We start from the raw sequence: 61861 nt of genomic DNA, 5'->3' as shown, positions 1-61861 counted from the left end.
CGAATATAACATATATGAAGGAAACTTGCCAACAAGGCATATGTTCGTATACATACACAATACAGTGGGCGAGCCGGCAAGGCTGCTATAGAAAACTACATATCCAATAACTGAAAGCCGACAAGGCCACATACAACCCAACTAGATATACTGTCTACAGACCTCTAATGGGAATATAACTGTACAAAGACGAGAATGAGCCACGTCATACCCATATATATATATATATATATATATATATATATATATATATATATATATATACACATACAAATGTATCGTACCAAACTCAAAAGCAGCTCCGGATCAAGTGGAACACTCCAACTCTCACTGATCAGGGATCCTAAGAAGGGGGACCGTCAGCTTCCCTACCTGCACCTGCGGGCATGGAACGCAGGCCCTGTGAAATAGGGCGTCAGTACAAAAAATATACTGAGTATGTAAGGCATGAAAATTAGTACGTAAGAAACATAAATGAAACATGGAATAAGGAAACATATCTTTAAATCTGAATAACTTTATAAAGTCTGAAACGTTAATAATGTCATGCACATGCGTATAAATGTCTTGCCATGCATAGGTAAGGGTGTACATAATATCATCAAGCCACTGAGGGCATCCCATCATATCATCTCGGCCATTGTGGGCAACATCATCAACATATACCAGCTGATCAGGTGGTGGTGCGTATATAACGCCGTAACCTTTTCCCATATCCCATATACATATATTTACATATATATGCGTATATAACGTTATCTGATCGTGGGTCAATGCACATGTATAAATGAGTGAAATGCATGAAAAATACATAATAATCTCCATATTCCTTCCGGATAAACTTTTTCAACTGTGTATTATTCTGAGACGCATGAACAGAAGATAATAATATTTTTCATGGGGAATCAAGGATATAGACACCCCTACTATTTCTATGAATAGAGTAATTTATGGAAATTGTGCGTTTGCTCATTTTTCAGTATAACTTGGACCATGCCAAAAGAAAGAATAGAGGGCCTTAACATACCTGTTCCTGGAATTATTTGAACGAATCTGCTTCTGCGAAATTTACACCGAATTTCTTTGAAATCTTAGACGAATTTGTTATGTTTCTAAAGTTTTTGAACTAAAGAATGGACTTAACCTAAAACTTGTTCCAACATTTTTAGATTTGAAATCTTAAGAGGAAAATGTTTGTGATTCTTGAAGTTTTGGAAAGAAACTTTTTGAATTTCTTTTGGTTCAAATTGGATATGTGCAGACAACTTAGATTAGTCATCATTCCTTATTTATGCCTAGGTGGCAATAAGTGACTACTTAGTCACTCTTTATCTTGGTGACTTCTTGCCACGTTGCTTGGGAGATAATTGTTATATTTTTATCCGCTTATTAGTTAATCAGGTAAGTCTCGTTACCCGGTAATTAACCAATTACTCGCATAATTTAAAAATTATCACAAATTACTTAAAATTCTATTTATTTTTAAAATACTTTATATATTATACTACCATCGTCATATGATACCTTGCATGGTACTAGTTCATAATTATCGGGTATTATCGCTCGACCCGTATTTTACTCCAAATTAGCCACTTTCAACAAAACTCATTTTCTTTAATATGTGTACCCCATTTATCCTTCATAACACTTATTTATCGCCTGTTATAAATAGTATAAGTACGTTAACGTCAAGATGATCTCATCCCCGAGTCTGCGTCGGTTAACTAAAAACGAAATTTTAACGTACGGAAATCGCGAAATGTAACATCCTTCCCCCTAGAAACATTCGTCCTCGAATGTTCAATTCCCCGTGATCCATATAACTTTGGCAGGGTCGCCTTTGTAATAACACTACTACCAACTCTCCCCGTAGAAACTTAATAACCCAACGCCACACATGACCACAATTATCAATAATGACAATGACCTCACATGACCAACGCCAATAACCAATAAAAGAATTTGTACACATACCTTATGGTTATGATGTCTCAATCGGACCCTTCTTTGGAGGAGAAGATAGGTAGGGATATCTAGACTTTATGTTTTCCTCGGCCTCCTAAGTCATTTCTTCCACATTGTTGTTTATCCAAAGTACTTTCACGGAGGCTACCTCCTTATTCCGTAGCTTGCGGATTTGTCGGTCTAGGATGGCAACCAGAACTTCCTCGTATGATAAGTCTTCTATAATCTATACATCATTCGTGGGCACCACTCGGGTAGGATCGCCAATGCATTTTCGTAACATAGATACGTGAAAAATTGGATGGACAGATTCTAATTCCGAGGGCAATTCTAACTCATAAGCTACTTGGCTCACTCTCCGAATGATCCTATAAGGCCCAGTATACCATGGGCTAAGTTTGTCTTTCTTGCCAAACCTCATCACACCCTTCATAAGTGATACCTTTAAGAATACCTAGTCATCAACCCCAAACTCTAAATCTTGTCGCCGCACGTGAGAATATGACTTCTGACGACTCTGAGCTATCAATAGTTGATCCCGGATAAGATTTACTTTTTCTATGGCTTGCTGAACCAGGTCTGGCCTGTGTAATCCTGATTCTCCAACATCAAACCACCCTATAGGCGACCTACACTTCCGTCCATAAAGAGCTCCGTATGGAGCCATCTGAATACTAGAATGATAACTATTATTATATGCGAACTCAATAAGCGGCAGATGATCATCCCAACTACCTTTGAAGTCTATTACACAAGCTCGTAACATATCCTCCAGTGTTTGAATAGTATGCTCAGCCTGTTCGTCTGTCTGGGGATGAAATGTTGTACTAAGTTACTCGAGTCCCCAATCCTTTTTAGAAGGACCTCCAAAATCTAGCTATAAACTGAGCTCTTCTATCTAAGATAATAGATACAGGGACACCATGCAGTCGTACTATCTCCTTAATATAAAGCCTTGCATAATCCTCTAAGGAATATGTAGTTCTAACGGGTAGAAAATGGGCTAACTTTGTAAGCCTATCAACAATCACCAATATCGAATCGAACTTACATTGGGTACGAGGTAAGCCTACGATGAAATCCACATTGATTACTTCCCATTTCCAAGTCGGAATCTCCATAGCCTACAATAATCCACCGGGTTTTTGATGCTCAATATTAACTTGCTGACAGTTAGGACACTAGGCAACAAGTTCTGCTATATCCTTTTTTATTCTGTCCCACCAGTACACTTCCGTAATATCATGATACATCTTTATTGCTCCTGGATGGATAGAATAATGAGAATATTGAGTTTCTCCCATAACCTGCCGACGTATCCCTACAACATTAGGCACACATAATCGTCATCGATATTTGAGGACCCCATCTTCTGTAATTTCAAACGACATCTTCTCCTTCTGAAGGGGGTATCCCTATAATGAACTAACATATGATCCTCATACTGGCGTTCCTTTACTTCAGTTACTAAAGAGGATGTTGCCATATCCTGAAGATTAATTCCAACGTCACCTGAGTCCACTAACCGAACTCCAAGACTAGCTAGCTGATGAACCTCATGGGTTATCCCCCTCTTTTCTGGCCGTAAATACGATAGGCTACCCATAGATCTACTGCCAAGGACATCGGCTACTACGTTCACCTTTCCCGGATGGTATAAAATGTCGACATCACAGTCTTTAAGTATCTCCATCCATCTCCTTTGACAAAGATTCAATTCCCTTTGCTTGAAGATGTACTGGAGACTCCTATGATCCGTATAGATATCAACATAAATGCCATACAAGTAGTGCCTCCACACCTTTAGTGCATGAATCACCGTAGCTAACTCTAAATTGTGGGTCGGGTAGTTCTCGTGCTTTCTTAACTGTCTAGAAGCATAAGCAACAACCTTACCATGTTGCATCAGCACACAACCCAACCTAACGCCTGAATCGTCACAATAGATAACGTAACCATCGGTCCCTTCTGGAAGCGTTAGAACTGGTGCTGAAGTTAACCTGTCCTTTAATGCCTGGAAACTCCGTTTGCAAGCATCAGTCCATTGAAACTTTGCTCCCTTCTGAGTCAACTTTGTTAAAGGTGCTGAAAGGGAAGAAAATCTTTCCACAAATCTCCTGTAATAACCTGCCAAACCGAGAAAGCTATGGACCTCCGTCGGTGTTGTGGGCCTAGGCCAAGTCTTTACTGCCTCAATCTTTTGTGTATCCACCCGGATGCCTTCACCTGAAATGATATGCCCAAGGAAAGTTACAGAGTTCCGCCAGAATTCAAATTTAGAAAATTTTGCATACAACTTCCCTTATTGTAGAACTCTTAGCACAGTACGCAGATGATCTGCATGCTTATCCTCTGAACGAGAATACACCAATATGTCATCAATAAATACAATTACGAACAGATCTAAGAAAGGCCTGAACACATAGTTCATCAAATCCATGAATACTGCTTGGGCATTGGTCAGACCGAACGACATAACCCGAAACTCAAAGTGCCCATATCTAGTCCTGATGCTGTCTTCGGAATATCTTCATCCTTAACCCTTACCTGATGGTACCTGGACCTTAAGTCTATCTTTGAAAAACACTTGGCACCTTGCAACTGATCGAATAAATCATCATTTCTCCGGAGCGGGTACTTATTCTTGATCGTCACCTTATTTAGTTGCCTATAATCAATATACATTCGTAAGGAAGCATCTTTCTTTCTCACAAACAAAACAGGTGCTCCCTACGGTGACGTACTAGGTTCGATAAAGCCTTTTTCAAGTAAGTCTTTTAATTATTCTTTAAATTCTTTCAGCTCTGCGGGGGTCATTCTATAAGGAGGAATAGATATTGGGTGAATATCTGGTAGTAGGTCAATAGAAAACTCAATTTCTCGTTCTGGCGGGAGACCCGTAAGCTCATCGGGGAACTCATTCACCACAGGGATGGACTGAATGGTTGGTGACTCCACTTCCATATCCTGAACCCGAACTAAGTGATAAATACAACCCTTTCTGATCATCTTCCTTACCTTGAGATAGGAAATGAATCTTCCTCTCGGCGATGCCGTATTAACTTTCCACTCCAAAACAAGCTCCCCTGGAAAATGAAATTGGACTATCTTCGATCTACAATCAACGTTGGCATAACAAGAAGCCAACCAATCCATACCCATTATAACATCAAATTCTACCATATCTAACTCGATTAAGTCTGCTACGGTAGGTTGACCGTGAACTACTATTATACAACCCTTATATACTTGCTTAGCTATCACCGAGTCCCCCAACAGGTGTAGACACATCAAAAGGTTTAACCAATTCAAGTTTTATTTCAAACTTACTAGCAACCAACAGAGTAACGTATGATAAGGTGGAACCTGGGTCAATCAGTGCATATACATCATAGGAGGAGACTGGTAATATACCAGTAACAACATCAGGCAATGACTCTTGGTCCTGTCGTCCCGCAAACGCATGAATGCGATTCTAAGGGTTGCTCAAGCTAGATGCTCCACCTCTGCCTCTACCACGACTCATTGGTGCCTGGGGAACTTGCCTAGGGGGGCATACTGATGATGACGAACCAGCTACAAATCCCGCTGGCTGAGCTATGCTTGTATTACCTCTCACCGGACAATCCCTCATAACGTGGCCCGAATAACCACAAGTATAACAAACACCTAATCCCATACAACATGTCCGGTATGCTGCTTACCATATTGAGTACATCTTGGCAAGGGTGGCCTCATTTGATTTGACTCGCCCCTATACTGAGAACCTGAGGCCCTGAAATTCTAGCTAGACCCTGAATATGTAGAATAATTAAATCTCTTACCGCCAAACTGAGGGGGCATGCTAACCGAGGTATGGGATGGATACATCAAGTACTACTGCCTCTAAGCACCTCAAAACTCACCAGAAGGACCCGAAGACCTCGCTCTCTTATTTTGGGGCCTATCATGCTCACGATCAGCCTTCTGTTTCTGTTTACGCTCCTTTACACCCTGAGCATATGCCTGAATATGAGAAATATCCATGTCTGGCTGAAGTGAGACCGACATACAATCGTTAAGCAAGTAAGGCTCTAATCCCATCACGAACCGGTGAACCCGATCCTCCATCTTAGATATAACAGTGGGAGCGTACCTAGCTAACGAATCAAACTGAAGACTGTACTCCCGAACACTCATGTTACCCTGCCAAAGGGTCCAAAACCTATCAACTCTGGCCCGTCTAAGCTCTGGTGGCAGATAATGACGAAGAAAAGCTTCGGTAAACTCCTACCATACTGCTGGAGGGGCATCCTCACATTTGGACAATTCCCAATACTCATACCAATTAACTGCAACATCTCGGAGCCTATAAGAATCTAGCTCAACTGACTCGGTCGCAGTGGCCTTCATTACCCATAACGTCCTCGACATTCTATCAATAAATACCCAAGGGTCCTCGTTTGGATATGCTCTAGTGAATACCGGAGGGTCTAAATTAATAAAGTCACACCCTCGCCTCACATACCTATTTGCATGACCAATACCTACTTCCTAACGCCGAGGCTGTGCGGCTACTAATCGGGTCAATAACTGAATAGCATCTCTCATCTCCTGACCCGACGCATCCGGTTGAGGTGCTGAATGGATAGGGGTGGGTGTTAGAGCTGGTGCCCCTCAGAGCTCTTCTGGAAAAGGCATGGTATGTGAAGTCTGAGATGGAACCTCATCATGAGACTCTCCCTGAGCCCTGGTAACTCGTGGCGCTCGACTAGTAGTCTCACCAGCCACGGATTTTCCCTTCTGGGTGGTCGTACTCTTTGGAGGCACTGCTGGAAATATAGCATATATTTAGGAACATAAATTCTTGAATCGCACGATCTGACATAAAAAAAAGAGAGGATAACATCCTATATGTCCTGTAGCCTCATATTTATAAGTGTGGTGCATGACATACCCGTAAACAAGACTCTACTAGACACGGTCTGTAGACAACCCTAAAATAGAACTGCTCTAATACCACTTTTGTCACGATCCAAACCGATGGGCCGCGGCGGGTGCCTGAGTCCTACCTGTCAAACACCCCTAAACATGTGTTTAAGATATGAACCTGTATAACATTTGATGAACTGCGAATATAACATATATGAAGGAAACCTGCCAACAAGGCATATGTTCGTATACATACACAATACAGTGGGCGAGCCGACAAGGCTGCTATAGAAAACTACATATCCAATAACTGAAAGCCGACAAGGCCACATACAACCCAACTAGATATACTGTCTACAGACCTCTAATGGGAATATAACTGTACAAAGACGAGAATGAGCCACGTCATACCCATATATATATATATATATATATATATATATATATATATATATATATATATATACATACAAATGTATTGTACCAAACTCAAAAGCAGCTCCGGATCAAGTGGAGCAATCCAACTCTCGCTGATCAGGGATCCTAAGAAGGGGGACCGTCAGCTTCCCTACCTGCACCTGCGGGCATGGAACGCAGGCCCCGTGAAATAGGGCGTCAGTACAAAAAATGTACTGAGTATGTAAGGCATGAAAATTAGTACGTAAGAGACATAGATGAAACATGGAATAAGACAACATATCTTTAAATTTGAATAACTTTATAAATTCTGAAATGTTAATAATGTCATGCACGTGCGTATAAATGTCTTGCCATGCATAGGTACGAGTGTACATAATATCATCAAGCTACTGAGGCTGGGCAACATCATCAACATATACCAGCTGATCAGGTGGTGGTGTGTATATAACGCCGTAACCTTTTTCCTTATCCCATATACATATATTTACATATATATGCGTATATAACGCCATCTGGTCATGGGTCAATGCACATGTATAAATGAGTGAAATGCATGAAAAATACGTATTAATCTCCATATTCATTCCAAATAAACTTTTTTCAACTATGTATTATTCTGAGACCCATGAACAGAAGATAATAATATTTTTCATGGGGAATTAAGAATATAGACACCACTACTATTTTTATGAATAAAGTAATTTATGGAAACTGTGCGTTTGCTCGTTTATTCAGTATAACTTGGACCATGCCAAAAGAAAGAAGGGAGAGCCTTAACATACCCGTTCCTAGAATTATTTGAACGAATCTACTTCTGCGAAATTTACACCGGATTTCCTTGAAATCTTGGACGAATTTGTTCTGTTTCTGACGTTTTTGAACTAAAGAATGGACTTAAACTAAAACTTGTTCCAGCGTTTTTTGGTTTGAAATCTTAAGAGAAAAATGTTTGTGATTCTTGAATTTTTGGAAAGAAACCTTTTTGAATTCCTTTTGGTTCAAATTGGATATGTGCAAACAACTTAGATTAGTCATCATTCCTTATTTATGCCTAGGTGGCAATAAGTGACTACTTAGTCACTCTTTATCTTGGTGGCTTCTTGCCACATTACTTGGGGGATAATTATTATATTTTATCCGCTTATTAGTTAATCGGATAATGTCCCGTTACTCGGTAATTAACTAATTATCCGTATTATTTAAAAATTATCACAAATTACTTAAAATTCTATTTATTTTTAAAATACTTCATATATACTTTATATATTATACTATCGTGGTCATATGGTACCTTGCATTGTACTAGTTCATAATTATCGGGTATTATCGCTCGACCCATATTTTACTCCAAATTGGCCACTTTCAACGAAACTCATTCTCTTTAATCCGTGTGCCCCTTTATCCTTCATAACACTTATTTATCGCTTGCTATAAATAGCGTAAGTACGTCAACGTCAAGATGATCTCATCCCCGAGTCTACGTCGGTTAACTGAAAAATTTTAACGTACAAAAATCGCGAGATGTAACAGATTCAATCCTATCCTTTTTAGTGGTATCTTTACTAAAATATTTTTTAGTGGTATCTTTACAAATAGATTTGTATATTGCAATTATATAATTACATTGAATATAGTTAAATACATAAAAATATATTGAATACATGAAGTGTAGCAGGTCATCTATAATGCAAAAACATAAGAATACATACTGCAGATACATTTGACTACATATATATATATCTGAATGCATAAATTATATAAATTAAAAAAATATATGAATACATTCATGGAATACAGTGAGATAGTGAATACAATAAAATACATGGAATATAGCGAGATATATTGAAAACAGACAGTGAATACAATGAAATACATGGAATACAACGAGATACATTGAAGTACAACGAAAAAAAGTAACAGACTCTTCAAGTTCCTCAACCCCAAACTCCGTCCCCAATCCACTGATATCTAGGTAGCCGCCGGTAAAATGAAGACAATTGTTGAAGAAGCACCAATTTAAAGGATCAAACGGAAACTAGAGACAGAACCTCTTCAGATTTCACAAGGCAAACATGAACAATCAATGCAAAATCTAAGAAAAATTTAGAATGTTTCATGATATATATATATATATATATATATATATTTTAGATTTTAGATTGTTCCAAATCAAAGGGAGGAGGTAGCCGAGTGACAACACTTCTTCATCTTGTACATGAGGGGTGAAAGACCTAAAAAGGTAAAAATGGTGCGGGTTGGCTATTTATCAATCATGTAATTGAAAAATAATTAATATTTATAAAATCGTTGTAAATAGTCATCTTTAATGCGAACATAAATTTTTTTAGATAAAAATACCCTTAGTTAAAATAAAAAAAATTCCAGCATAATATACTGGAATTCAAAACTTTTACAAGTGAAACTCCAACATAATATGTTAGTATTAAAATTGGGTGAACTTCCCCCTCAACTTTGAACAATAGTAATTCTCCCTCCTTTATCCTACACAATACCTTTTTCTGCCCTTGCATTTTTAATTTCCGCCTCTATTTAATATTTTTTTTATCATACGATTTTTGTAATGGTTTTAGCTCTAATTTAAATTATGTAATACCTATTATAAATTATAATGTATGTTCATTAAAATTATAAGTAGAATAATCCTTTTATAAATATTATAAATTCACCGTCATCTTTATGAGTTGCTATTTTAATGTAATGCATATTAACTATATATTTAAGTTATCTTTTTTTAATGGCCGAGTCAGAAATCCATATAAGAGGATTGAAAACACCCCAAAAAAATTTATTTAGGATTTGAAGTTGTGAGCTAAGATAACTTTTGAATCTCTATACCACTTTAATAACATATTCTTATGTCAAAGGGATTCAAAAATTTATATATAACTAAAAAGTTTGTTTTTGTCCTATTTGTGCTGTCTAATTTTCTGGCGAGGGGATTCAATTGAATTCTCTTACCTCCTTTGCCCGTTAACTTTCTCTCTTATTCTCTATTGTTGATATAGATTTTAAGATTTTGATTACCATTAATGAACTAATTTTTAAATTTATATTATAAAATTCATTTATAATAAGGTATAACATAATTTAAATTAAAGATAAAACCATAAAAATCTCATAGAATAAAAAAGTATAATATATAGAGGAGGGAATTAAAAATTCAAGGGCAAAAAACGCATTGTGCAGGATATAGGAGGGTAAAATGACTATTGTTCAAAGTTGAGGGGGAAGTTTGATTTTTAAAGCAAAGTTAGGAAGTGTAAATGGTTTTCACCCTACTAAAAATTCTATACCTGTAAGAGGTCGTTTGGTAGAGTGTGTTAGAGAAAATAATGCATGCATTAGCTTTGTGTATTAGTAATGCTTTGTTTGGTGCACTTTTTCAACTTATGTATAATTAATACAAGTATTAGTTATACACTCTATTTGGTATTATCCTATGTATAGCTAATGCATAGAAAACCATGACATTAGCTATACAAAGGCTATTAATGCATGCATTAGCATGGTTAAAGACAAAATTATCCTTAAAGTCCCTTAAGTTAAAGAATATGGAGGGCACTTTTGTAAATAATTAAATTTCTTAAAAATTATGCAATGCATTTTAATTTTTAATACACCACACCAAACAATGCATAAGAAATAATCTTTGTATAACTAATGCTTGCATTACTAACCCATGCATTACTAATGCACCTTATTTAGCATTATTCTTATACGCCCTATCAAACGACCCCTAAAAGTGCAGCATTAAAATTTAGAACTTTACAAGTGAATGTTCCAGTGTATTGTATTGGAGTTGTAAAAAATCTTAAAATGAAATGTAGCCTTTCGTTGATAATAATCCTTAGTTTTATATCTGAAAGCAATTTCAGCATTTTAAAAATGATCGAACGTAAAGGAATTCGAACACATGAATTTTTAACTAGATAAATGTGATATTGGAGGGATTTACACTATTTTGAACTCTAGCTTAAACCATCTGCATTATTGTTTACTTTTAGGCATTCTATTTATAAAAACTTTCATCACATCTAAATATTACTGTCGGATTTTATTATTTCCTTGATTAGCACAACTTTTTTTTTAAAGATATGTAACATGCATAATCCTAGGATTTCAAATTCACGAATTTTCAATTGACAATTCATGTTCCATTGGATTTTAATTACAAAATTAGAATATGTTCTTTTGTATTAGACAAAGGTTTTGATCTATTTTAAGACAAACTTATAGATTCGTGGCTTCTGATCTACCCAAAATATTTTAAAAAATACCGCGATAAACTCACACACCTTCATTAGTCCCTCCTCATTCTTTGTTCCACTATAGGGCATTGTCACAGAGCTTTTAAGTACAGTCAAACCTCTCTATAACAGGCATTTGTTCCAGATATTTTTGATTGTTATAACGAAGTGCTATTACAGAAAACATATATTATAGCATAACATGAAAGTTGGTTCTGAAAAATCTTGACTTTTATATCGAAGTGTTGTTATATAGAGGTTTGATTGTAGTAAATAAAAGTTAAACTCCATGATAATATTTTAGAGTTTTCACTTGTATTTTTTTTTGTCTTTGAGACAGTACCCCGGAGTTTCAACTTGATAATATATGAAGTTCAAAAGAAAAAGATGAAAAAGTGGATTTACGACGCTTGAGGTTATTTTTGTTCAAAGTTTATGTTTGCATTAAGTGGTCGTTTGGACATAAGACTTGTAAAATTTCAAAAAAGATAAATCTTTTTTTTCAAGTGAAAATGATATTTGAAAATTAGAGTTGCGTTTGTATATGAATAAAATTTTGGATCGTTTTTGAAATTTTGTGAGTGATTTGAGTGAAAATTTTAAAAAATAGTTTTTTGGAGTTTTTCAAATTTCCGAAAAATTCCAAAATGCTTCTTCAAGTGAAAACTGAAAATTTTATGAACGATTTCGGAAAAAAAGGGAAAAATTCTTATGTCCAAACGGGCTCGTACTTAAAAATGACTATTTTTTAAATTACATTTTCAACTATGGATCGGAATTTTCTTCCCTAAAAAAGAGAACAAATAAAGAAATAGGTTGTCAGTGGGAAAAAACTTGTGAAAATCTCTCCACCAATAGGAGTGCTAGTGTGCTACTGCAACTGTGGCATAGTACGGCTGCTACTGCTATTATGCCACGGCGCTTTACCATGGAAAAAAACAAATATTTTGGTATTCCTACCCACCCATTTACTTGCATACAGTACTCATCATTATTCCTCTCTTTACATACAGTACTCATCAAAACCACATTGCAGAATCTGCTCTGCTCTCTTTCTCAAAAACCCAATTATGACAAGTTCACAAACGGTAAAGTTTGCTGCATTTCAATTGAAAAAAATGTAAATTTTCGTTCTGGGTTTTGTTTTGTTTAGCTGTTAAGATAAACCTGATTTAGCTAGCCATACTGCATTGTAGTTCTGATGTTCGAATTTTGATCAAAGCCACCACCTTTATCGATTTTCCTTTGATGGGTGCCTAAATAATTTCATATCTGCATTTTTTGTTTATTTTCTGATGATATCTTAGCATAGTTCTTGCCTAATTTATCGGAAACAAACTCTCTGCCCTCCTAAGATAGGGGAACTGGCTTGGTTTTTTGTTGTTGTATAGTTCTTGACTAAATTTCTTCTCTTTTTTCATGACGATGGTGCTCGGACCAGCTTGCGCGCACCTCGACTATTCTACGTAGCTGCTAACTCCCACCAGCGCAAGTACTTGGTAGCATTTTTTCTATATAGAGTAACATTTCATTTACTGCATTGTCATTGTGATTATCCCTGTTAATCATCAGTGTCAAGTTTCTTCTCTTTTTTTTTTGTTCTATATACTGTTCTGCGTGTAATATTGCTAATTCTCTTGCAATAGAGAAAAAAAGATCTCCATATCTGCATTTTTTCTTAATTCTAATGACCTAAGGTAGTTTTTGGAACAGTGATGACGAAGAGGAAGAAAAATAAGAGCTTGAGGAAGGAAGAAATAGCAGAAGACTGGTGTTTTGTTTGCAAAGATGGTGGCCAACTGCTAATTTGTGATTATGGGTAAGTTTTTTCTTCCAACAATCTTGTAATTTATCGTTAGTTGTTTAATGTACTGTGAATATAATTGTGTCTCATTATTTAATATTGTTGGTGAATCTTGTACTGACTCTTTTAAAAGGAAGAAGGATTTATACTCTGTTTGTGTTCACTTAACGGAGGTCTGAATTTGAATGGTTTGACCTTAGACCATTAAGTACATTTGTTTTTTCATTTAACCATTTAATGAGTCTAGGCTTTTTAAGCGAAGCAGCTTTTGCTATCTTCTAATTTCTAAATTTTATCACATAAGATGTTACAATAATTTTTCATGTAAAAAATTGTCACAATCTAAGCTATGGACCATAGCAGACACCGAGTGTGCTTGCCCACTTAGTGAACCAATTATTAACAACAATCTCATCATTCATCAACGAAAATAAATACTCAAAGTTGCTTAATCAATATCAAATGATGTATTCATCACAAATAGAGCTTAACAAATTCACAACCTTAACTCCACGTTGTCCATAACCAACCTAAATAGATAACTTTGACAGGAGAGAGTTCATGTAGTGTGTGTAGATTCATAACAAACACGACCTACTAAACAAGTAAAAGAAAGAACAAAGCCAACAAGTTCCCATGGGAAGGCAAGTGGGGCTAAACAAGAATGCTAGCTTGACTGCAATACAAAGGTGCAACCACAAATATGTTTTTTGGATATATATATATATATATTGTTAGTTTGGTTGTTAAATAGTTACATGTAAATAACCCTAATCCTATATGTAGTAGGAGTGGAACATGTATTAGAGTTTTTGGCGACAATCATCCCTTAACTATAGCTCAAACCTAAGGTACATCCTTGGGTTATCTCAGTAAACAAAAAACATCCTTATATTATTTAAAATGTGGTAAGAATCATCCTTCTGTTAACTTTTGTAAAAAAAAAAAAATAACAGCGTCAACAAAAAAACATGTCAAGCACGTGCCTTTCCCCCTAAATTTTCCCATTTTGTCCCTTCCGGATTGTCTTCCACCTTCAGCAGAAGAGCTCTAGTTTTTGGTGAAATTTGTATTCCTATACTGTAATAGTACCTCACCAGGGAAAAAGACTAAAAGTCCATAATGTTATATATAGAATAATATATATATATGTACTATTTACTAATAAACTACTGAGAAGGGCAGCGACAATGAAGTGCCGAAAGGGACGACTAATGTGGTGGTTATAGACAGTGCTACGGATGAGGAGAACATCGGAGATTTGGTCGGTGAGCCATCTCTTCCGGAAGGCGGTGAATCGTGTGTGGATGTGTTGCAGGGCTCGGAGATTGAAGGCAAAGCCTAAAAGAAAAAGGAATTGAAAGAGAAGGAGGAAGAAGAAGGAAGTGATAATCCGACATCGGAGATTTGGTCGGTGAGCCATCTCTTCCGGAAGGCGGTGAATCGTGTGTGGATGTGTTGCAGGGCTCGGAGATTGAAGGCAAAGCCGGAAAGAAAAAGGAAGTGAAAGAGAAGGAGGAAGAAGAAGGAAGTGATAATCCTACTGAATAATTTAGTACAAGTAGCACTAGATATGTAAAAGATTGTGTATGTGAAGCTTAAAATTATTGGATTTTAAATTTAAAAAATGACTGCTATGATTAGAAAGGCTTTTGCACTGATCTTATAAAACCATAGTCTGGTAAAGGCTTTTGCTTTAGAAATAGTTAAAGGAATTGGAAATACAATTTGTTTATTATTTTTAATCATATCAGCCATTTATGAAGAAGCTTTTGAAGCTTGTTTTTCGTGTATGGGTAATGGGTATAGTTATCGGTATGGTTTTTTTTAATTAATTAGGAGATATTTAAAATTGGCCAACAGGACAATAACTACATTAAGTAAATATAAAATAAATAATTGGGTTCACAAAAAAAATATGGATATTGAGTGACTTTTTTAACACATATACAGAGTAGTGCAAAAGCTACTGGGTTCACGGAAACCCACGCGTAATAGGATGGATCCGCCTTGTGTACAAGTCGTATCTTCAATTTTGTCTTAAATTTGTTGTGTGTATTTTACAAGTTCAACAAAACTTTTAGTTTATGAAGCCTTAGTTTGGTGAAGGTGGAAGACATTGGGCGGTAGGGACAAGACAGGGAAAATTTAGGGGGAAAAGCATGTCCTTGACATGTTTTTTGCTAATGCCGTTAGTCTTTTTGACAAAAGTTAACGGAAGGATGATTTTTGCTGCCTTTTAGATAATATAGGGATGTTTTTTGTTTACAGAGGTAACTCAAGGATGCACCGTAGGTTTGAGCTATAGTTAAAGGATGATTTTAGCCAAAAACTCACATGTATTATATATATAGGACTCATTGTATCATTGTCAATATGTGTGAATAAGATTTTTCTCCCATGCATTCTCACATGGTATTATTGAATCTCATGTTCCGTTGCGTTTTTGGGGCGATGCAGTTCTCACAACTTGTTATTTGGTTAATCGGATGCCTTCATCTCCCATCTAGAATCAGATTCCGTATTTAGTATTGTTTCCCCAGTCACCTTTATACTTTCTTCCCCCTCGTATTTTTGTGAGTACTTGTTTCGTTCATAACTTAGCCCCTGGGAAAGATAAGTTAGCTCCTCGTGCTCTCAAGTGTGTCTTCCTTGGTTATTCTCGTATTCATAAGGGATATCGTTGTTACTCACCTGATCTTCGTAGGTACCTTGTGTCAGCTGTCGTCACATTTTTTGAGTCTAAACCTTTCTTTACCTCTTCTGACCACCTTAATATATCTGAGGTCTTACCTATACCGACCTTTGAGGAGTTTACTATAGCTCTTCCTTCACCTTCTGCCACAGAAATCTTACCCATTCCAACAGTTAAGGAGTCTAGTATGGCTCCTCCTAGATCCCCAGACACAGGAATACCACTCTTGACTTATCATCGTTGTTTGCGCCCAGTATCAGGCCTAGCTGATTCACGTCCTGCACCTGACCCTGCTCCTACTACGGACTTGTCTCTTCCTAGTACATTGATTGCACTTCGGAAAGGTATATGGACCACGCTTAATCCTAATCCCCATTATGTCGGTTTAAGTTATCATCGTCTTTCATCACCCCATTATGCTTTTATATCTTCTTTGTCCTCTGTTTCCATCCCAAGTCTACAGGTGAAGCATTGTCTCATCTAGGATGGCGACATGCTATGATTGACGAGATATCTACTTTACATACGAGTAGTACTTGGAAGCTCGTTCCTCTTCCTTCAGGTAAATCTAATGTTGGTTGTCGTTGGGTGTATGCACTCAAGGTTGGTCCGGATGGCAAGGTTGGTCGACTTTAGGCCCGTCTTGTTGCTAAAGGATATACTCAGATATTTGGGCTCGATTACAGTATACCTTCTCTCCCGTGGCTAAGATAGCATCAGTCCGCCTTTTTCTATACATGGCTGCTGTTCGCCATTGGCCTCTCTATCAACTGGACATTAAAAATGCTTTTCTATACGGTGACTTTGAGGATGGAATTTATATAGAGCAACCACCTGGGTTTGTTGCTCAATGGTAGTCTCGTGGCCTTGTATGTCGCTTGCGCCGGTCACTTTATGGTCTAAAGCAGTCTGCTCGAGCCTGTTTGGTAAGTTCAGCACAGTTATCCAGGAGTTTGGCATGACTCGTAGTGAAGCTGATCACTCTGTGTTTTATCGGCATTCTGCTTCAAGTCTCTGTATTTATCTGGTGGTCTATGGTGACGATATTGTTATTACTGGCAATGATCGGGATGATATTACTAAATTGAAGCAACATCTCTTTCAACACTTTCAGACTAAGATCTGGGCAGACTAAAGTATTTTCTGGGTACTGAGGTCGCTCAGTCTAGCTCAGGTATTGTGATATCACAGCGGAAGTATGCCTTAGACATTCTTGAGGAGACAGGAATGACAGGTTGTAGACCGATTGACACTCTAATGGATCCGAATTCTAAACTTCTGCCAGGACAGAGGGGAGCCGCTTAGCGATCCTGCAAAATATAGGCTGCTGGTAGGTAAATTAAATTATCTCATAGTGACTAGACTTGATATTTCCTTTCCCGTGAGCGTTATAAGTTAGTTTATGGATTCTCCCTGTGATAGTCATTGGGATGAAGTTGTCCACATTTTTCGGTATATAAAATCGACTCCAGACAAAGGGTTATTGTTTGAGGATCGATGCCATGAGTAGATCGTTGGATACTCAGATGCTGATTGGGCAGGATCACCTTCTGATTGCCGTTCTACGTCTGGATATTGTGTTTTAGTAGGAGGCAATTTGGTGTCTTGGAAGAGCAAGAAACAGAATGTAGTTGCTCGGTCTAGTGCAGAAGCAGAATATCGAGCAATGGCTATGGCAACATGTGAGCTAATTTGGATCAAACAATTGCTCAAGGAGTTGAAATTTGGTGAAATCAGCCAGAGAGAACTTGGTATTGCATCAAATCCGGCGTTCCATGAGAGGACTAAACACATTGAAATTGATTGTCACTTCGTCAGAGAGAAGATACTCTCACGAGATATTGCTACAAAATTTGTGAATTCGAATGATCAACTTGCTGATATTTTCACCAAGTCTCTCATTGGTCCTCGTATTAGTTATATATGTAACAAGCTCGGTACATATGATTTATATGCACCGGCTTAAGGGGGAGTGTTAGTTTGGTAGTTAAATAGTTACATGTAAATCACCCTAATCCCATATGTAGTAGGAGTAAAACATGTATTATATATATAAGACTCATTGTACAATGTCAATACGTGTGAATAAGATTTTTCTCCCGTGCATTCTCACATACATATATAGGAGTTACTGCATCATATTACAACTAGGGACTTTTCTAGTGAAATAGTCCCTTTTAAATCTGAATCAAAATTTTCTATTACTGAATGGGAGGGGTGTCAAAAAAGGGAAAGAAACTTCTTTTCCATTCTGCTTGAACCTTGTTTTAGAAAGGCTATACGCTGCCTGGCTTCCCTCCCTATATATATGCTTGGTTCACCAAGTCTAGTCATGAGGAACCTACAATCAGTTAAGATATGTTAGTATTTAGCAGTCAATCTTAAGCATACTTGCAACCTCTTTTGAATCTAAATTAATCTCCAAAGTAGTGAAGTTGAATTGAAGAGCCATTTTTAGTCCTCATAGTAGAGCCAGGATATCAGCTCCTGTGAGATTTGTTTTCCTTGTTTTCGTAAGGAAGCCTTTCATCCATAATCCTTTATGATTTTGTATAATCCCACCAAGTCCTCCAGTTTCAGCATTAGGTTGCACCGCCCCGTCCGTGTTAAGCATAAAGAATTTTCTTTTGGAGGGTTCCACTTAATATTCATTGAAATGGATAATTTTTAAAGTTGAACACCTTTCTGCAAGGGTATGGAACTCAAAGCTTCGGTAAGAATTTGTTTGAAGTTAATGTTATAGGAAGGTGTTGGGAATGTCATGAAGAGGGGGTTCAACCAAGCAGCTTGGTCCAAGTTGTTCAGGTTCAGGTTGGCTATACCATTCAATAGGCCTTCTGTTAAGATCTCAGGGTACCAGGGGTCTTGGATTTGAATCTGGATTGAGGGATTGCCTCTCACTCCTAGCTCCAACAGGGATTTTTTTATTCTGATAACCGTAGTGTCCGAACCAGTTTGCGCGCACCTCGACTAATTCTATGGGATACCTGCCTCCTCCTACCAGCAATAGGTACCAGGTAACTCTATCCACTAAAACTTGGATAGATAGGAAGAAATCACCTAGTATTTTTGTCTCCGCTGGGATTTGAACCTGAGACCTCCATGGTTCTCACCCACTTCATTGACCACTAGGCCATACCCTTGGGTGCTACATATAAACTTAAAATTATTGGGTTGGGGTGGTGTATAGATATTGGGGTTGGAGGCTAGCCCGAGGGAGTTTGTCGAGTTGCTCTTTTGTTTTGGGTTGAGTTGCTCTTATTTTTGGTAGTTGTTTCGATGAAGGTAGTTGTTGCTGGGACTTCTTCCTCTCCATTCCTTTCGTGACTGTTGCCTCAGGTTGTATGGAGTTCTTTTCAGACTCGGTGGGTTTCAAAGTTTCTGTGTTCTTGACTAGTAGGTTTATGGTGTACTGTGTTATTAGTTCCCGTTACTTCATTAGGGTAAAAGTAGTCAGATTTGGATTTATTTTCTTTGCTTTTCGAACTAACGCTAGAGTTACCCTTTGTAGTATGGTTTACTTTATTGTTTTTGCTTAAAGAAGTTGAAGCACAATCTGATTGTGGTTCTTCATTGTTGGACAGTATCAGATTTAGTGCCAAGTTTGGATTAGTGTCTGGATTTGGAGGCATTTTGCTTGTTTCTTGGACATATGGACAATTTAGAGTTCTATGACAGTGACTTAGCCTATTACATTTAAGAAAAATGTTGTTGAAGCCCTTATAAGAGATCTTTTGTTTATGACTGACAATAAAAACTTCAGTTGGTAGAAGATTTTCTAATGGAACCTAGATGCATATTCAAGCATATTTTCCTAGACGTGTAGACTTTATGCAGTAATTGATCCTGAGTAACTATCCAATCATATATCCTATTTTAGAAAGGACTTCTAAGTCATAAAATTCTGTGGGAGGTCCCATCAGTCTTGCCCAGATGGCTATATATGATATAAAGTGTTGATCTGAGGCGACAAATGTTGGTTCCCATTTTTGTACTATCAGGAACTGTTATCTATGAAGTATGAACCATGGCACATGCAAGGCTTTGGTATAAATTTCAGACTTGCTAAATTTAATCTGATAGAAATCATAATTCCAAGATCGATTAATTTTTTTTTTTGGTTTCCAGATTGAATTAATTTTTTATTTATGGAAAAGGGCCAAAACTGCCCTTAACCTATTCGCTTAGGTTTTAAAATACCCTTCGTCCACCTATTTTGCAAAAATTGCCCATCTGACACATTGATGCCCTTATTTCTGACGGGCCTTTGCTGAACTAAAAAGTATTTTATTATATATGACGTGGCAATGGCTTATTGGTCAAAATTAAAAATTCCACTCTAACCCAGACCTGGTCCGTAAATAACTCACTCACGATCCATCTTAGTCGTTCCAACCCGTTAAACCCTTTTAGCCCTTCAAACACCCGATTCCATACCCGACTCATGATCCAATCATTATTTAGGTTTCATTTGTCAAAATTTTATATTTTTCTTTTTATTAATTTATTATTTGGTACCCTATCCTTTTCCCTATCCATCTTCCCCAACTTAATCACCGCCGACAGTTTCCCAACCAAATCACCGCTGGCGAACTGTGAAGCTAATATGCTCTCATGATTTCAATTAACTCCAAAAAACTACATGGTGGCACAACAAATATAACTTTGGCCGAAAGATAACTTATTAAACCATAAAATCTTAAAATAAACCATTAATTTAATTCCAAAGAATACTAGATTTCACTCAGAAAATTTATATAATAAAAAGATGTTAAATTAAAATTAAATTAAGGCCGAAAAATCTGAGTAAGAGAGGGAGATCCGTGAGTGTTGAAGGGTGAAAATCTGAAAGTTGAAGCCGATGGTGGTCCTCTATCGGCAATGGTGAGTTATTGTACTTTGGCCATGGAGGAGAATGGTCAGAGAAAATATGGAGTGGGAGGGCAGGGACGGAAGAGGAGAAGTAAGGGCATTTTAAAAAGCGGGTCATGGGTCGGGTATGGATATTTTGGGTCATGAAGTGGGTTAATAAGTGGATGTGGGGTGAGGTTTTAATTTAATCCAATAAGAAACTGACACATAATAAGTAATAAAAAATTTTCTTAATCAAAATAGAACTGTTAGTTTTTCAGGGTGTGTGGGCCAGAAAGTTGACGTTAGGGGCAATCTTTAAGGGTATTTTTATACCTCAGCGAATAGGTTAGAGGCAGTTTTGGCCCGTTTTCATTTTATTTAAGGTAGTTATACCGCAATTATCTTCGCAGGACCCTTACGATTTGAGCATTTTTCGGGTTTCTGTATAATCTAATTTTATCTTCAGAAGTTAAAGGAGTAAAATTGGTCAGACAATTTTTGTTTGTCATTTCATCTTCTAGGCTTATAGAGTTGAAATCTTTTCCTAGTATTTAAGTTGTCTTGAATGGTGGTATTTGTTTTAAGGAGTGACCTGATAGAACAACCTTTATAGTTGTATTTTCAACTTGCTTAGGATTATCAAAGGCTTGGTTTCATTGCAGTAGGTTGAGGGTTTACGGGGTTTATAGAGTTAGTAATAAGAAGAGTTTCCAAGTTTCTTGGAGGAAGGGGCTTATTTATTTCTCTGGGGTTTAACCTTGATGGTTTGAAAAGGGGGTTATTTATTAGGAGAGGAAATTTATCACGACTCAAGCCTATGGCACGTATGATCCGCTTTGGCCCTAGGCCTGCACGGATTTGTCCCTTGGGCTATACCATCATCGAGCCTTCACTTTTCTCTCCCATTTCGATGTGAGATTCGCCTAATGTGATATGTACACCCCTTCTTTAGAAGCTTGCCAACCTAGAAGCCTGCCAGTCCTGCTTGACCCACCCTCATCAGACCCCCCTCCATCATGGGAATCACATTCACCTCCTTTTGGGACTTAGCGTCCTCGCTGAGGTTTGTCCCACCATCGTACTGAGGGAGATTCGGCTCTGATGCCGTATCTGTAACAGTGACAATGGTATTATTGAAACTTGCTTGAACATGAATAACTCCCTTTGGTATTCTACGTGCACCCTTACGTGAACCAATACGTCCATTCCTACGCGAACTAATTTTCGGTATAGCTTTTGCCATATTTTATCATCTCGTAAATATGAGTCAGAGATATATGGATATATCCATTTCATGTCAAAACAGATTCTTTATTTGTACATCGGCTCTTCTGGCAAGTCTGATTATCCCTGTCTTTGTTTATGTCTCGGGTTGGAACAAATTACTATAATTCGTCCCCGCCTACGGATTAGTCGACATTTTTCACAAATTTTACGAACGGAAGCTCTTATTTTCATATTTCTCATTCCTTACCTTAATTCTGAATCTATTTCTTGGAAGAAAATAAGTTTCTTGAAATTTTTCATCTCGAATTGTATTCCCACGAAAGGAATGGTGAAGTTGAAAAACGAATCCTTCAAATCTTTGTTGTGGAGTCGATAAATTATACGCCCTTTGGTTGAATCATAAGGACTTACTTCAATTTTGACTCTATCTCCTGGCAGTATCCGTATAAAACTATGCCGGATCTTTCCTGAAACATAATTTATAATCAGATCTAAACAAACCCGGAACAGACCGTTGGGAAGCGATTCAGTAATTAAAGCTTCATGACTCCTTTTTGGTTCTTAAAGTCCCTTTGAGGTATCAACTAATAAGAAAGATATTAGACAACCCCCCTTTTTTCTTTTTCACAAATAGGAAGTTTCGAATCCAATTTGGATATTAAAAGGATTACCAGATATAACACAAAATCTCTCCACCTATTCCTTCTAGTCGAGCCTCTCGGTCTGTCATTATACCTCGAGAAGTAGAAAGAATTACAATCCCCATTCCACCTAAAATTCGCGGAATTCGTTGATAATTAGAATAGATTCGTAGACCAGGTCGACTGATTCGTTTTAAATTTAAAATATTTCTATAGGGTCTTTTCCTATTCCTTCTATGTCGCAGGGTTAAAACCAAAAAATATTTGTTTTTTTCTCCACCCTCCCTGTCTTGTTGATCAATGAAAGCATCAATTCTCGAGGAATCAAAAGAGGATCTTGATCTGATTGGTCATATAGATTGTCTACACAAGCAATCCATTCATCTTTTCAGTCAGTACCCCTTTACAGTCTCCTATTTGACGTTTAAACAAAGAAATTGTAGAAGCAATGGATTAGCCTAAAATTTGATAGTTAATTTACAGCGCCAATAATAAGCGATGTTGTTCGTGTTCTTCTTGCTACTCAAATAAATACCAAATTTAAAATGTTAAACAAGTTGAACGTATTCTAGGTTCCTTTGTATGTGATCTTTTTTTTCAACTCATTTTTTCCATGTCTAATTGACATGTATGAATCCAAACACTCCATACACCTCTCTCTTTCTGTCTGTCTCTCCCTCCCCCAAAGAACAACTGTAACCATGTTGAGGATTGTGAACCACAAAGCAGAGACAAAATAACTTGTATGCATTAAAGATTATGACACCTTTTTTACTTCGAAAGTATTGATAGAGTTTAATTGGTAATAACTAAGCTCGTAATCTAACTTGATAAATGTGTAAAAAGGTTTTCTACCAACAGTCCATATGAAAAGCGGCATTCAGCTAATTTAATCGTTCTCACTCTTTCCGTTAGGGACTATATTTCCCTTTTAAAGAAGTTTGCATGCATTTTAATTAATTTACCTTTTTGCCCCTGCAGTTTACTACACAACTTGGTTCATGACCAATTTTCTCTCTTTAGTGTTTAATAAACATATTGATGGTTTTGCAGGCGATGCCTGAAAGCTTATCACCCTCGATGTGTGGGGAAAGATGACTCATTTTTGACAAGTGATGGACGCTGGACATGCAGTAAGCTCTTGTTCTATTTTCTTCAAGCAAATCTGATACTGCAATATTCTCTTTTTGTTATGTGTCTGGAGATTCTTCTTTTGCTAAGTTATTCGTTTCAAATAGTAAAGTGAAAAATGAAAAAGAATAGTACTTTTTAGGCAATGAGCTATTCATTTTCTAGCCATTAACCATGTATTCATTAAAATAAAGAGCAATATGGACTGATCTCCTACTCCAATGACTTGGCCCGCATTATAGTAGGTATTGCTTACTTTATTGTATATGCTTGGATGAAGTCGCTGAGACGAATGAACATCTCAAGAGAGAACAAGAAGCTATGAGTAAACAAAGTTCATGTATTCTTTAGCATTATAACTTCTCGGTATATGGGTAGATACATTGAATTATGTTTTGATTACAACATAAAAGGCACAAAGTGGAAAAACATTTTAGAGTGATTCTTCATAAAATAATCCAAGTTTTGAGAAATATAGACCTATGAGTTTATACTGGGTTTGTTGTTGTTGTTGTTGTGAGACATATAGAACATGAGAGAGAAAAATATATGGGAATGCGTGGTATTTACACCTTACCCTTCTATCTATTTATACATATGTTTTGAGAGTTAGTAATTTACACTTGTCCAATGTGGGCCCACTAACCCTATGTACATACTAAATACTCTCCTTTAAGTTGGTGCATACATGTCATATATGCCGAGCTTCTTACGTGTATAACTAACTCGAGAACCTAGGAGAGATTTGATAAATAAGTTAGCAAGCTAATCATTGGATTTCATAAATCTTGTGACAAAAGTATCGTCTCTCGCAAATTGAACCAATCTCTATGTGCTTGATCCTCTCATGGAATATTGGGTTTGAAAAATGTGGAGTGCAACTTGCTTGTCATTAATAAGTTCTACCTGAGTGGTCTCTCTAAACTTCAATTCTTTCAGTAATCGATTAATCCCTATTAATTCACAACTCGTAACAACCATGGCTTGATATTCCGCTTCAACACGGATCTTGCAACCACAAGGTGCTTTTTGCTCTTCTAAGATACTAAATTTGCTCCAACTAGAACACAATATCCAAAGGTAGAGCGTCTATCAGAGGGAGACTCGGCAACAATCAACATTTGTATGCTCAAGAATCTTCTTGTGTCCTTAATCCTCATAAAGTAGCACTTTTCCTAGAGCAGACTTAATATACCAAAGAATACAGGCTACTTTATTCCAATGAGCTTCACATGGAGAATCTGGAAATTGACTAATCATACTCACTGAAATGGAGATATCACATCGTCTTATATTGAGAGAATTCAATTTCCCAAATGATCTCCCGTATCTCCTAGGTTCATTGAGAGGCTCCGCTGACATGGAAGAAACTTGTCATTTGGGTCCATAGGTGTATTGATAGGTCTACAGTTTATCATCCTTGTCTCAAGTATATTGAGAGCATACTTTCAGATGAAAATGCCTGATCTGGATGGAGCTACTTCAATACCTAAGATGTATCATAACTTACATAGCTTCTTGGTATGGAAATGTTGAAAGAGATGTTCCTTCAAGCTGTCAATACCTTCTTGAGCCAGTGAAAACTATATCATCAACATACACTACCAAGTAGATACGCAAATTAGAGGTATCAGGTATACAATACAGAATGATTAGTTTAACTTCGAATCATGCCAAGCTCCTTATATTTGTGCTAAACTTAACTAAACCATGCTCGAGGGGGTTGATTTAAACCATATAAAGATCGGCTCAATCGGCATACAAGTCCACTATATTCCCTTAAAAAGCTCGATGTTTGCTCCATAATCCATATACGCTTCATCATCGAGATCAACATGAATGAAAAGCATTTTGATGTCTAACTGATGAAGGGGCCAATGACGAACAGCTGTCGTGGATAAGAAAAGCCTAACTAATGTAATTTTTGTAACAAGAGAAAAATATTCAAAATAGTTAAAGCTAAATATCTGGGTATACCCTATTGCCACCAAACGAGCCCCAAACGATCAATCTAACCATTTGGATAGACTTCCACTATATACACCCACCTATAACTGACGGTAGATTTACTTGGGGGCAAAGAAATAAGTTTCCAGGTACCACTGGGTGTAAATTAGATATCCCCTAAATCATAGTCTGCTTCAAAATTGGATGATAGAGAGCTTTTTTTTCTTTGACAAGGTAAATAATTTTATTAATGTTAGAAAAATCCCTGTATACAAGAAGTATACCAGAAACTAGAGAAACCTACACTAAAATATGGTTCTCTGTCATCCACTCATCCATACAAACAAGGACTTCATGATTGCAACAAAAAGAAACTAGAGGCAAGAGACTACTCCTCACATGTACAAAATAACTCTTGACCCTTTCAAACACTCTCATGTTCCTCTCCCTCCACACAACCACATAAGAGCTAGTGGGGCTACATCCCATGCCTTACGACTTCTCTTTCTCCTTTTGAAATTCTAGCAATGATATGCCTCCTTTACTGAACTCGGCATAACCCAATGTATATCAAACCAACTCAGAACCTATTGTTCTGAGTTGAACAATGTAATAAGAGATGATCAACATTTTCTCCCGAGCACCTACTCATATAGCACCAGCTGAGATGCATGATCCTATTGTTCCTTAGATTCTTGGCTATCAGTATTGCTCCCCTAGCTGCCAACTACACAAAGAAGCACACTTTTCTAGGAACCCTAGGTATCCAAATCAAAAGATGCGGAAAATCCGCTTCATCTCTCACCAAAAGCTTACAGTAATATGATTTGATTGAGAATTGTCCATCTCTCCCTATGTCCCATCTCCACCTATCTTGCATGCCATGTGATATATTCTGTTTGTAAAGGAATTCTACAAGGCTTAGGAACTCGCCCATCTCCTAATCCTGTAGATTCCTTCTGAATCTAAGATCCCAAATCATTTCCCCCTTATGTATCCTCTGAATTTGTTGCACTGTCAAGTATTTCTGGTTCGAAATTCTGTATAAGTTGGGGAAGGCAATGCTCTACACATTCTCTCCACACCACTTGTATCCCCAAAAGCTAATTCTGCTTCGATCGGAGAGCTTTGCATGCAGATTAAGATATAGAAACACTAGACATGGATGAAATAATGACATGGTATACTGGTGACTATCAATTGTAACTCAAACATGTGTTTAGGACCTGAATTACGAGTAGAGCGTATACCTTTTAACAAGGATAGGAGGGTTAGCAGGAGGAGATGGATCCACGGCTGGAGAAGAATTCAGTACAGGCCGTGAATCATGTTCACTCGGTGGAGGATGTTGGCGATGGAGATAATATGTCAGTAGTGGCGTGTTGTAGAAGGAGAGGAAGCTAGTAGATATACCTGATTCTTAGAAGAAAAAAGAGTTGATTAAGGCTGAATCTCAAAGAATGTAACATCTGTTGACATCAGGTGCCAATTAAGTTGGTATCTTCAGGAGAATAGCAATGATAATGCTTTTGAATCCTAGAAAAGCCAAGACACATTTGTTGGCTCGAGAACTAGCTTATCACGTCTAGGAGTTTGGTTATGAACAAAACAAGTATATCAAAGACACAAGGAGGAAGAGAAAAATGAGGAGATTGTGAACAAGACATAGTGTGGAACACGATCCTGGGTGGCAGAGGAAGCATAGGATTAATCAACTAATAGCCAGTGAGAACTGCATGGAAATTGGTGCATTTCTATTTTTCACCTTTAGCAACACCGTTACATGCTAATCTTTTCTAAGTTTTTTCTGCAAATTGTCTGAACATAGGAGGATTGTAATATTTTTGATGGGAAGCTTCCCAAAGCTTGTATTTCTTCACCAATGTGCACAGGCATAGTGAAATCATCTATTTTTTTAAATTTATTTTCTGATCTTAACCTACTTTTTATTTATCATCAGGCTAAGTAATTTACTAATTTTATTCGTTTTGATGGTCTTGCCATATCTGTATAAACAGATAGAAAACAGTTACCCGCAGGTACACTGAGAGAGAGGGAGGGAGGGTTATTACTAGTTTTTGCTGCAGTGAAGATAATCAGAGTGTAATTCAACTTTTTGGCCCGAGGGCCAAGATCTGTCTTCTATTTATCCATACAACTAAGATTGGCTGAAACTCAAAAGTACATAAGAGTATCATGTCTATCTGAAACACATCAGATTACATTGGAATTTGTTGGGTTTGAGTTCTTATTTACTCTTCCGTTATTTATCTTATTCCTTAGTGTCAATGTTTTTTTATGTTGATAATAGCTGGCTCAAAGTAATGACGTTCTTACTATATTCCAGGATGGCACAGTTGCTTATTTTGCCACAGAAGTTCAAGTTATCATTGTTATTGCTGTGTAAATGCTGTATGCAATCGCTGCATCCTTTATACAGAATTTGCCCGTATTAAAGGGAAGTATGGATTCTGCAATGACTGTTTAAAGCTTGCTTTACTTGTGGAAGAAAACATGGATGTTGATTCTGAAGGGGTATGGATGACAATTATGCCTTTATTTCTCAAACTACATGTTTCGCTACTTATTAATTGCTGACTATTGTTTTGGAATGTTATCTGTGCAACTCATGGAAAATTGACAAAATTCGATAAGTCAATGTCTAGAGCTCTAAAGCTTCACAGTATGACATTTTAGAAAAGCAAATACGTTTGTCTTTTATTCATAAGAGAAGGAAATAAAAACAAAATGTTGAAGTTTATTTTAGGAAAGTTTCCAATGTTGCTCTGAGGGGGTGGCTTTACACAGAATTAAAAGAAGAAGGATGTATGCATGGGACTATCATTAGCTAAATTTGAGGAGTGTTGGGTTAAATAATCATGTAGTTGGTTCCTAAAAGTTTCTCATGTTAGGCTTCCTGTCACTTGAGCAAGTGTAGTCTATCGAGCAGCATGTGAGGTGATACTTGTAGTAATTGATGACTTGTGTTACACCGTCTATTTAACAGCTAAATTAAGCTTGGTAATGGTATTGCTCTAGAAAGAGCTAACAAAAGGAGTATGGCTATAGTGATTAGCTAGTTTTGCACCTACTAGATGGAGCAAATTTTTCAGTTAAATTATTAGGTAGAGCAATTATTAGTTGGTAGCAGAACTCTTCCATTGTTCCCAGGTTGCCTTTGGAGGCTACTGAAGGAAGCTACCAAAGTAGAAGCGAGGTGACTATAGTTATAACTAACTATTGTGATTCGCCCTGTATTTAACAACTCCGCGATGTATGCTTAAATATGATATCCTTCAAAGGAAAGTTTACACACTATGGAGATAAGCTAAGAAAGTGTTATTTACGATAATGCCCATTTTCTGTTGACATGTTAATCAGTTATCCTGAATTTTACCAGAAGAATGAACTTATTGTTTCTAAATAGGCACCTAGGTGCTGGTGGGAGGTGGATAGAGTTACCTGGTACCTGTTGCTGGTGGGAGGTTGCAGGTATCCCGTGGAATTAGTCGAGGTGCGCGCAAGCTGGCCCGGACACCATGGTTATCAAAAATAAAAATAAAAATAGGCACCTAGGTGCATATGCAGAATTACACAGATTACTGTCTCTATCAAGAAAACAAGTTGACAAGTAGATTTTGCATGGATTTTACTTCTCTCTACTCATTGCAATCATCTAAATGGTAACATGCATTTACAGGAGTCTTGTTTTATTATTGCTATTATCTTGTTTCTCTCTTTTGCTCATTTTTTTTAACCTTCTTCTTGGTAAGTATTTGATTGTCATTCCTGTGTGAATGGTTATTACATTCCAGGAAAGTGTCAACCTTAGAGACCGGGAGACATATGAAGGCCTGTTTAGAGAGTATTATGAAACAGTCAAGGAAAAAGAAAGATTTGACAAAAGCAGTCTTTTTGCTGCTAAAGATCGAGTGAACAGGGACAATGAGTACCAACCAACCTCTAATTTAGATGAAGGTAGTGAAGAAGAGGATGAGCAGCTGGTTTCTGACTATGAAGGTTCGAATGATGGGAAACCTCACAAGCGAGGATGTAAAAAGAAGAGATATAAGCTTCAGCAACAAAAATTGCAACGAAAAGTTAAATCGAAGAAAAAGGAATTTATTGGATGGGGGTCAAAAGCTCTAGTTGACTTTCTTCAGTTTATTGGTCAAGATACTAGTGAAACATTATCCCAACATGATGTGTCCTTACTAATAAATAACTATGTAAAAAAAAATGATCTTTGTGATCCAGTAAAAAAGAGGAGGATAATTTGTGATGCTAGATTACAAACAGTCTTAGGTAAGAAAAAGGTTAACATAGGCAGAATATATAAACTCCTTGAAGCACACTTTGCCGAAAATGAGCAGAATTCGGAAGAAGAGGAGCTTGATGATGATCTTGAAGAAAATGACAGGGAAATATTCGTGGCTTCCGAAATTGGCAAAAAGTCAGATCCAAACAAGAAACTGACAAAGAAGTATCTTACTCCAGCTCCGAGTCAATTTGCAGCCTTGGTCCCTGAAAATATCAAACTTGTCTATTTGAAGAAGAGCCTAGTGCTGGAGATGATCAAGCTGCTGCAATCAAATGAAAACAAGATTATAGGAAGTTTTGTTCGGGTGAAGTCAGATCCATGCGATTACAGTCAGAGAAACTCTCATCAGCTTGTGCAAATCACAGGTTATTTTAACAAACGACTTCATAGTTTGGTTAGTTTTAATTAGTTGCTGACACCCCTTTGGTAGAATGCTATGCAGAAGTCTGAAAAATGCATGATGAGGATACTTTCTTTCCCAATTTTTTGCTAATATGATATCAATTTTTGACTAGGTTGTTCCCATATTTCCTTAAGATTGTTTGCTTAGTATAATTTGTGTTTTCTTGACATGGATAACTTGTTCAAGCATCTTAACTCTTTATGACTGCACTGCTAACTTTGAAGCTTAATGGCCTCAAGGTTGAGCCCAATCCACTAGTGATATTGTCCGTTTTGGGCTTTGGCTCGCACAGCTTTAAAACGTGTCATTAGGTTCAAAGGCTTGCTTCCTTATATACCCAACATTTCTCACGTGTTTTGTCAATGTGGGATTTGCCTAGAATGTCACATACGCCCCCTTAGGACTCAGTGCCTCACTCCTCACTTACATTTGCCCCACCATCATCTCAAAGATGTGGGATTCGCCTAAACTCACTTGAATGGAGATTTGCCTCACCATCACCCAAGGTTGCAACAGCCAACCCCTAGTGATAGATATTATTTACTTTGGGCCTTAGCCAGGGAATCATCTTGTGTATAAATACGATTCTTAATTGAATTGTAGATCTGAATAAAGAATTTGCAGGTTCCCTCTCTATATTTCTCTCTGTTTACACTGTCCTTGCAAAATCTGTTCAAGAACTTTTGTTCTTCTTTTCTTTAGCATCTCTGTTTGTTCTGGAAGTGCTGAGAAGCCATTGCACAATACAGCTACGGTTAAATCCGCCCCCAAGATTTAGATAGAGGATAATTTCTCTCTCTATTTGAAATTAGATCTGGATCCTGGTCTACCATGGCCCACTCCAGCTTATTGGCCACTAGACCTAACCCTTGTGAAAAGTAGTTGTCTTTGAGAAGGTAAAGCTTGAAACTAAACTCTACAAACCAAAGATTGAAGCAACTTAAATAATTTGGGGAAAGCGTTGATAAGAAAAAAATAATAGAGATGTTATTCTGGTCCGACTTATACTTAGACCATTATCTTTTGTTAAGAATTAGAATATTATTAATATTACAAGATCCTATTCCTTGTATATATAGCAAAGGTTTAGAATCCATATATGTAAATAGGAATAGGAATTACTAGACTCTTAAAAAAAAAAGGAATAGGAATTACTTTTCATTTCTTTTTAGGATTACTTGCATACTTTTGTTTCCTTTTAGGATTACTTGTAAACACTATATAAACCTCAACATGCTTGCGGGAATAATCACACAGTTCATTCTCAAATCTCTTCTTTCTTTACATCTTTCTTAAGACCTGAAGTTTTCCATACCAATATTGCTTTGCATTATCAGGCATCAAGCAAGGCTCAATTGGTAAGGGAAAAAATGAGACTGTTCTTCAAGTTTCAAATACGTTCAGAGATATTTGCTTGAGCATGCTTTCAGATGATGATTTTACATCGGTATCCTCCTTGATCTCAAGTTCTATCGCTTTAATTGCCTTCTAGAACTTTTACAGGATTCTGCAGCTACTAGTATATCCAATGGTTCTGAATATTCTCCATTGCCTGCTTAGAAGCCTCACTGCATTCCGCTGTTACTTTAACGAGCAAAATGTACACGACACTTGCACAATCATTCCCATCAACGAAAAATATTATTGAAGTGTGTGACCATTCTAAAAGCTTAAGCTGTTAAAGAGAGTACACTTTTATTTGCTTATTATGTCTTCAACACGCCACATCATGTGCGAGCTTGATTCTTTTTGACCGGTGAGACTCGAACCCAGAGCCTCTACCTGCTCTGATACCATGTTGAAGTGTGTAACCATCTCATCTAAAAAATTATGATAAATGGACCTTGGTCCTAACTCAACCCCAAAAGCTAACTCATGAGGTGAGGATTGCCCAAGACCACATAAGGAAACCAAGAAACACAAATCCCATATGTGGGACTCAACACCCCCCACGCCCGGGCCTACAAACTGGAGCGTGGACAACATAAATGGGGGCTCAACATCTAACAATAAATTGGGATAAGTTTGGCTCTGATACCACGATAAATGGACCTTGAGCCTATCAACCCCAAAAGCTAGTTTGTGAGGTGAGGATTGCCGAAGACATATAAGGAGACCAAGAAACCCAAATCCTATAGATGTGGGACTCAACAGATATTAAATGTTGTCCATCAATCTTGGATAAACTCTTGTCAATCTTCTAAAATTTTCAAATTGTGAACGGCAAAACTGATTGGATTTCCAGTACTTCAAATTTTGGTGGCAGCCGGAGTACTATAATTATGGAGAACAGTAATGTAGTTGTGAAGAATTGTAGTTGCACTACTACTAATGAATACCTATCCCTATTGTCCATAAACCTCTTTTAACATAGAACAGAGCATCTACTCTTTGTAAAATTTTAAGATGTTACGTGTGTTCCTGTGTGCTTAAGGAGCCTTCTTGGCTGTCCCTTAAATGTATTTTTACTTTTGGCATTTCCTTGGCAGGAAGAATGTGAAGATTTAAGAGAGAGGGTGAAAGCTGGCGTACTTAAAAAGCTTACTGTGGTAGGTGCTTTATTGCCTTTTATTTGATATATCTATTACTAATAATCTTAATCCAGAAACCTTTTAATGTATGAATGTCTTATTTAGAAATTTTCACCCAAAAGAAAGTTGAATCATCTAAAAAAAGAAGTGCTCTTTCCAGTCACACCTTAGAGAAAGTGCGGTTCCCAGCCTCATCTCTATTGCTCTTAGCGCTATAAATTGGTATCTCAAATCACAATGGAGAATCCAGGAATAGCTAAGTGATTTACAATCTTCATTCGATTCTAAATCCTTGTCGTATTATGAATGCTGTAAAATGAATATCTACTTGCGGAGAGGGTTGAGGTAGTTTTCAGTCGTGGTCTCCAAAGTCACAGCAAATATTAAATCTACTTGCTATTGTCTCCATTTTTGGTTCGATAGCCCATACTGCCTAGCAAGCTGTCCGCTTCATTTTTGGCTTCCTTTTCAAAGAAAAACATGTCTGACTGTAAAATAACAAGGTAATGGAGGAATTTGTGTCAAGAATTTTGTTCATACTAGTTAGAATCGAGTGAAAATTTTAGATTCTAAATCCTTGTCGTATTATGAATGATGTAAAATGAATCTCTCCTTGTGGGGAGGGTGGTGACTGTAAAATAACAAGGTAATGGAGGAATTTGTGTCAAGAATTTTGTTCATACTAGTTAGAATCGAGTGAAAATTTTAGATTCTAAATCCTTGTCGTATTATGAATGATGTAAAATGAATCTCTCCTTGTGGGGAGGGTGGTGACTGTAAAATAACAAGGTAATGGAGGAATTTGTGTCAAGAATTTTGTTCATACTAGTTAGAATCGAGTGAAAATTTTAGATTCTAAATCCTTGTCGTATTATGAATGATGTAAAATGAATCTCTCCTTGTGGGGAGGGTGGTGAGGTATTTTTCAGTCGTGGTTTCCAGAGTCATAGCAAATATTAAATCTACTTGCTATTGTCTTCATTTTTGGTTCTCTGCCCCATACTGCCTAGCAAGCTGTCCACTTCATTTTTGGCTTCCTTTTTCTTACATAGTTAGTAGTTGTGTAAATAAATAGAGTCGCACATGGAATATGATTATAATATGTATTGCGTATTGTAGATTTTTGAGAAGAAGAAAAGACTTCTTGCATTTTCGTGTGTTTCTTACGTCCCTAACCAAAGGTGTTTATACACTAGGTCCTATGACTATTTTAGGAAGGAAACTAAATTACTGTCAATTTATAATCAATCAGAATAAAATCAAATCTCAATCAGAATCAAATCTTTCCTAATAATTAAGCAATCAACACTCCCCCCTCAAGTTGGTGGAAAGATGTTGCACATGTCCAACTTGCAAACAATGTATGAAAAATCCATTTGTTGAGACCCTTGGTAAACACATCAACTAACTGTTTTTCCGATGGCACATGAAACAAACTCAAGACACCTGTTGTAATTTTTTCCTTGATGAAGTGTCGATCATTTTCCACATGCTTTGTTCGGTCATGCTGGGCTGGATTATGAGCTACACTGATGGCAACCTTATTGTCACAGTACAAGGAAAATTTTCCTTTTTCACACAGTCTCAATTCCTCTAGTAGCTTTTGTAGCCAAAAGCAGTTCGCAAACACCCTGGGTCATAACTCTATATTCTGCCTCCGCACTTGATCTAGCAACTACACTTTGCTTCTTGCTTCTCCAAGTAACCAAGTTTCCTTCTACGAGCGTACAATAACCAGATGTAGATCTTCTGTCATCCAGAGATCCAGCTCAATCCGCGTCTGTAAAAGCTTCTATTTGGAGGTGATCATGTTTGGAGAAAAGTAGACCTTTCCCTGGAGCAGACTTCAGATACCGCAAAATGTGAAAGACAACTTGCATATGAAAATCTCGGGATCATGCATGAACTGATTCACCAGGCTAACTGAATATGCTATATCTTGTCTAGTGTGGGAGAGATGAATGAGTCTTCCAACCAACCTCTGATATCTTTCCTTATCGACCGACTCTCCAACTCCGCTTTATAACCTGTGATTGCTTTCAATGGGTGATTCTGCGGGTCTGCAACCTGTCATACCAGTTTCTTTCAAGAGATCCAGAATATACATCCTCTAAGAAATAAATATTCCTCTTTTTGATCTAGCAACCTCAATTCCCAAGAAGTACTGCAATTTTCTTAGATCCTTGATCTCAAATTCATGTGCCAACAACTTATTCAATCGGGCCATCTCCTCTTTGTCATCTCTTATCATTACTATGTCATCAACATAAACTATGAGAAGAGTGAGTTTACCTGTATAATGTCTTATGAAGTGGGTGTGATCAACATTGCTTTGTTGGTAACCAAAGGAGATCATTGCATTGCAGAATAAGTCAAACCAAGCTCTAGGAGATTGCTTCAGTCCGTACAAGGCTTTCTTCAATCTGCATACCTTTCCTTGACTTTGTGCAGTATCAAATTCAGGAGGAATCTTCATATACACTTCTTATTCTAATTCTCCATGAAGAAATGCATTCTTCACATCAAACTGTTGCAAGTCCCAATCAAGATTAACTGCACAAGACAAGAATTCTAATAGTGTTCATCTTAACAACAAGGGCAAATGTCTCTTGATAATTCACTCCACAAGTCTGAATGAATCCCTTAGCCACCAATCTTGCTTTGAATCTTTCAATCGAGCCATCGGCTGTGTGTTTCACAGTGAAGACCCATTTGCAGCCAACCAACTTCTTGTCTGATGGTGAAGTGACAAGTTCTCAAGTTTCATTTTTTGACAAGGCCTTCATTTCTTCAATCATATCTTGCTTCCATTTAGGATCTGCAAAAGCTTCCCTCCAATTCTAGGGAATAGACACAGAAAATAGACAAGGCAAAGGCTCTATAGGAAGGAGATAAAGAATTATAGGAGACAAAATAAAATAAAGTGTGTTTGATGTTGCAAGATCTGACTCCTTTTCTGTGAGCGATAGGTTCATCTAACTCATTAAGAAATATAGATAACTCAGAAGTAGAAGAAAGTTAAGCTTCGGTAGATTGCATGATAGCTTTTTCTGCTCTATTTCTCCTTGAGTAAGTTTTCAAATCAGGCCTATCCAAACGCCCAATAGTCTCCCCCTGAATTCTTTCTCCAATTTCACTTTCCCCTGTGACAATGTTATCAAGAGTTCCAATAATAAAACTAGGTAGAATCACTTCTTCCTCCTTACTGCTCTCCCCCTGAAGAGGTGATGAGGTAATACTGAAATAGGGCTCAGATTTTCGAAAAGTAACATCCATGCTAACAAAAGATCTCCTAGAGGGAGAATGATAACATTTGTAACCTTTCTGTGTCGGAGAATTCCCAAAGAAAACACATTTTATAGATCTAGGATCAAGTTTCCCAAAATTTCTAGTGTGGACAAAACAAACACACCCAAACACCTTTGGAGGAATAATATATTCATTCTTACCCTTTGAAGCTTCTAGAGGACTTTGAAAATTGAGGGTTTTAAGTGGCATTCTATTGATAAGATAAGCAACCACTAGAATAGTATCCCTCAATAAGGTTTTGGTAGATGTATGGTGAACATAAGAGATCTTGCTACTTCTAGCAAATGTCTATTTTTACTTTCAGCGACCCTATTTTGTGCACTAGTGTAAGGACAACTATTCTGATGGACTATCCTATTGGACTCTCAATAAGCACAAAATCTTTTATTCATGTATTCACTGCTAATTGTCAGTTCTTAAGATTTTTATTTTGCAATCAAACTGAGTATAAATCATCTTATAAAATGACTGAAAACAAGAGAAAACTTCACTTTTGGCTTTTAACAGATATACCCAAGTCATCTTAGTGCAACAATCAATGAAAGTAACAAACCATCGACTACTAGACAAATAAACAGTTTGGGTAGGACCCCATACATTAGAATGAATAGTCATAAACGGAGTTGTGCTTCTATTATCACTCACAGGATAAGAGTTTCTTGTATGTTTGGCATATTCACACGCATCACAGAACAAAGATTCAAATGGAGTCCTTGAAAACAAATCGGAATATAACTTCTTCAAAACAAAGAATGATGGGTGTCCTAACTGTCTATACCGTTGTATTATTTCTTGGTTGACATCCTTACTTTCCCCAAAAAAGTCTTAACCCTAGTTTTGAATTCCATCTAATATATACAAGTTATCATGCAATATGCCACTGCCAATCTTTTTCTTGTGTTTGAAGATCCTGAAAAATACAATGATTAAGAAAGAACTCGATTTTACAGTTTATAGCTTTGGTGATGGCACTAACAAAATAAAGATTGACAGGGAACTCAAGGACATGGAGCACAAGATGATAGTTTAATATTAGGAGTACAAACGACAGAACCTTTTCCAGATATAGGTGTTAAAGAACCATTGGCTATTTTAACATTATCTCCTTTGAGACACGGAGAATAATTTTGAATGCCTTTAGAAGAGCCTGTCATGTATCTATTTGCACTAGAATCAACAATCCAAGAATTAAGGTGAGCAACAAAGGCAATACCTAATTGCACATAATTGGATGTGGTAACATTAGCGGAGTCAAGTTTGGCTAGGAGGCGATGGAGAAGCTGAATTTCATCCTAAGACAAGATTTCTCTAGAAACCGTCTCCTTGAATGTCTCCATATTTTCTGCCCAATCTGATGGAAATCTGAAGAAAATTGCTCAAAAATAATCTGCCTCGCCGGAAAGCAAATTTGTCTTCACGGAACCGGAAGGAGTTTGTATTGCGTATAGCCACCAAGAGAGAGAAAACTCGACCTCTTTAATAAAAACGGAATCCTAGTGCTGTGAAGGAGATAACTCACCTAAAAAAGGCTGCAATGACTCTGATACCATGTAGATTTTTGAAAAGAAGAAAATGCTTCTTGTATTTCTGTGTATTTCTTACATCCCTAAGCAAATGTATTTATACACTAAGTCCTATAACTATTTTAGGAAGGAAAATAAATTAAAGTCAATTTACCGGCTGTTTCAATCAGAATAAAATCAAATCTTTCCTAATAATTAAGCCAATCAACACGTATTGTTATAAATAGGGGTCTTTGTATCTATATCTATATTATTTTAAAAACGTGAAGTCCCCTAGAGAAATGTCGTTCGCCTTTTTTACCCTTAAAATATAAATTTTATATTGGATAGAATCGTAATTAAATTATTTTTGAGGTTTGTAGATTCTGTAACAATCCCCCTCAAGCTGGAGCATAACTGCTAATCATGTCCAGCTTGTTACAATAATATTCTATCCAAGTTCCATTTAGACCGTTCGTGAATATATCACCCAATTCCTCTCTCTTAAATCTTCTCACAGATAACGTGATAATCGTCCTCGATCTTTCATCTTCTCATGGTAACTTGATTTGAAGTAATGTGTAGAGCAGCCTAATTATCACACTGTTGACAAAGGTTTTAAACCAACTTTATCTAAAGGTTTCTGTATCCAAAGCATTTCACATCTGGACTGAGCCATAGCCCTGTACATTGGTTCTACACTAGATCGAGATACAACACTTTGGTTCTTGCTCGTCCATGATATCAGATTTTGACCAACAAAGAAGCAGTAGCCCTACCCTGATGTTCTATCAGTTCTGGATCCAGCTCAATCAACATCCACTGAGTATGCATGTGATCGCTTTACTACTTGCCAAGGCCAAGAGCTCCTTTCAAGTAACACAGGATCTGTCCTAATGCTGCCCAATGTTTGACTGTAAGTGCGGACATAAATTGACTGTGATAATACTAACTGCATAGGCGACATCTAGACGGGTCATTGTGAGGTAGTTCAATTTCCCAACTAACCTTCTCATCCTTCCGTATCATTAAAAGGATCACCATCATTTTACATTAGGAACCATCGGTGTGCTATATGGTTTGGCTCCCGTCTTTTCAGCTTCTGCAAGCAGATCAAATACATACTAATCAAGTACATACTATCTGTTGAGACAAGATCCCTTTCTTGCTTATTGTTACTTCTACTCCTAAAAAGTATTTCAGCTGGCCCAAATCTTTTGTGTGAAACTTGGCATATAAGAACAACTTGGGAGAAGAAATTCCTGTAAAACCATCTTCTTTGTTGACAATATTGTCAACATAAACAACCAGAAGGATAGTACCAACCGTTACTGTACTGACTGAGACTTAGGCAGAAAGCTTGATTATTCCTTCAAAGCTTGATTGGGAATATATAGCTATTACAAAGTGTACATATTTGGTAAGTGTATAATTACAGATAAAATCCTAATCAAATCCGTAAGATCCCTAATCAAATAATCATGATTCTATGCCAATCACATAACATCTCCTAATCAAATTATCATGATTTATGCTAATCACGTAATATCGCAACAACCAACTGTTAACCATCTATTGAAGACTGAGTTGTCGCATTTGCTCATCTTCCATCCAAATTCTTGTACTACGTCGCTAAACTTGCCAAACCGGGACTCTGCTTCAAACCATACAAAGATTCTTTCAAATGGAAAACTTTCTCGTACTCCCCTTGAGCAACAGACCAGGTGGTTGCTCCATATACATTTCCTCTAGGAGATCACCATGGCAGAGTGCATCTTTTATGTCCAACTGGTTTAATGGCCAGTTATGGGAAGCAGCTAGGGAAATAAACAAGGGAATATAATTAGTTGTCATCTTCATATGTTATATGGATAAGTTTTTGTAAATGAACATGACAAGACTTGGTTCAGAAGTGCATTAATTGAAAGTATTAAAGATAGAGTAGAACTGAAGGTGGAACATATTATTCACAACTGTTTAAAGTCAGCTGAACGATGGGATTGATTAGTGGGTAGATAGGATGGTAACTCTAGCCCATGTGAAAGTGAGGCAAATCTCCTCCTTTACCAGTGTATGAACCTTTCTTTGTTGTTATATTTTCAATATGTGGGGAATCCTTCTATATTTATCTCATTACAAAGAAATGATAGGTGTTTAGAAGAGTTCTTTAGAGAAAATTAAGCTTAACTGTATTTTGTCCTCTCATTTTTGGTGTAAAAATTTGTGTAGATGAAACTTAGACTTCATTACAGTTTTTAGAGTCCTTTTAAGAAGAATCTTGGACAGATATAACTAGGTCTCCTTTTTTTTTTTTGTTTTTTTTTTGTTTTGTAATTATGGTTTCCAGCACAAGCCTTTTTTTTAGTGCTATTTGTACATCATGCCCCTTTACAATTTTGAATTTAAGAAAATGACCTTTTTAGATCTCTTTTGTGTAAAAGACATATCTCTTACGTGTAAAAACAAATCTCCCATGTGTAAAAAAAGAGGTAAGGTTATAATACTAAAACAAGTTTGTAAAGAGCCAAAAAACCAACTGACTCCAACTCCAAGCTTTATGCTGATGAATATACTGCTACCTTTATCAACAAAAAAACAAAGCATAAATCACTTAGTTTGGCACAACATCCATATTCATGTATGTTCCAGATTTTAAAATTACCATAACCCTAGATACTGCTTTGCAGGTGGAGCTCGAACAAAGGGCTAGAGTTCTCCATGAGGATATCACAAAGCATGTACAGTTACAATCTTAGTAAAATATTCTTAAAAATCATGGTAGTTTATTTTGCCCCTGCTTGAATACGGCAGGTTCTAGGCTTCTAGCTGTATGTACTTTTTACCTCTACTGCTGTGAGATTACAGGATATGATCATGCAAAACAGATTACAATATCTTAAGCTCTTGCTCTTTTAATTTGCAAGCTCACACTGACGCTATGTAACTTCTACTTTAGACTGGTTCACAATCTGCTTTGTAAGAGTTAACATTCCCCTCAACTTTTTAAATTTTTAAGACTCTGGGTTTCGTTTTCAGTAAATTCCGTCCTAATAACTTGTATGAATATGCTTTTATATATCTATCCATGCATAAATGAATATCTTAGCGGGGAAAGGGAGATGGTGAGAGAGTGACTTTCTACGTGTCTACGTTTTTTGATGTTTTCATGTTACTGTTTTCTATAGCTTGCATATTCCTGTACGGGCCTGATGCTCTACATCCAACCTTCAAGCATGCCTTGTATGGGTAAAATATCATTGTAAAGCCCCAGATAGGAAAGGCTTTATTATCTCCACAAGTATCAAGCACCTTTTGAATTCTACCAGCTTATATTTTGCATGTTTCCACTTTCCTTGACTTTGTTACTTAAGAGCTCATAGCGCAGTTATATTTGTCCAAAGTAACATGAAAATGCCAATGCCAACTGTTTATTGCTATATTTTCATCAATGTGTTTTGCAATAGTTATCTGATCCCACCTTTGTTCTTATTGGTTTTTTACCTCTCCCCTTTAATGTCAGTGGATTGCTCGAAAGCTATCTTTGTTGGAGAAACTCATTGATCAAGCAAATGAGAAAGGATGGAGATACCAATATCCTTTTCTGCCCTGTCCAAACTACAAATTAAAGGGATAACAGCTGTATGTTTTCTGTAATAGAGTAATTTAAAAAAAAATAAGGTCGGAAGATTGTCTTGGAGTTGGAACCAAAGCTTTTTGTGATCACTTGCCGGTACAACTTTATGTGGATCATTGTTTCTATTCATTGTCTCTCGTCATTCTTTCCCTCCTTAGAGCTTGAGATGTGGCCCAAATCGTCTAAACAAGGAAACTGTTGCCTTAACCCCTTTTGTCTTTACATTTTGTGAGTATATGGAACAAAAAAAGCGTCTACAGAATCCATCAGAACAGTCGCTATTGCTACATAATTTTCCCAGAGTAACTCCTGATGTAGCAGAGCATGAACCTTTGGCTGAGCACAAGATCCATGACGAGCAGGAGCATCAATGCTTACATGAGACAACGCCTTCCAAGGTTGTCAATGGTAAACAGGAAGACAGAGAAACCTACTCAGGTATGGTTATATTCTAGAGGTTAAGAACTTGATGAATATCTTTTTCTTTAATGAAATTTTTCTGTAGCCTTATAAGAAAATTTGTGAGCTCTTATCTAACCTTTACTAGCTCTCATCTCAGCAGCACCAAAGAAGACAAAATGTCCATCGATTTTGAAATTCTTACCTTGATATTTTTTTTTTGAATTGGTAACTATTGTATATATTATAAAAATCAGTACATAGGTTGCACTGAAAACCAAATTTACATAGAGAGAATTTGAAGATATTCTAATTTAAAACCTAGCAGGATCCTAGTATGTCTATGATTGTCAATGTATCTTCTGTGTACATCTGTTTGCACCAAAAACAAAATAGAAGAATACAATTGAGTTTGATCTTCTGCAGTGGATTGCTTCTGTCTTCAAAACATCTAGTGTTCCTTTCCCTCCAGACTGTCCACCAGATACATGCCGGAACAGTCCTCCATCTATCTCTGCTAGTTGCTTCAGCTCCAGCTTCTTCCCAGCTATAAATGACATCTTTAATCCTGTATGGCATTGACCATGAAATACCCCTAAGACTAATAAAGATTTTCCATAGTTGGTCTGTAATCTTGCAATGTAGAAACAAATGGTTGACAGTTTCTGCATTTTCCCCACACAGAAAACATCTTGAACACAGAGATATTCCCCTTTTTATGAGATTATCCTGGGTTAAAGCCGCCTCCTTTGCTAGTAGCCAAGTGAAGCAAGCTACCTTGTATGGAATCTTTGTTTTCCATATATGTTTCCAAGGCCATGTGTCTACCTGTTGATTGTCATGATTCAAAATCTTATATGCATCCTTCACTCGGTAAACCCCTCTGTTGTGCCTCTTCCACCATATTGAATCCAACCCTTCCTATAATCCTGTAAATGCTTCCAGCTCTTTGTAGAGGTCAGTTAATCTTGTTATCTCCCAGTCATTCAGCTGCCTTCTTAGAGCTATTTCCCATCCTTGACAACTCCTCATTTCAGCTACTGTCTTATGCTGGTTTTGTGCTAAACCGAACATATCTGGGTATCTTTCCTTTAAGCTTCCAATTCCTAACCAGTTATCATTCCAGAAAGATGTGTTCCTTCCGTTGTTCACTCTTATGGAGGAGTGATTCTTCATTATTGACCAAAGTTCTCTGATGGATTTCCACACACTTACTCCATGTGATGTTCTGACTTTTTTTGACACCCAATTGTTTTCTTCACCATACTTTGCTTTGATCACTTTGGACCATAAAGATTGGGGTTCTTTACAGTACTTCCATAACCATTTAATTCTTAGAGCCTTGCTTTGGTTCTTCAAATTCCTTATCCCCATTCCACCTTGTTTTTTATCCATTGTTAGCGTCTTCCAATTGACTAAATGGAAGACCTTTTTCTCCTTATTGCCTTGCCAAAGGAATGTTCTTCGGAGTTTGTCCAATCTCTGTAAGATGCCTGCTGGAATTGGAAACAAAGACATCATGTAAGTAGGTAGAGAGTCTAATACTGAGTTGATTAGAACTAGCCTACCCCCCAATGATAGGTACTGCGATTTCCATCTTGACAACTTCTTCTCACACTTTTCTATGACTGAATTCCAGATTTCTTTTGATTTGGATCTTGCACCAAGAGGCATCCCAAGGTAAACAGTTGGTAGGGACCCAACTTCTCCTCCCAATATCTGAGTCAGTTGCCCCATGTTGTTAACTTCATTAATAGGAAAAATATTGCTCTTTCTCCAGTTAATGTGTAATCCTGATACTCCCTCAAATAAAACCAAAATGATCCTTAAGAATCTAAGTTGGTCTTTTTTAGCATCACAGAAGACTAGAGTATCATCAGCATATTGGAGATGTGTGATCTCTAGATTGTTAGCCCCACTCCTGTTTACCTCAAAGCCTTTAACCCATCCACTGACTTTAGCTGTTTTGATCATGTTGTTCAATCCTTCCATGGCTATGATGAATAGAAAGGGAGATAAAGGATCACCTTGTCTGAGACCTCTGTGTGAATGAAAATAACCTTTAGGACATCCATTTATAAGAATGGAGAATTTCACAGTAGATATGCAAAATTTCATCCATCTAATCCATTTTTGCCCAAAACCCATTTGTTCTAACATTCTTAGTAGGAAGCTCCAGTTCACATGATCATAGGCCTTCTCGATATCCAATTTGCATAAGATTCCAGGTTCTTTCTTTTTTATTCTTGAGTCCACAGCTTCATTAGCAATCATCACTGCATCAATTATTTGTCTTCCTTTGATGAACGCCATTTGTTGAGCATCAACAATTTTCCTAACCACCCTCTTAAGTCTTTCAGTTAAGACTTTTGAGAGCAGTTTGTAAAAGCTCCCTATCAGACTGATCGGTCTGAAATCTCTCAATTCTTTCGCACATGTCTTCTTTGGAATCAAAGCTATATATGTTGCATTGAAGCTTTTCTCAAACATCTCCTGTGAATGGAAGTTGTTAAAAGCCGCCATGATATCTTCCTTCAAAATGTCCCAACACTTTCTGAAAAAACCCATTGTGTATCCATCTGGACCTGGAGCCTTGTCACTTGCACACATCTTCAAACTGCTCAACACTTCTTGTTCCTCAAAGTTACTCTGTAAAGACTCCCTTTCCGATTCAGAAATGCTTGAACTATTTTCGAAATTGACTGTTGGTCTCCACTGTTCAGGTTCTGTGTATAGCTCCTTGTAGAATTCAATGATCTCGTTCTCTATTCTTTCTGGATCCTCGATTACTTCATGTCGAATCGTTATTTGGTCAATGTTGTTGTTTCTCTTGCGTGCATTTGCAGTCCGATGGAAAAATTTTGTATTCCTATCCCCTTTTTTGAGCCACAAAGCTCTTGATTTTTGTCTCCATGCAAATTCTTCATTCTTGAGATGCACCTCAATCTCCATTAGAGTGGCTGCTTTCCTGACTGATTCCTCCTCTGTCAACGCTCTTAGTTGTTGCGTTGTCTCAAAATCTGCTAGTTGACTTAGCAATTTTGATTTCTGCAGTCCCAAATTGCCTTCGTAACTTCTGCTCCATACTTTTAGCTTGCCCTTGAGAGCTTTTAACTTGCAAGCTAAAATGTAATCAGGTCTTCCTGAGAATTCAAAGGATCCCCACCACTCTCTAATTCTGTCCTCAAAACCTTCCACATTCAGCCACCAATTTTCAAACTTAAAGTATGATTTAGCTTGTTCCCAAGCACCACAGTCTAGAGCCACAGGTGAATGGTCCGAAATCAGCCTTTGTTGGATAGTTTGCTTGATGTTTCTGAACCTTACATCCCATTCTTCTGAAATGAGAAATCTATCAATTCTTGAAGCCGCTGTATGATTGTCCCCTTTGAACCAAGTATAGTTTCCTCCTTCAAGTCGAAGATCTATCAACTCCATATCTTCTATAAAATCCGAAAACTCCACCATCGCTCTGGACCTCCTTGAACATTCCCGTTTTTCAGAAGGATACCTTGTAACGTTAAAATCGCCACAAACCGCCCAAGGACCTTCCATCAATCCCCTCACTGCACCAATTTCACTCCATACTTTTTTCCTTTCTATTCTACAATTTGGAGCATACACTCCTGTTATGTGACATTGAAAATTCTGTAGAAGAGCTTCAAACTTGCACGTCAAAGTGTATGCATCAGTCTGTAACACCCCCCCTTTCCATACTCTGCAATCCCATAACAACAAAATCCCCCCTCTCGTGCCGCTAGCTTCTAAACTTGCATACCTCACCCATCTACCACCCCATATTTGCCTGACTATTTCCTCGATATCCCCCTCGTCTTTTGTTTCTTGCATGCAAATAATGTTTGCCCTCCAATTCTGCACTTGACTTTTTATTATCTCCCTTCTCTTCTTATCGTTTAAACCCCTTACATTCCAGGAAATTACTTTGATCATCATATAGAAATGATTGATAAGTCTCTTCCCCTACTCCTTTTCCCATCACTCTTGAATTTAACATCGAAAGAAGTTAAACCTTTTAATTCCAGTGATCCTTTGAATCTTTGTTTCTTCACCTCCAGCTCTGTCTCCACCCTTCTTACCTGTCTGCAGCTGTCAATTTGCATTAACAATTCCAGTGCTTCTTCTTCATGTCCTTGGAAATCCACTCCAAACATTTTCCCCAATTTGATCATATTTTGGTGGACCCATATTGTTTCATCCATGTCTTTATCCAATAATGGATTGTGTTGCTGAACTGCTAAAGGATTCACCTCCTCGATTTCCCACTCTTGAATAGAGCTAAATCGCTTTAGATGTTCCAGAGTACTTCCCACGTGATCATTCCCCATCTTTGAGTTTATGCTTTGCTCCCCTTCCTTCTGTTCCAATCTTGCTGAATCTGCTCCACCTTCTGGCTGACTGCAACTGGTAATTGTTTCCTTTTGCATACTTTCAAGATTCACATTAAGGTTTTGATCCCCTTGAGATGACTCTTTTGCCCCCGAGTGAGAAGGTCCTCCCATTTCCTCGATATAAGGCTTCAGCCCAGTATCATCAGAGATCTTACACGAGAGGTCATTAAAAATGACTTGTGCAGCCATATCGGGGTCATAGGATTTCAGCTTGACTTTTGACACTTTACTGCTTTGATTCATCGAAGTTGAACCTTGTGTAAATTGTCCACTTGCCTTTCCTTTATCAGTGTTTAGCTCATACCGTGTCTTTCTTTCAGCCCAGATTTGGATGAAAAATTTGGTACCGTCTCTTTCAATCCCCACCTCATTGGGAGTCTTTCTGTCATCACCAGCAATTTTGATTCTTGCCCAGTTAAGATGGTTTTTGAGATCAGTTTCTTCTTCTGTAGCTAACCAACCCCCACAGAGATCTCCTATTTCTTTGAAGATCTTTTGTGACCATAGATGTAAAGGAATCCCCATGGCTCTAATCCAGCATGTTTCCTCAATTTGTGAGTTTGGAATGCAACCGGCAGTATGATTCCACCAATCCAGATGAAGCTTGAATTTTTTCCATCTCCATTCTCCTTGCACAATCTGCTCTGCCATGAATCTGTTTGGAAATTCAAAAAGAAACATGTTTCCTGTCATTTCATATATGTTTACTCCGTATGCTTTGTTCCATGAAGCACTAGTCCATCGCCTTATATCTACTAAAGTGGGTCTCTCATTGATTTCTTCCCCTAAAGACCCGATAATGCATCTTTTTAGTAGGCCTGTGTCCTCTCCTCCAGTAGGTTCCAAAACAGAGATATCGCCATTGTTCGTGCTGACCCTTGCCTCTCGAAGAGTATTGGATTGCCATTTACTCTCCTCAACTGCTTGGGCATAAGGGAAATTGTCCACAGTGTTTCTGGGTGGTACTATGGGATTCAACTTGGTGGTCTGATATATGAATCTCTCTATCTTAGCTGCTATGTCTTTCCAGCCAGAATTCAAAGTTAACTCTGGGATTATAATCACTGACCTCCCTTCTCTCTTCAGTGACAGAATACTCATATATCTTCCATGGGCGTTAAATTTCCTAGTACAGAAATGTTCTGTCAATTGCTCCTTGTACTTCCATCTCTTCACTAGATTGTTTTGATCTGTCGACGCTTCTTTAAGTGCAAAGCATATCCATTCCATTGCCTTTCTACCCATGGATGATCTTCTCATCATGTTGCGGCTTCTCTCCACCCATTCAAACCAAGTGTCTTTGTTGGAGTTCCATCTGGTGATGTCAAAAGATTTGAATCCTGCGTTGAAGTATATCCTGTTGTCTCCCATATTGTACAAGTCAGCTGCTCAGGTTCTGGAATTTTAGGGGTTGTTTGGAAGTTATCACAGTGAGCTAGAGAGCTTGAAAAAAAGAACAGAAACCAGAATTCTGGACAGAGAAAGATTCCCCGCCACCGGAAAAAATAAAAGTAGTCGGAATTCAGAAATAATTGTATGGATGTGCTCGGAATTTCCCAGCGAGCGTGCTGTCCAAAACGAAAATTTTGAAAAGTGGCCGGGATTGAGCTCACCCGCCGGCGCGTGGTGTTTGGCTCGCCGGAAAGTGCCGCGCGTGAGAGGTTGTTTGTCGGAGCTGTTTTCAGAGGGGTGGTCGGAATTGAATAACCATGCTAATGGTGTTTATGGATTCTCAAGATTCCTTGTTCTCAGGCTCCTCGGGGAGTGTGCCTGAGAGCTCAAGAAAGTAGAGAGAGAAATAGTCTACTGGTGAATAATCTCAATTTTTTCTTACCTTGATATTTGAGTTCCATATTTTCTTTGTAATATTAAAACCAATTACAATATATTGTTTTAGGTAGCTCAGATTAGCCAATTGAATTGATTTAGAGTTGTATTTGCTCATATGTGTATAGTTTGTGTTTTACAATTTGAAGAAGCTTCTATCCCCCTGACAATCTTTTTGCCGAACATTTGGTTATTTGCATAGAACTAGACAAGTAGAACTCCAAGTTTAGCAATCTTTAAAGCTATTTTTCCTGTTGTGTACAAAATGATGCGTGCAGTGGGTAACACTGAAGCATTTTCAAACTAAAATTACAGAACCAATTTGGAAAATATTCTATATCTTTTTGTAAATAAAAATCGTTTTTGTAACATAGTGCTTTTCTAACTTTTCAGAAAAGAACACACAGCAGTATGCATACTCTCCAGAAGAAAAGGCTGAAATTAATGTTTTAGAAGAGCCTCATCAGTTCACAGCAACTGATCCAAACAGATCAAAAACATCCTTACTGCGAGAAATCTCAGAGATTAAAGCAGCTTCTCAAAGTGAAGTAGATGCTTCTCTTATTAGCAATAATGATCTAAAGGTGAATCAGCAACTGTATGCTAATATGGGACCAAAAAAAGTAGAAAGTCAGGAGCTGGAAAGGATTGAAGTTGTTGATTTGAGTAGTGATGATGAGGCCAAATTGGGTGTTGTAGCTGATGATCCAGACATGCGTGTATGGCATATTTCTGGCCAAAATGAAAAGTATTCACTGTCATTGCTTAAACGTTGGGTCGAGAAGACTCCTTCTGCCTGTAAGTTCAAAGTCTGGAAAGAAGGTCAAAGTGAAGAAAAGGCTATCTTGTTGAGCAAAGCTATAAACCTGGTTTTACCACAGAAGTAGGCGTCAAGATGCCAGTAAAAGTATAGAATCATATGAGAGGTATTTTGTACGTAAAGACTCTGATCAAGCTTGGCATTTTCATGTCCATTGTGTAGATAATTATGGTAAGTCAGCAATCTTTCTGCATGAACAGTAAGATGTATCTGTAGGGAAATTGTTGCAAGTGTCTATAGTGAGTGCACACGTGAGGCCAAGTATATACTAGATGCAAATATATCACAATATATACAGTTTGTGTCACCTAGCACCGATAGAGGAAACTTTATTCTTCTTTTCTATTTTCCTTTAGTACATTACATGGTCTAATCTTCTCTTATTTAGATACCAAATGCTGCAGTCTGCATCTAACAGTGTGATGGATCATAGTTTATTCAACAATGCCTTGCGAAAACTCGGGCAGATTTTGCCTTTTGTACAAAATGTACAAAATGAATATTGTTCATGTAATTATCAGTTGATCCTGACATACCCTCCAGGTTATGAAACAGCTTTATTTTTAATTTTGATATCAATGAAGAGAAGTACTAGTTTTCTATTGTGGAAACAAACTCCTGGGTAAGGCTGCGTACGATAGACCCCTGTAGTCCAGCCCTTCCTTGGACCCCGCGCATAGCGGGAACTTAGTGTACCAGGGTACCCTTTTTTATATCAATGAAGAGAAGTACTAGTTCTCTTGATTAAAAGTTGTTGCGTTTGTTTGAAGTTTTCCCAATGGTGAGTTTGTAAACTCATTTTAGATGTTTATTGAGTAAGTTGTTGTTTGGGCTCTATTGCAACAAGAGAGAAAAGGTAGCTAAACCTTTCTTAAGCTTCAAAACTCGTTTTTCCCACCTTTTTCTGTGGATTAAGTGCTTACACTGAGCATGGACTGGTAACATGGGGCATTTGCATCTATACCCACTTTTTGGGTCACGTTTTAACTTGTGCCCGCTTTGCCAAAAAAATTGCAAGCGTACCCACTTTTTCACGTAACTTCAGCATACGGGGCTGAAGTAGCAAAGGTAATCACGCAAAACTTTAGCATTCTAGTAGACAGGACTGAAGTAGCAAGTGTGCTGAAGTTTTTGTTTGTAATTGCTGAACTTAAACATAGTAGCTGAAGTTTTGTTCTCTATTTGTTGAAGTTTTTGTTTGTAATTGCTGAAGTTTTTTGTTTTTGTAACTGGCGAAGTTTTTGTTTTGTAACTGGCGAGAGTTGAAGTTTTTTGTTTTTGTAACTGGCGAACTTCAGCTCTAGAGCTGAAATTTTTGTTTTGTAACTGGCGAACTTCAGCTCTAAAGTTGAAGTTTTTGTTTGTAACTGACGAACTTCAGCTCTAGAGCTCTAGGGGCATGTTGTACCCACACGAAGTAACTTAAAGCAACATTAACATGAACCAAGAAACATCAACACATTACCAATCCAATCGACAACTGAAATCTCCAATTTCCGCCGGACCCAATTCACCAAATAACAATATAAAATTAATAATTAATTTCTCTTGTCCCATTTTCACATCAAAATTGTGTATAAGATTCAAGTTGCAAAACCAAGATAGAACCTTTACAGCTGAGAGTGTCGGTGAAAAGGAAAAAGTGATTGAAAGGAGAAATAAGAAGAAGCAGATAGGGATGAACCTTACTTCTGGAAAAAGAAAAGATAAAACTTTGAGGAGGAGAAGGAGGAGGAGAAAGGGGGCTGAAGTTGTTTAAAAAGTGGGTACAAGTTAAAACGTTTTAAAAAAATGGGCATAGGTTAAATGAGGGCGACCAAATAGGGCGCCCGTGCAATTTTTACCATGAATTTGAGCCTTTAAGAAACGTAAAAATAGCACGGGCTAGCCAATTTTCAGACTGGTAATTGAAAAATAGCCAACGTTTGCAAAGTTATTGAAAAATAGCCACTATTTTGCTGCAACACGAAAAGTTCCAACATAATATACTGGAGATTGGACCACCTGTGTATAAACTTCCAGCATATTATGCTGGACCAGTATATTATACTCGAACTCCATGCTGGAATATTTTCCGGATCTTGAACAGTGTTTCCGTTCAGATTTATTTTTACATGAAAAATGGCTAAATTTTGATTACTTTGAAATTGTAGCTATTTTTCAACGACCACTTGTAAATCTGGCTATTTTTGAATTTCACCCCTAAAACTTGGGAGAAATTCAAAAATAACCAGATTTACAACTGGTCGTTCAAAAATAGCCTAGTTTCAAAAGTAATTGAAATTTAGCCACTTTTCATGTAAAGATAAATCTGAGCGAAAACACTGTTCAAAACCCGGAAAATACGCTAGTATATTATATTGGAGTTCCAGCATAAGTATGCTCGAACTCCAGCATATTATACTGGAGTTCCAGCATAAGTACACTAGAACTCATTTAACCTATACTGGAGAAAGGGGGCTGAAGTTGTTTAAAAAGTGGGTACAAGTTAAAACGTTTTAAAAAAATGGGCATAGGTTAAATGAGGGCGACCAAATAGGGCGCCCGTGCAATTTTTACCATGAATTTGAGCCTTTAAGAAACGTAAAAATAGCACGGGCTAGCCAATTTTCAGACTGGTAATTGAAAAATAGCCAACGTTTGCAAAGTTATTGAAAAATAGCCACTATTTTGCTGCAACACGAAAAGTTCCAACATAATATACTGGAGATTGGACCACCTGTGTATAAACTTCCAGCATATTATGCTGGACCAGTATATTATACTCGAACTCCATGCTGGAATATTTTCCGGATCTTGAACAGTGTTTCCGTTCAGATTTATTTTTACATGAAAAATGGCTAAATTTTGATTACTTTGAAATTGTAGCTATTTTTCAACGACCACTTGTAAATCTGGCTATTTTTGAATTTCACCCCTGAAACTTGGGAGAAATTCAAAAATAACCAGATTTACAACTGGTCGTTCAAAAATAGCCTAGTTTCAAAAGTAATTGAAATTTAGCCACTTTTCATGTAAAGATAAATCTGAGCGAAAACACTGTTCAAAACCCGGAAAATACGCTAGTATATTATATTGGAGTTCCAGCATAAGTATGCTCGAACTCCAGCATATTATACTGGAGTTCCAGCATAAGTACACTAGAACTCCAACATAATATACTGGAGTTCCAACAAGTATAATTGTCCAGTATAATATACTGGAGTTTGGAGCACCGATGCTCCAGTCTCTAGTATATTATACTGGAGTCAGCAAAGTATACCGGTCCAGCATAATATGTTGGAGTTCATACACAGGTGCACCGAACTCCAATATATTATGCTGGACCGGTCTCTGTTGCAGCAAAATAATGGCTATTTTTCATTAACTTCGTAAACGCTGGCTATTTTTGAATGACTAGTCCGAAAACTGGCTATACCGTGCTATTTTTACCTGAAACTTAGATAATTCAAGAACTTCATGCTCTAAATTCTTGTCAAGATCCTGTTGAGAAAAAAACGTCTATTAAAGTGTTAACCTTCAACAAAGAAATTAGAACAAGAATAGATAAATAAGGACGTGACCTCTAAAAGAGTAACTAAAGACAACGTATAAAAGAGTAAGTTTATAATCATCTTCTTTTAAAACCAAAGATATCAAGAACGAGAAATGTTTTACCCCCTAAGTATGAAACGTGCAAGATTGAAAGATAAATCCCAAGAAGACAACACTCAAAAGTGCAAAGAACAACTTTTAAGGTTTGTTTGGTGGATGTATTAGGGAAAATAATAAATGTACTAGCTTTGATATTATTAATCCCTTATTTGGTGGTGTTATTCAACCTATATATAACTAATACTTGTATTAGCTATACACTCTGATACATAGCAAACTATGTCATTAGTCATACCATGACTTTTAATATATGAATAAGCATGAGGATAAACTCTATCCTATGAAGTTTGTATCGAGAAACCAAAAGGAAAAGAAGCAAAAAATAATAGAAACTACACATTAAAAATGTTCTTTTTTGTCCTAACCATGAAATGGGTAAAAATCATAAATAGTCATATTTACAACTGATAATTGAAAAATAGCCACAATTTCAAAAATAATCAAAATTTCGCCATAAAGAAAAATCTAAACAAAAACATTGTTCAAAATCCGAAAAATATTCCAGCATAATATGTTGGAGTTCGAATTTTTTACATGTGAACTTCCGGTATAAGATGGTAGAATTTCATAATGTGCTGGAGTTCCAACATAATATGCAGGAAGTTCATACACAGGTGCTCCAATCTCCAGTATATTATGCTGGAACTTTCCGTGTTGCAGCAGAATAGTGACTACTTTCAATGACTTTGCAAACGCTAACTATTTTTCAATTACTAGTTCGAAAACTGGCTAGCCCGTGTTATTTTAACTCCTGAAATTGATTGTTTGGTCTCTTTCAATCTTCAAGGTAGCTCTCACTTTCCTCGGCAAAGAATTAATTTCCATGAAGAAGGTAGAAGATTTCATGTGAAAGCTCAAGTTAGCCAAGAGGTGAGCTATGCAGTTGGCTTCCCTATAACAGCGTGAGAAAGCATAGTTGCTAATTTGTTTTAGGTTTGTGATCTTCTCCAGTATGCTAGTAAGTTGCCATGGTCCATCTGCTCGCTTGTTGATAGCATTGATGAGCCCTAGAGCTATCAAAGATTCAATTTGTACTTGCTTATAGTCATTTTCCAAACACCAATTCAAGCCAATAAACATTGCCTTTGCCTCAGCTATGTTGTTGGTGCATATGTCAAAGAACGAGTAAAAGGCCATAATCAAATCCCCGTTATGATTTCTCAAACATCCTCCTCCTTCTGCTAGGCCAGAAATACCTTTGTTGCACCCATCCGTATTTTTATATATATATATATATATATACACGTACACACATCCGCCGCCTAGTTTTAGTTTAATAGATTAGGTGAGCGATTATTTGGGTTAATTCTTCTTTTTTTCTTCTTTAATTTAAAAAAATATTCCATTAAGATAGAAATTATAAAAAAGGACTCATATTAATATTTGGCTTTAGGCCACAAAATATATCGAGCCATCCCTGCATACTAGTGAAGTGGAAAAAGAAGAACAAATGGAAGGTCATCTTCAGCGTCCAGGCCACTGAAACTCGGTGCTTGGACAGAAATTGAAGCAGTTCCACTGCCCAGGCAGGAGATCCGCAGGTGAAGGCAGATACTGGGAAAAAAAGGCGCAGGGGCCACCGATCCGTGATGACCAGCGCGTCCAAGTCCGGAAAAGTTTTGCGGCACAAAAAGAAAATGGTTTCTTTTCAACACATTTCTAACCGGTATAAAAGGGATCCTATACATAATTTGGATGGGATGAAGACATATTGGAGGTAACGCGGACCGTGTGGAGCAACTTTTAATCAAAGATCATCGAGTTCTTCATTCTTTCATCTCTTTCTAGTAACATTCTTATGAAAAATACTTGTGTAATCTTATTGTAACTATGTGTGTCTAAGTTTTATATTTTTGGGTTGTGAATAACCATGAATATTGACATTTGACTATTATTTTCTCCTTTAATACGAATTTTTATGTTATTGTAGGGAAATTGTGGCAAGTGTCTATAGTGAGTGCACACGTGAGGGCAAGTACATACTAGATGCAAAGATATCACCATATATACAGTTTGTGTCACCTAGCACCGATAGAGGAAACTTTATTCTTCTTTTCTATTTTCCTTTAGTACATTACATGGTCTAATCTTCTCTTATTTAGATACCAAATGCTGCAGTCTGCATCTAACAATGTGATGGATCATAGTTTATGCAACAATGCCTTGTGAAAAGTCGGGCAGATTTTGCCTTTTGTGTAAGTGGGAGTGTACAAAATGAAGATTGTTCATGTAATTATATCAGTTGATCCTGACATGCCCTCCGGATTATGAAACAGCTTTATTTTTAATTTTGATATCAATGAAGAGAAGTACTAGTTTTCTTTTGTGGAAACAACCTCTTGTACAAATGCAGGGTAAGGTTGTGTACGATAGACCCCTATGATCCGACCCTTCCTTGGACCGCATAGCGGGAGCTTAATGCACCGGGGTGCTTTTTTATATCAATGAAGAGAAGTACTAGTTCTCTTGATTATGAAAAAGTTGTTGGCGTTTGTTTGAAGTTTTCCCTAAGCTGTTTGTAAACTCAGTTGAGACGTTTATTGAGTAAGTTGTTGTTTGGGCTCTATTGCAACAAGAGAGAAAAGGTAGCTAAACCTTTCTTAAGCTCCAAAACTCGTTTTCCACACCTTTTTCTGTGGATTAACTGCTTACACTGAGCATGGACTGGTAACATGAATTTGAGCCTCTAAGAAACTCTTAAACTTAAATGATTCAAGAACTTCATGCTCTAAATTCTTGTCAAGATCCTGTTGAGGAAAAAAAACGTCTACTAAGTGTTAACCTTCAACAAAGAAATTAGAACAAGAATAGATAAATAAGGACGTGACCTCTATAAGAGTAACTAAAGACAACATATAAAAGAGTAGGTTTATAATCATCTTCTTTTAAAACCAAAGATATCAAGAACAAGAAATGTTTTACCCCCTAAGTATGAAACGTGAAAGATTGAAAGATAAAGCCCAAGAAGACAACACTCAAAAGTGCAAAGAACAACTTTTAAGGTTTGTTTGGTAGGATGTATTAGGGAAATAATAAATGTACTAGCTTTGATATTATTAATCCTTTGTTTGGTAGTGTTTTTTTAACCTATATATAACTAATACTTCTATTAGCTATATACTCTATACGTAGCAAACTATGTCGTTAGCAATACCATGACTTTTAATATATGGATAAGCACGGGGATAAACTCTATCCTATAAAGTTTGTATCCATAAACCAAAAGGAAAATGATGGGTTTTCAATGTCTTTGTCTTATGCTTCTTATATTTTGATGATCTAAAAAACTTATTGTCAAGAACCAGATAGAGAACTTGACCCACCTGGTATAAATTTTAAATGAACAATGTCCAGTCTGATCTCCAGCAAATGAGTGAACAACCACAAGGAAGAACACAACAGGGACCTGGTTCCTTAGGGTTCTTCGACAGAAGTACAAGTCAACTGTACAACTGGAACGTAATAGCAGAAAGTGATTGTCTGCAACTGTTACAAAGAGGAACACAACAGGGACCTGGTCCCTTAGGGTTCTCTGACAGAAGTACAAGTCAACTATACAGCTGGAATGCAACTGCAGAAAGTGACTATCCGCAACTGTACACACGACAGTGCAGTAGACAGTGCAACAGTCACTTCTCATTGGGAAGAAACGTGTACCAAGAATTGACATCACCATTGTGATGTCTTTTGTAATATAACAACCTGGGGCAAGGCACAAGATATTCACTTGTACATTCAGTGATATTCTCTCAAGCATTAAAGTGTTCATCCGGCATTGAAGTCACTGGTGTGTCAAGAACAAAAAGACAACTCCACTAAAGGATCAGTTTCACATTGAGTCTATGCGTATCCATAGTTGAGTTGTAATCTTGTTATTTGTTCTTCATTGTAACTATCTTGCTTTCTTAGAAGCTATGTCTTAGGAAACCCAAAATTCGTAAACTTTCTGAGTTTATGTTGTGACTAGATTTAGTCATAAGTTTAAAGTCTTTGTAACTAGAGAGTCACAAAGTGGTTTGTGGTAAGAGTATCACAAGTTAGTTAAGTTGAAGTCTTTGTAATAAAGTTATTACAAAGTGGCTTGTAATAGTGAGATTACAAGTTAGTTAAGTCTACAAGTGTAGATCATGGTTTTTGTCCCTTTGTGTGGGGATTTTCAACGTAAAAATTCCTTGTCTCTTTTACTTACTGCTTCATAAGTATTCTCAGTAGAAACTCATAAAAGATCAGGTGCTCTATAGTTTGGTGGACTCATATAAGCTATCAATTGGTATCAAAGCGAGTTCTTTCTAAAAGGTTAACACCTAGAAAGGATCTCAATGGCTGCTCCACCCAACTTTGAGGAAGGACAATCAACCTACAAACCTCCTAGATTCAATGGTCAGTACCACGGCTGGTGGAAGTCTCGCATGCATGATTTTATAATGGCCGAAGATTCAGAACTGTGGAACATCATTTGTGATGGTCCACATGTTCCTATGAAGAAGCTTGAAGAAACTGGACCAATGGTACCGAAAGACAGAAAGGAGTACAATGATATTGATAGAAAAGCCATAGAAAAGAACTGTTGTGCCAAGAAAATCTTGGTATGTGGTATAGGACCAGATGAGTACAACATAGTCTCAACTTGTGATACTGCCAAAGAAATATGGGAAGCGTTGTAAACCGCACACGAAGGAACTACTCAGGTTAAACAGTCCAAGATTGACATGCTCACAACAGAGTATGAGCTCTTCAGGATGAAGGATGATGAGTCTATACAAGATATGCACACCAGATTCGCATCCATCATAAATGAGCTTCATTCACTTGGAGATGTTATTCCCAGAAACAAGCTTGTAAGGAAAATCCTCAGTGTTCTACCTGGTTCTTGGGAAAGTAAGGTAAATGCCATCACTGAAGCTAAAGATCTACAAACTCTAACCATGGATGAGCTGATTGGTAATCTGAAGACATACGAGATGAAAAGAAAGAAAGACAGTGAAAGAAGAGAGCCAAAGAAGGAAAACAACCTGGTACTCAAGTATGAAAGCAATGAATCAAGTGAAGAAGATAATGATATGACCTATCTTACTAAAAGATTTCAAAAGATGGTTCGAAGGAATGGTGGTATACCAAAAGGGGTAGTTCAAGTAAGGCAAGGAACAATGATCTCTGTCATAGGTGCGGAAAGCCAGGGCATTTCATCAAAGACTGTCCACTTGTGAAACAGGAGCAATACAAAAAAAACCCTAACAAAGTAGCAAAAAGGAACCTGGTTCCATACAAATGGTTCAGTCGAAAAAGTGCAACTGACAATATTGTAAAGCATGCTCTTGCTGCTTGGGGAGACTCCTCCAGTGAATTATACCCAGTAGTAGCATCAATCATCAGCCCTGGAATAGGAAGTGGAAATTCATCTTTGGGACACGCATTGTTGAGATCCCTAAAGTCAACGCACACCCGAATCTGGCCATTTTTCTTCCTTATAGGGAAAATACTTGAGACCCATATTGGGTATTTAACTTCACAAATAAATCCAGCTTCAATGAGTTTGTTAACTTCACTTTCAATCAAGGGAACCAAGTTCGTCCTAAAGCACCTTTGAGCTTGCTTAATAGGACGATCTCCATTCTTGACTGCAAGGTGATGGACTGCTACTTTAGGGTCCAAGCTAGGTATCCCTTTGTAACTCCAAGCAAAGACATCCTTAAACTCCTTGAGTAATTCCATATAAGTTCTTTCTTCATCAACTGCTAGTAAAGCACTTAGATAAGTAGGCCTCAGTTCTTCATCAGTGCCAAGGTTAACTTATTTTAAGGCATCAAGTGTTGTCTTCACCCCTTCTTCCAGTTCAAGTGGAGTATCTTTCACATCTTCATCTTCTTGAGGGTCCTCATAGTTGAAGGATATGTGATAACACAAAGAAACATCCTCCAATTTCTCATCATCCTCCATTAGAGATGAAACACCATTCTCACCTAGTGCAATAACATGATACGAAGAACCCACACTTTCTTCACCTTCATCACGTTCCTTAGTGTAGACCATAGTATATGGCTTTACCTTCAATATTGTTTTTACATGAAACCACAAGTTTTGTTTGTAGCCTCATTTTGGAAGGAACCAAACTTTGAAAATCCTTAGAGGTCTTCTAGATTCTAGGCGAAGAGGGTGTTCTTATGCTTTGATAATTTCTCTGGACTTTGTTCCCCTTATTTAATGTCCCAATCTCTCAAATATGAAAGTCCTCACAATTGATTTTCCAAGTCGATCAAATATAGAAGGCCTATTGAAGCGGTAGATTCATCTTCTATAGTGATACAATTATTGCTTGCCCGTCTTATGGATATGCACACTGGTGAGGGTTGTTTATATCCCAAACCTTCATGTTGTTGCCTCATAGCAGATTCTGATGGGAGCTTCCCTAACTTTGACAGCTCATTGGGATTATATCTAGCCTTTGCAAATAACTTGTAAGCATTAAGATCAAAACCTTTATCCATACACTTCGTATGAAGTGCTATATCTTGTGGTGAATTTCTAAGTAGCTTTGAGGACAACTTTATCGCCTTTTAGCATGTTTGTTTGGAGATTAGATGATTCACCTTCATCTTTCTTCTTTCTAGGGATGTATTGAAGTGCAGAAGTTACTTTCTTCCCGTGAAACACAATGTTTCTTTTATAAAACTTATTTGGGTTGGGGTGTACCTCCTCAGCAACAACTTTGGTTTTCTCGGCAACCACCTCAGCTCTCTTAGTCATGGACTCATCATTCTTGTCATTTATGACATCATCAAATTTTAGCTCCTTCACAATTCGGTTCTTCAGGTAGAACTTTGCATCGGTAAAGTGTGACTTGGCCTCGATGAATGACTCGTCATCGACAACTATCTTCTTCTTGACTTCACCGTCGTAGTATTTCAAACATTGATGGTAGGTAGATGGAATCACTTTCTTCACATGTATCCAAGGCCTTCCTAGCAAGACGTTGTATGAAGTCTTTGCATCAATCACATGAAACCATGCACTTGATTTCAAATCTTTAATGGTGATTCCTAATCCGATCACAACTATGGCTCTTTCCCCCTTGGTTAAATCCTTGGATCATCACACGACTTTGAAAGAGTTCGTTCATGGGAATACCAAGTTCTTTCACAGTGCGAATTGGCAAGATGTTCACTGAGGATCCTATATCAACCAAAATTTTATTTACCCTTTCATCACATATATAGCCAACCAGGTAGAATAGGCGGTTATGAAGAGTGTCACCTAGTAGAAGATTGTCATTTGACTTTTTTCTTACACACGTTAACTTCTTGTGGAATAGACTCAACGAGATTTTCTGAAGATGGTGCCAATGGTAGGTCATCACTCTTTTCTTCCCCTTTGTCAGCATTGCAACAAGAGGCCTAAATACCATCACGTGAAATCTTCATGCGGAACCAACATGGCAAGAAATCCTCCAAGGTCATTGGATGTCGTGGCTTTTGAGGGTGGTGCACCTCCACTTTTGCTTTCTTCAAACGCCTAACTGGATTATGTTTCCTTGGTATTTTTACCATCATTTTCCTTGTTTGTTGTTCTATTGAATCTTTTCATGGGCTCCTTCTGTGGTGCCTACGACGAGTCACCAACATCCAACCTTAATCATCATCAGGTTGATTGACTTCAACTTTGTTGTTCTCCAGTAATTCTTCATCTTTACATTCTTTAAAACCGCATAATTCATCCGGACTGAATGAGCCAAAGGTGATAGAGACTTGGTTTGTTCTTTCTATCTCATCTTCAAGCACGATCTTCTTTTCACGAGCCAAGTCCATAACTTTATCCTCGAGGACAAAGCACTTCTTTAGATGGTGGCTCACAAGCCGATGGTATTTGCAATAATTTGGGTCATTCATTTTACTAGCTTCATTTGGCCTCTTCATCTCCAGAAGCTCAATGAGATTTAACCCGAGGAGTTCTTCAAAAATTACTAGCACATATATAACGATCCAGCCAGTCATTTTGAGTGTATTAGCCCAATCCCCTATTTACTGCTTTCCCCGTATCTTTTTCTGCTTATGTGACTTGCCGGGAGGTTGTTGTTGTGGTTTCAGAATGATTTGGGACACATAGTCCCTAAAATGAAAGCTTAAGTCTTAGGATTTCGACTGTAGTCGGAACTATGTGAAGACAACTCCGGAATGGAGTTTCGTGGGTTTTGTTAGGTCCCTTGGGTAATTTTGGACTTAAGAGCGCGTTCGGATTGTGAATTCTATGTCTGTAGCTGATTTAGGCTTGAAATGGCGAAAGTTGAATATTTGAGAAGTTTGACCGGAAGTGGACTTTTTGATATCGGGGTCAGATTTCGATTCTGGAAGTTGGAGTAGGTCCTTAGTGTTAAGTATGACTCGTGTGCAAAATTGAGGTCAATTACATGTGGTTTGATAGGTTTTAGCATCGGTTGTAGAAATTTGAAGTTTCAAGTTCATTAAGTTTGGATTGGAGGGTGATTCATGTTTTTATGTTGTTTGATGTACTTTAAGGGCTCAACTGAGTTCATAAAGTGTTGTAGGACTTGTAGGTATGCCTGGTTGAAGTTCCGGGGGCCTCGGGTTAATTTTGGGTGGTTAACGAATCATTTTGGAATTAGGAAAAAATTGCAGTTTTTTGATGTTATCCAGTTCTAGTTTCCTTCTTTGCGTTCGTGAGAGGAGTCCCGCATTCGTGAAGAGGAACTCGAGGCAGGTGGAATTTTATGCTTCGCATTCGCGATGTTGGTCTCGCATTCGCGACGAGGGTTCCCCTTTCGCGTAAAAGAAGTTCGTCCACTAGGTCCCCAAGGCCTTGTTCTACGCGTTCGCATAGTGGAGATTGCATTCGCAAAGCAGCAGGAAGTGGAAGGTACGCGTTCGCGAGATCCACTCGCTTTCACAAAAGAGAGATTTTTGGTTAGTGTTTAATTGTTCAATGCGAGCAAGAGGGTGTTACCGCATTCACGAAGAAGAAATACCTGGGCAGTCTATAACATTTCAAAATCAAGGGTTTGGCCATTTTTATCAAAACTTGAGATAGAGAACTCGGATTTGGACGAGATTTTGAGGTATTTTAAGAGATATCAATTGTGTAATGATTCTACATATGATTTTGGTTATATCCCACTAATTTATCATTAATTCCATCCTTTAATTTCGGATTTGGGGTGAAAAATTTGGGGAAAATGGG

At 37.4% G+C, this 61861-nt stretch overlaps 1 protein-coding gene across 1 annotated transcript; it reads left to right on the top strand.

Moving 5' to 3' along the window:
• Positions 1–12397: 12397 nt before the first annotated feature.
• Positions 12398–49585, top strand: LOC104218808 (uncharacterized protein At5g08430-like). Its single transcript, XM_070170667.1, has 12 exons — positions 12398–12514; positions 12601–12652; positions 13278–13383; positions 23839–23918; positions 28211–28398; positions 29679–30549; positions 31925–32034; positions 33077–33136; positions 40617–40667; positions 41450–41522; positions 41789–42001; positions 48592–49585. The coding sequence occupies exons 3-12, from the start codon at positions 13280–13282 to the stop codon at positions 49083–49085; spliced, it is 2244 nt and encodes a 747-aa protein (XP_070026768.1). The 5' UTR covers positions 12398–12514; positions 12601–12652; positions 13278–13279; the 3' UTR covers positions 49086–49585.
• Positions 49586–61861: the final 12276 nt, after the last annotated feature.

This window comes from Nicotiana sylvestris, chromosome 3 (genome assembly GCF_000393655.2).
Source record: "Nicotiana sylvestris chromosome 3, ASM39365v2, whole genome shotgun sequence".
Taxonomy (NCBI): Eukaryota; Viridiplantae; Streptophyta; class Magnoliopsida; order Solanales; family Solanaceae; genus Nicotiana; species Nicotiana sylvestris.
Note: the sequence above shows the minus strand (reverse complement) of the source record. Positions and strands in the feature narration are given on the sequence as shown.

Excerpts from the sequence above, each read along its gene's own strand:
- LOC104218808 (XM_070170667.1), top strand. The coding sequence starts at position 13,280 with ATGACGAAGAGGAAGAAAAATAAGAGCTTGAGGAAGGAAGAAATAGCA. Across the intron at positions 32,035-33,076 it reads CAGATGATGATTTTACATCG|GAAGAATGTGAAGATTTAAG; the intron begins GTATCCTCCTTG and ends TTTCCTTGGCAG. Across the intron at positions 41,523-41,788 it reads GAAAGGATGGAGATACCAAT|TTTGTGAGTATATGGAACAA; the intron begins ATCCTTTTCTGC and ends TTGTCTTTACAT.